Here is a 72089-nt window from a genome sequence, read left to right on the forward strand (position 1 = left end):
TCAACTAGTTTCAGATGCAATATCTAACTATTTTAGAACTTGATGTCAGGGCTCACATAGTCAATATAATAATATAAGTCTCTTTGATCTGTGAGCTTTGGTATTCTTAAATTACACTTTTCATAGATACATCTTAAAGGGATGCACCATTTTTTTTGACTAATCAAACTATAGTCTCAGAAACGGGTATTATTTAGCTGAGCTAATCAGTAATAGTATTCACATCTCACTGTCGCAATTTGAGCCTTTAAAACCATGTGTGTCCAGAATTATCTGTGATTGAATTTTAAAATGATGACTTGTTACTTTAAGATACTCTGTGATATATAGAAAAGACTTATAAAGAAATAGTGAGTAAAATTTCTACTTCAATGTATCTTTAGAGGAATTTTGTGATTTTCGTACATTTCTAATACTTCTGAAGACTATTTACATATATACAAGACTAATATCAACCCCCCAAAATAACACTTCTCCCTAATAAATAAAATAAATACTAACTCTTAGAATGAACATAAAATTTTCATTTCAACCTAGCTATAAAGTGTATTTCAACACTGACACTACAAATAATTATTGCAAATCAGAATTTAAATTGTCTGTTCATTCTAAGAGGTAGTATTCCTTTAAAGGTTTCATACACAAATATCCAAATGCTTAAATTTAAAAGCAAAACAAAGTATACTTATTTCAACTCCATTTTAAAGCAGCTTAATAAAGTTCAGTAGCTTATCTCATCTTTAACAAATATTAACAAGAATTTTCACAAACTTGAACCTTAAAGAGACCTCAAAGAGACCTTTCTCAAGTTATCTTGAACATCTTTCCTACTGGTGTAAAGCAATACTGACAATGAATAAAAAATGACAAATGACAGAGAGCAGAGAGACACAATAAGTGAAGAAGACTATTATTAGAGTGACTGGTAAAGAGAGAAGAATTAATCTGGGTGATAATATGACAATAGAAAACAATATTGTTTAATAACAGTAATTACCGTATAATACCTGATAAACCTTGACAAGTAAATTACTCTTATTACACTAGCCTTGAATTCAATACTATCTTTAAATCACAATAACATGATGCACAACATCACTTAACCATAATAATACTGTCATGTATTTCTTTTACTGTAGCAGAAACAATAATGACTGTAATCATGAAGCTGTTACATTTACACTGACTACTTCTACGATTCTTAAAGACAGCTTCTTTCATTCATAACTTAAATACAGCTTCTTCCATTCATAAAGACAGCTGCTTTCATTCTTAAAGACAGCTTCTTCTATTCATAAAGACAGCTTCTTCCATTCAAAAAGACAGCTTCTTCCATTCATAAAGACAGCTGCTTCCATTCATAAAGACAGCTTCTTCCATTCATAAAGACAGCTGCTTCCATTCATAAAGACAGCTGCTTCCATTCATAAAGACAGCTTCTTCCATTCATAAAGACAGCTGCTTCCATTCATAAAGACAGCTTCTTCCATTCATAAAAACAGCTTCTTCCATTCAAAAAGACAGCTGCTTCCATTCATAAAGACAGCTTCTTCCATTCATAAAGACAGCTTCTAGACAGCTTCTTCCATTCATAAAGACAGCTGCTTCCATTCATAAAGACAGCTTCTTCCATTCATATAGACAGCTTCTTCTATTCATAAAGACAGCTTCTTCTATTCATAAAGACATTCAGAAAGACAGCTTCTTACTTACAGATCAAGACTACTGAAAAATTGTTTGACATCCACCAAGAATGGCTGCTCATTTAAAAAATTTCAAATCAACACCTTATTTGGTACAAGGGATATTTTGGAACTTGAAACAACTGTTATGATATATTTAGACTTCAGCTAAAAAAAAGTGAAAATAGTCCAGAAACTATAATTATATAACTGCAAGATCTTGTTACTTTCACTATTTCCTGCAGGCATTTTAATGAACCTTGCATTATTCCTGTTGAACTGTGTGCACATTGAAGATATCTCATCAGTTGAAAATTAATTAAGACTAAGCTTATGCCACTAAATTCCCCACTATCAAGTACAGGATGGTAAAATCCATATTGTATTCCCTGTTTGTGCACCCAAATTAAATATTTTGCTGTAAGACCACGTAGGGTAACAGTAGACTTGTATTGTGAAGGTTATTTTATTTCTTTATCAGGGAACATTTCAATTATCTCTGTTGGTAGCCATTAGATGTTGAGTATCAAATGCTTAGAAATTCATCAACCTTGTTTTGAAAATAGTTGAACTTGTCTTGTATTATCTCCTTGCTTTATCTTCAATTTACCCCCATTTTCTACACATCATGTTTTATTATCTTCAGCTTGTCACAGCAAATTGGGGGAGCAATGTTTTTGGCACTATGGGGTCCGCAGTAGCCATACTGAAATACCATAAATTCTGAGGAATGGCTAATGTAGGTTTATCATTTTAATTAACCAAGATTTGACAATCTGGAACTGATTTTTATTTTTTCTTAATTCTGAGAAAACCTTTTTTTTGTTTATTGGAATTTTAACAAAATCCAAAGTCATATCATACCACTTACTTGGCCACTAATAACATAAGCCCTCCTTCAGAAACACCTGATATCATCACACTCCCTGTAACTGGGATTATCAACTAGGCAACCCTTCCTTTGAGTCCACACATGTTTGATACTTTTACATATGCATTGAAATTGAGTTGTATTCTTGAAACAATTAACTTTCAGTATATTTGTTTCTGAGCTTCGACCATATCATAATGTTATATCCAAATATTTGTATCTGTTTCTATATGAAGATAAATAATCACATCTGCATGGCAAGTTCAACTTTATTTATCATCTTTTAAAATCATGCCATCCATGTTTTAAGAGCATTAAAAATCAAAAATCTGATAAAATATGGTTGTTTTTGGCTCAGAATATGGTACATGTAGGTGTCAAAATTCAACATTATTTTATTTTTTTCATTAAATCTATATTTATATCTATGTATTTATCATATTACACATTAAATGGGTCTCCATTTTTTTATTCAGACCTATATATTATCTTAATTTTGTTGTTCTATTTTGGAGAATCTTCGAAAAAAACAAATTTGTACTTTAAGTGAAGGACAGTACTAATAAAAGGAAACATACCTGATTCTTGATATTTGTTACTATTATTAGTAGAAGGATTTGTGGATTCAGCTGGCGCCTGGAATAGATAAAAAAAATATTATATGATCATATGAAAGGGAATATGATTTTTCAAATGTACAAAAGCATTATTGTTACTGTTATAAAATGATTATGGAACTCAACCATAATGAGTAATTGAGGTAAAGCATCAGGTAGTATCAGCATGCTTTTTGGTTCATTTTTAGGATATGAGTTTAATACAAGAAAAGGGTCATTGCTAAATCCTGAAAAAGTATATCTGCAACTTGAACCATTGCAAGTCTCCCATACAATTTCTTCAAATTTTTTATAATCCCTTTTAAAATTGCCAAGAATGTCTATTTGACAACTATACTTGATTCAAGAACCTTGAATTAAATACCACCACATTCAGTAATTTAAAGATCATGAGCCACCATTATTCAGATTAGCAGTGTACCAAATTTTGTAACAGATACAAATTGATTTATTCTTTAGAATACAGAAAAATTCTAAATTCATTCCCTACACATTGAATTACAACAAGAAAATGTACTTCCAAGACAAGAGATAAAGAGAAATTGTGATCAGGAAATAGGTCCGTGGGCTGCTTTTCAATGTCTGTCTGCAACAATGGACAATTCGTGAATCTTTCTCTGATATTCCATTAGTCTGTCCACCAACCATTCTCTCATCAATTCACACAAATGCAACAGTTGAAATATTGAATAGAGAAATAATTGGTGAAAGACAGACTATACATGGAACTTGTAGATAATGACTTTTTAACGCAATCCAGCCAATTTCATTCCAACCATCAAATCCTGTCTTTACATGTACTTGTTGCAATTGTCATGGCTTAAAACACATTTCTAGTTCTATCTAAATGCTTGCCACATAAACTTCGTGTTATTTTCGTTTGAAAAAAAAAAACTCACTTATTCTATTTTGCAAATAAAAAGTCGTGAAAAGTTTTATTGCTTTCAGTCGGCTGGAAAATTTATAACAATAAATAATTGCCGATTTATTCTGTTTCTAAAATACAGATCTCTTTTTTGTGATGGCTCTTTTCTTCACACACATTATCTCATGAAAGCAGGAATAACAATTTAAAAGCATTAAATTTAAAGATAACTTTTTTAGCCAAAATGAAATGACAACTGGAATAAGAAAGACACCATTTTAAACTTCTCAGTTTCAAAGGAAAAAGAAACAATTCCAACTTTCTAGAATGTGATTTTTGATAAGGGAATAAAAATGGAAATGAGAAAACAATGACAACTCGAGACAAGAAAGGGATTGTTTTAAAATATTTTATCAGTTCTGATGCTAATATACAGTCAAATTGTTGGTTATGGTTCATCTCGAAAAAAACCAAGGGCATAGAATTATTATCTTTCATCAGATAAAATTACATGTCATTTTTATTTCACAAGAACGACAAGACAGTATTATTGTTTTCTTCAGCACATTATTTAAAGGAAAACAGACGCCTATCTAGTTTAGGAAAATAAATAATATAATTATGAAATTATCGTAAACCATCTGGAAAATGGTAAAAAAGAAAACACAGGATTTAATGTGAAGACAGACAAGAAAATTGTTGAAAATAGCGTAAATCATAAACACTAAGATTTGTTTTTGGTGAGAATAACTTCTACAGAAATAATAAATGTTTCTGTCTTCATGCAATTAAAAATTATTTATCTTTCTGCTGTTTGACTTTATGCAAATATGTTGCCTTTGATAATTATCAATTTGATAACTTGTAAAAATAGAAATAAAATCATATTTAGTTACAAAATATACGCCTTAGTTTCAGAAAATTCAGTTACTACATTCCCTTTGAATTTATTCTATTTATATATGTCAATACACCAATAAGTGGGAATATGTGCCAGTTTTCATGGTATATTTTACTATAATATGGTCAAAAAGCAAAGTTAAAACTGTATGTTACACGGCAAAGAAAATAAATTTTTTAGAAAAAAGGTATAACCAAATGAAGATCAGAAATCCTTTTTTGACATTAATGTAAATTCTCTTCAAAATATCAATGCAAACTACCAGAAGCAGGCACAAAGTTTCCCTTTAATTTTCAGCTTTTTCCTTGAAATAATGCTATACTGAAAAGCTTAATGCAAAAGTCAAGCCAATAGCAAACATTGTACAAATGTCAGAAATCCAGAAAATAAGATTAAGTTATAATCACTGAATCAAAGATGAACTTTTTCTTAATGTCTAAACTTAATCCTGCTTAGTGTCAAAGAGATGTGAAAATATAATATATTTTTTTCATGTGAACCAATGTTGGCATGTATAAAATAGAACAGGTTTCTTCTATCATGAAAACAATAACATACATGAACTTGTCAATTAAAATGCATTTATATCAGAAATGTTATGATTTTCTTCTAAAATCTCATTTTTCATCACCAAACTTTTAAACATGAAACTAGCTGATATTCCATTGTCAATCCGCAGTGAAAAACATATCTGATAAGTTAAAACATGTCACCCATGGTTTAAACAAATGATAAGCTAATATAAGACATCTTCCATTCTCTTAATAGCTAGGCCCCATGGCACCTGTCTCCATCATATCCTCTATTTCAACTATTGTTTTCATAAATACTGATAAATCCTAAGAAAATAAACTAAGTGAAATGAAAAAAGTTTTGTTTATGTACAGGTCAAATTCTTTGTTATGGCCTCCATTACATAATGTATAGATAGAAGGAAAGATAGGCGCCTAAAATGGGATATTATTCACTGATCTCTTTCTCCTCTTTCACAAATCACCAACTATAAAAGCATTTATCAGTAAATACACATGAAACTAATCTACATGTCTTGAAATGAATTATCTGCATGTTTTTTTTGAGGCTGTCTGCTTTCTGCAGTCCATTCTTAATGCGTATTCTCTTTATTTAATCTTTTTAGGGCAGGAATGGCAGGCGTAATGCTTGTCTACAATGATAGGATAATATAATATTTATGAAATATATAAAGTTTAATAGAAAAACTGAGAAGTGATTCATCATTTGAATGGCTCGTTTCTGCTCATCATCATGTACGCCATTTCTGTAAACAATGGCATGGTGTTATAGAAACAGACAGATGATTTTACTAATTGTTCTCTATTTATATTACATAACTGGAGTATTTTTTGCAGGAGGCTAGCCTCTACTTTATGAATGAGACTTGTTGAAAGATGGGAAAGCTACTTAAATCTGGTGCTATCAAATTTGAGATGGCCTCTACCAGCACATGGCTCCAAACACTTCTGTCTTACATTGGTTAAGATAACACAGTAGAGAGGTCAGCCATTACCTGAATTTACTAGATAACAAATTTAAATAATGGAGGAATAAAGTCAAAGGTTTATTTAAGCTATTTCAGAATTTCTACTGTTTATTTTAAAATTAGCTTTCACCAGATTTCATTTTATTGCAGTATCTTTGATGTAATTATGAGTAAGAGGTCAAATGAACCAAAAACAGAATACAGTGTTTGTGAATATCTTCTTTCTGAGCAAGTTCTTGAAATTTCTAGGAGTTCCATGCAAATCATAAGATCATGGCCAACAGACAAATCTTGAGATAGTGGCCAGCAGACAAATCATGATATAGTGGCCAACAGACAAATCTTGAGATAGTGGCCAGCAGACAAATCATGATATAGTGGCAAACAGACAAACCATGATATAGTGGCAAACAGACAAACCATGATATAGTGGCAAACAGAGAAATCTCAAAATAATGGCCAACAGACAAATCATGATATAGTGGCAAACAGACAAACCATGATATAGTGGCAAACAGAGAAATCTCAAAATAATGGCCAACAGACAAATCTTTAGATAGTGGCCAACAGACAAATCATGAGATAGTGGCAAACAGACAAATGAGATAGTGGCCAACAATCAAAAGATAGTGGTAAACAATCAAACCATGAGATACCAGTAAATTATAAGATAGTGGCAAACCAGGCCAAAAAAAAAAAAAACATGAGATTATGTGCAAAATCACTTCAACTTGCCTATAGCAAGTTTGCAATATTCTGTTCTGAGGCAATATTAACTTCCTAATTATTTAAAATTATTTCTTATACAGAAAAGGTTCAATATCAATTGCTTACTGGTAGTTATCATGTAAATGGCCCAAATCTTGGCAACTGATCTGACAATCTTTGAGTGCCATCTGATTTAAGACCTGGACCATTCCAGCCAACACCTATCTGAAGATAGCAGTATATTTTGGTTGACTTTCACACTGTGTGGTACTAGTAGCTATCTAGATTGTAAACTGTACAATGAGTAAAGGTGTAGGAATTAATGAAAGAACATTTCACCCTGAAAATTACTTCACAGTCAGATGTTCTTAATTATTCTAATTATACTCTCTGAATTCAAACTTTCTGGTGGGAATCATTCAGTGAAAATGTGATAACTCTATAGCCTTTAACCAATACAATGTAACCTGCCAAATCACCTTTAGATTTATTTTTAAATTTTTTTATCACATTCAAAACTGTCTTTTGCCATGAGATTTAATATTTGACTGTTACATGGACATGTATGCATGACCATGCAAGTTCAAAAATTTATAAAAGCTAATTCTTGATCAACACCAGCATTTTAGTAGATTTATAAACAAAGGTCTTGTTGAGCAACTAGAACTACTAGAAAGCTTTTGGAGTCGGTAAGCAATGCGCCAGTTCAGCTACCTCGAACCAAACTCATGGCAGCTACCTTGTATGTTCCCTGTTCCCAATTAAGCAATGAGCTGCCTCAGTTACCAAAAAACTCCTCACTTTAAGGTGCGGGCACACGTGCGGTCTTGGTTAGAGATTTTTGTTTCTGATTAGACTCTTGTCTTGAGTTTCAACGACTGGCACAGGCACATGAGGAGACAAATATCTCCAGTCTATCTCTAGTATCCTTGTTGATAATCTTGTTGTGGAAGCACGGGCACACTCGAGATTTTACTCAAATTCGAGTCGAAGACAAAAATCTTTGACCATGACCGCTCGTGTGCCCACACCTTTAGAAAGCATGGAGTCTTCACAGGTTTTGTTTTCATCCAGTTGATAATGAGAAAAAGATCACCAGAGCCACCTTGGTAAACTCCCTAGTTGTTGAGCAGAGCCAAGTTCAATTCCTTACGTTTACCGAGACACTGTTTCAATTTTAAGGCCATTGCTCCATGATAGAAAGGTACTGTAGTAAGAAAGCACACATTTATAATTCAACCTTGAAAACTTAAAGTGTAAACTTAATGAATGTAATGAGTAGTATTTGAATAAAGAAATAATAAGTATGAAGTATAATTAATACTAATATAGATTTCCGTAGAATAAAGTAATACAGGAAACACGTTGATTGCCTCTCATTCAGATGTCTATAGTAAATACAACTCTTACTATAATACACTTTATATTTTTTAACCACTACTACCAGTGTGTAACAGTCTTGAGTTTGCTTCTCAATGACCATAAAAATCTTAAGGCTTCAAATTAACAATTTATCAAATTTTATAAGTTTTCGCTATGTTCGAAAATTTGATATATTTTCACAAAAATCCATAAAAATTGACAAAAACAGTCAAATTGAATTTACATCCAACTTTTCTGCTTCAGAAGATCAACAATGTCATGCAGTGTACAATGAGGGAAGGTTATACTCTTTAACAATTTCCAACTGTCAAGAGATCTTTACCTTGCCCAGTTTGTGGCAGACAAGACCTCAGTTGATTGAATTATCTTGACCGAATTAAGAAATTGCTAACTTGTGTCTGACAAGAGTTTTGAAAATCATTACTGATCATAATCATGACGCATTCAACAACAACAATTTATGTTCACAGTTAAGGATCCTTTCAACAAACTGGTCTTTGGCCAAACCTCTTGGCATTGATCTGTTCGAGATTATCAGTACCCATTTACAGCTGAGTTGACTGGAATTATGAATGAAGATGACTTAATCAAGGTCATCTGACTTTGATGAGTCTTAAGTAAAATCTGTACTAACCTTTTGTTTTTGAAGATTTTCTTTAATATTTTGTAATTGTGAGATCATTTCACTGAGTCTTTGTTCTTTATCTTTGACACCAGCACCTTGCTGAAGTAAGTGTTGTACATGATCTATCACAGTGTTCTCTCCCTTGGGAGATGATGTCACATTGTCTGAGCCTTCCATATCGAGAGATCGTGGATGCAGCTTGCGTAAAACACTTTCCATGGATTTTCTATGTGGTCCAATTGTGGACTTTGTCGTGATATTGTTATTGTTTAATGATTTGTGATTATATTTGTTATCACTGTCTGAATCCGAACATGAATCGTTCTGAACACTCTGTAGAAGCCTTTGCTTCTTATTGGCTGGTTTCTCTGAACCACTGTGGCTATCAGAATCGTATTGATCAAGGTGATTATAGGGAGATGGATAGAGCTGATTGACGTCTACTGATCTCTCTGAAATATCTACTGGTTCAAGGTCACCGAAACTACTTCCTGTGTCAAGATCAACATTATCTTTGGCAAGCTTTGTAGGGGTGTTCTTTCTCTTAGAAGACATAGTCCTGAAAGACAGAAAAACATGAAATTAATATTTAATACAAATACTAGACCGGTGATATGAGCTGTAAAAGATATTTAAACATTGAAATTGAATTTTATTTTTCCCACAAAAACACTGAACTTAAATAACAAATATATAATATTCATGATTTATCTTACAGCACCTATTTCTATTGGATAACAATTGCAAAATCCTTGAAATATGTTCAAATTGACTGACAGCCTAAATGCAATAAATTTAACTAATTTTCTGAATGGCTGTTTCTGCAGTTTAAATTTTGAAAGCAAATTGCAATTATTTCCACCCATTTTGACAGGCTACATTTCCTCCTTCTGTCAAAATTACAACAATCCAGAAGTGATGTGCCGAAAACATAATAGAATTGGCCACAAATTAAGCAAGTAATATTTTTAGAGTTGAGTAAATAAATTGGAATAATTCCACCAGCTATTATTGAAAAGACTTGAACAATAACTAAATAAAGATTATTCCGAGTTAAGAAATGTCGATATTGACAAGTGATGTTTGTTGTTGTCAGAAGGTTTCGTCCAATGTAATTAAGTCTCTATTGTAGTTTCGTGAGTGTTGGTAAAAATCAAGCAAAAGATATCTTTTTGTTTTCACTCCAATCAAAGAATATCAAGTAAACCAGTGAACTTCTGACAAGTTTCTGCATTTGGTTAAGAAAGCTTTAGAAATTGGGAAGAACTCAACAATGGCATGAAGAGTAACTTTAATTACTGTTTGGCCTACAATGGCTCCAAATCAACAACTTCGCGCTATAGAACCAGATATCAATAGTCCTGGACAACAAAAGCTCATTTCAGCAATATCCCTAGCAAAATATTCAAACATTATCACAAGACGTACCATGCGAAATCATGAATTTGTGACAATCATAGAAGAGAAAGGATGAAATAAAAATCACAAAGAAAATGGAAATCTCATGTAGGAGAGAACCATTAAGGGTAATATGCATTAGTGAGAGGTCCAAATTAGTTTGGCACTAACCTCTGAAAAACCAAAATCAATTCAATTTTACAATTCACTGGAATTGCAGAACACGCAGTTATTGCTGATTTTGTCTATCAACGTGCAATTTAAATGGAATTGATGCACAAAAACTACAATGTGTGCACCGATATCTGAGAATTTAATCCAAATCCATAGATTATATCTCACTAAATATCAATAACAGAAGTACTAAAAACTTCACTTATTCAATATTATTAATCAAATCATTCTTTTTTCTTGTCCAAATTTTTTTGTTCATTTCTTCAATTATTCTAAAAACTTGTTTCTGTTTTCGAAAGTCGAGATACATTACCGAAAACAAAAGAAGGTTGAAACGTTTGAAATACTTGTCTGTTAAAACTGGGTGAGCTCAAAAGAGTGTGCTTTCTTTGATATTATCAAGATCATATGAAATAAGAATTGTTTATAACTCAACAGAATGAATAAATAAAGACCAGAGAAAAACAAGCAGAAAAGAAAGAGCCTAACAGGACCAACAGACAAAAGAATAAAAGAATAAACCAATTCCAGGTTTTTTGAAGTCTGTAACAGAGACTTATATATTTGCCAAATTGAGCGCCAAATAAACCTTAGAGGAACTATCAATTACATAATCTTACCAACTGTTTTCAAACTACAGAAAACATCAAAAACCTTAGCAGACAACATCAAAAAGTGCAGAAGACAATAAATATAACAATGCCTTTGTTCTTTTAATATACATCACATCTTTTATAAGTTTATTGTTCTGTGTTTTTGATGTTTAAGATCTTGAATATGAAGTATTGTTTTATTTTGGCATTGTTCAACTCTATATCTCTCTCTAAACATACACATTAAATACCATAAAGCAAATCATAGCTATCTATCAACTGCTAAAACAATTGTCATAAAAAATATCAGAAGAGTTAAAAGAATCTTAAGTTTTAAGTCATAAAGTCTATTTCAAAATAGAATGAGGTATTGTTGAAAACTGCAATGCACTTGGCAAAATATGCATATTACAATATAACAGTAATTCCACACAAACTGGCTGACTCTGGCTGAAGTGTCAATAATGCCAAACTTATCTTTAAGGAGAAGAGTGTTGGGACAAAGAAAGATATTTATCTTGTAAAATATGTTTAATATTCCACACTGCCTCAAATCTATAGGGCCATTATTTTTCAAATATTTTTGACAAAAGTCGCAAACATATCAAAATGAACACTGCTGTAAAACATTTCATCATAAAGAAAATAATCGTATCCATTTTTTATACAGAAACAAAAGTAGATCTCATCAGATAAGCGTCGCCTGCATTTTTAACATTTCATGCTAATTTTCACAAATAATAAAACTTCTGCAGGATGACATGTTTCTGCTGTCTATGATACAAGTTTGGTTGATTAATAGCCAACAGTTGTAATACTACCATATACTAGGTCTACCTTATATTATAATAATGCCAAAAACTTATATTATAATAATGCCAAAACCTTATATCATACTAATAATTCCAAGACCTTAAAATATAATAAAGCCAACACCTTATATTTTAATAATGCCAAGACCTTATATTATAATATAATGCCAAAACCTTATATTATAATAATGCAAAGACCTTATATTATAATTCCAAAACCTTATATTTTAATAATGCCAAAACCTTATATTATAATAATGCCAAGACCTTATGCCAAGACCTTATATTATAATAATGCCAAAACCTTATATCATAATAATGCCAAACCCTTATGTTATAATAATGCCAAACCCTTATGTTATAATAATGCCAAAAATCATATCTTTTTGTCTCTTTTGTAAGTTATCTTGCTGTATAATTCACATAGGGTCTATTAATCTTTCAAATGGATTGAATTAGGAAAATAAGACAATATATACTCAACTTCAACAAAAATTTAGAAAAAGGTTGCTATAAAATACTATCATATTAAATCACTGGATTGTTTTTAGCTTGTCTTTTCTTATCTTTATTAGATATTCTTCAAAGAAATTTACTATTTGTTCTTGTAATCACCAACATCATTTAAATTCAAATTTCAATTTATCTCTAATTACTGATTTTAACATGTAAAGAAAAGTAGATGAGAAAAGTACTCAGTTGTTATTTCAAGATAATTTTTTATTAATTACAAAGTATATCTAAATAATTATTTTCAACACATTAATTTCACATGATAAAGAAGAAGAAGAAATGTTTATTAACGTGTCACACGATGAAATATATGATAAAGCAATACCTATACTATAAGCATGTGCATGCTGGCTCAAACGCCATGGGAGCAGTTATGTGTCTGCCGGCTCAAACACCAAACACCACTGGAGCATTTATGTGTCTGCCGGCTCAAACACCACTGGAGCAGTTATGTGTCTGCCGGCTCAAACACCAAACACCACTGAGCAGTTATGTGTCTGCCGGCTCAAACACCAAACACCACTGGAGCAGTTACATGTCTGCTGGCTCAAACACCAAACGCCACTGGAGCAGATCTATACAAGTAGTGTTCTCTCACTAAAATCGCTTTTTGAGAACAAACCACTGAACTGAATATCGAACACACCTGACCATGTGAAATCTGAAAGTCAAGGCTATAAAAAGGGTCATATGAAAAAATTTCCAATTTGCCAAGATTCAACTTCAAGCATTGTTGGTACTCAAAAATATTCTATTTCTATCCTTGTAATTTCATAATTGTATTTCTAATAGTTTAATTGATTGTAACTATGCCAACTAAACATAGTAGATAACAATTTTCTACTTATTATTATCAACTTTGGAAATTGGGTGGAAGCATATTTCTTTTTTTAAAAAAAAAAACATTGAAAAAAAGAATCCTTTAAAAAAGTATTTTTCAATATAAAGCAGCATGAAAGGTTTGAAAAAAAAACTCAGCCAAAATTAAAACAGTAAAATGTGGTATGTATACAGGAAAACCATCATTTCTCTGGGGATCTCAATCTATAATGCTTACCAAATAGCTTACCAAATAGCGCAAGTGTGAAGCATATGGACTATATTTGGCCAACTTGAGAGGGTTATGTGACACGCGAGTTAACAGTTTGATAAGAACGTTCTTGATCTTTGACCTTGAACAGGAAAATATGGCAAGCAGATATCACATTCAGATTGTCTTTGACTAATATTACACGATTTTAATAACGCTTGTATTACTTCAGAAAATATTTCATGACTGAAACTGAGATTAGAAAGTACTTTGACTGGTATTTGAATCTCTTAATGGTAGGCCTACTGTGTCTGGTATCGGTATTTGAATCTATTTAATAATGGTACTTTGGTATTTGAATCTATTTAATAATGGTACTTTGGTATTTGAATCTATTTAATAATGGTACTTTGGTATTTGAATCTATTTAATAATGGTACTTTGCCTGGTATTTGAATCTATTTCATAATGGTACTTTGTCTGGTATTTGAATCTATTTAATAATGGTACTTTGCCTGGTATTTGAATCTATTTAATAATGGTACTTTGCCTGGTATTTGAATCTATTTAATAATGGTACTTTGCCTGGTATTTTAAAATATGGGCACTAACCTTACACAGTAATGAAATAACAAAAAATCACAAACCTTGATGTTAAATTGTAATCGCTTTATATAAAATAAGTTTCCATCACAAAATAAATCCAAAATGTTAACAAAATTAAAAAAGTAAAAAATAGACCTACCAGAACATGACCAATGAAGAAAAGATGATTGTTGTTCGGAGGACAAAGTTGAAAATGACAAGAATTAAGAATAGAAAGTATATTAAAGATCAGGGGTATTAATTAATTAATAATTACAAGTCATTAATATTAATAATTGAATAATAAAGTATAGTATCTGCCTAGAACAACCAGGTATAGTGAGGTAAGGAGAGAGAGGTTAGGGGACAGATATATTGATGGATGGCCATGACAAACGTCTTTCATTATTATGATAGATGACAAACAACTTCTCAACACTGATTTCTAACCAATAATAGTAATTATAAACTAAGCTAGGATAAAAAAAAAGGCTATATTCTTTAATTACACCATTTTCTTAATTAATATCACCTTTTTAATTGCATTATTTCATTAATTATTTCCTGGATTAAAGAGATTGTTAAGAGGTTTTTACATTTTAATGTGCATCATTTTTAATTTATATCAGATGTCTGGTTCCTGTAATTATAGAAATGCTTAATTGACATCACTTATTGTTTTGTTTTTGAGAAATTGCAAGACCCACAGACATCTGACTGAAAAATTGCAATAGAGCAAATTGATGCTATCAGTGTTCCTGATACACATAAAAGGTTAAGAAATTCCTTTAATAAATCTTTTATAATTTTTTTTTTAGCAAAAACGCTATAATTCTCCTATCTACATGCAATTTCAAAGACAAAACACAATCATCATTGTTTACATAAGGGTACATAAAAAAAATGTAAAATGTTCATGAATCACCCTTTAATTTCCTAACCACAATCAGTTAATAAGAACAATATCACAAGTTTTATTTTATGTTTTTCCACATGATGTATTTTATAATCTTTTTTCCACATGATTAACTTTATGAAGATTCATGTGGTTGATTTCAGATAGAGATCTTTCAAATTAGTCGAATTAACTGCTGCAGTTTTCGTATTTTACTTTTATTTTGTTAATCTGTAAAAACTTAGTCATAATTTACAACAATGAGATAAATCTCATTTGTATTATTTTTTAATTCACAAGATTTTCTCATAAGTTTAACAACTTTACTTAACCCTTTGAAGCCTGAGTGTAAATGAAATATAACATCATATACCCTGAACTCCAAGTAATAAAAGTAAGAGCGTATGACGTTAACACTGTATGACGTCACTTAGTAACGGCTGGTATACTGGCTGCTCGGGTATATATTGGGTTGAAAAGGTTAAAGATGTGTAACTATCTAAAAATGAACATAAAAAATTAAAAATGGCAGGTGTTGTTATCTGGCCAGGACAAGCTCACCTTTCCAAAACACCTTATTGGTTTGGAATACCTTAGAACATTCCGGTGCCTATTACTAATCTGAAAAGTTCTTGTGTATTGATTGTCTCATTGAAATAATTAATTTTCATAGGCACCAAATTTCATAGGTATCCCCTTAATTTTTAGATTTCAAGCTAAACCTGTTTAACTTAACACTTGATTAAAAAGTTTAACTTTAATGCTGCTTAAAACTCCTCTAAAGGGAAGATATGAGAAATGCTTTAAATAGAAAAAACCCAAACTTCAAAAAATCGAGATCCAGTTTTATGGTAATGAATCTTTAAATTTCATTTGTAATTTTCGTAAGGGTATGCATCTTTAATATTTATCAAGTACTTGAAATACATATGGATATATTTTCTCATGACAAGACATATTGTTTTTAATATAAACTATAAGTATATATATGAGTAATTAAATATTAATTACTTAATGAGAACTATAATGATTGATAGAGTTCATGATTAATAGATATAACTTCCTCTACAAATAAACAAATCATTAGTATTATTATTAACTTTATGAGAAATCAACAAGTTATTTTCTTTGTCACATCTCCCACGTCATATTCACTTTTCTTTTTATTAACTTCATTGCTTTACATTCTTCGCTTCTGAAACACTTTCTGATTGTGTCACTGAGCTGGTGCTTTTTAATTAATTTTTAAAATACATTTTAAAGCATGAGCATTGTGTAGTACTATATTAAGCATCATAGGGGAACTTATTCTTGGTATTTTGATCATTATGGGGAAAACTTTGAACATTGTGGGGGAAAATTCTGAACATTGTGGGGAAAAATTCTGAGCAGTGTAGAAGAACTTTGAGCATTGTGGGGAAAATATTCTGAGCTATTCTGGGAATTATGGGGAAATATTGGAAGTATTAAGGGTTAAAACTTTGAGAATTGTGGGGAAAATTTTGAGCATAGTGGGGAAAATATTCCAAGCAATTTCTGTAATTTTAGGGTATTATTCTTTCAAAGTCCCATGGAGCAAACTTTGAGCATTGTGAAATACCAAATATCCTATTCTGAAGATTCATGAAAAATTAAAAATTTACAAATTTTGGTTATCATAACAAATTTCCTAATGTCACTGTACCACTTTACTGCACCTGAAAAATCTATTTTTAGCCAACCAACTGCAGCAAACAAAAACACTGCAGTATGCAGAAAACAAAGATTACTCCCACTAAAATCCTGCCAAAAATCTATTTCAAGATACAGTTGATGATGTCATACTACCACATTGACTTGAGATATAATTAGTTTGATTATATAAAGAATAGTAAGTTGATATTGTTTTACATCTGAATAATACACCATCTTGAAAATAATCTCCCAGAAAAATGGCAGACTCACAAACTAAGTTGTGAAAAGTGTCATTCTGTTTTATCAGGTGTTCTGTATATTTATATTCAATTCTTAATTTTCAAAACTTGTCCATCACAAAACATTCTTCTCATTGCTCTGCCGCACATGTGCACATTACGGCTTTTTGTGTTTTCAGTATTGAAGAGTATAATGAATGAGGTGTAGAATGATTTACCAGATGTATTTATAAATAGGAAATATTTGGATTATTAAATAACTTTACTTGATTAATGATAAGATTTTACATCTTTACAAAATATCTGTCATTTTTTATCCCGTAAAGAATGATTTCGTTTTGATCCTGATGAATGAATGTTGTATTGAGAAATAATGATGCAAAAGTACTGAAATGGCATTTGGTTGAATTTTCACAATTTTTTTTATGCATTTAGCACATGAAAATATCATTTTCATGAAGTAAAGTAAGTTACATTTAAGAAACATTTTAACAGAATCGAGAACATTTTTCACTCATCGTAATCTAAATGCCCATTGTTTTTCTATTTGTACTGTCGCTGTGCGTGTTCTCCATAGCTGCTTACAACTGTACAGAGATAAAACACAATAGGCACGGTAGTTTTTTGGGTTTACGTGAAGCCATTTTGATTGTCAAGAATGATATAAAATGACTGTTAACGTTAGGTAGAAATGGCCATATGTTTTTTAATGCCCATATTTGTCCCGTCACAGTGCAAATAGCCACGGCCTTCTCATATATACATCTGAAGTGAAAACATCTTGTTTGAAATTAGCTCAGCATGATTTACAGAGGCAGTCAGTTTAAGTGGAATATAAAAAAAGAGAAGCTAACAAAGATAATTGTAACCAGAAACAGTGGCATTTTAAGACATACAATAATGTTGTCAGATTTATGAAGTTGTGAGAAAAAGCTCAATTAAATATGTCATTTTCTACTCATTAAAATAGTTGGGGAGGAGGAAAAATGTTGAGAAGTTTTTAAAAACTCAAACATTCCATTAAAAGAACAATCAAGTTAAGTTATGGTGTAAAAGGGACAAGAAATATTTCCCATGCCATCATTATACAAGAGTTTAACGTTAAGTAGTAAGATATGTTCTCAATTTAAAGAATTACATGAAACACAGTGTTTAGTTGAAAGAATTAAAGACTGCTGCCATGTTTTGTGGGAACTTCTAACATTAATGTGATTACATCTGTGGGATGTTCCAAATTGGTTGGACTGATATTAATGGTTTGATTTTCCATGATTCTGAAAATTATTGTATCAAAATCACTTCTGCAATTGTTGTGTACAAAGTGTATTAAATTTTAAGTGTTTTTGATAGCTGAAGAATGCATCCCTCCATTATGTGAACCTTACAATTGTTAACCTGAAACATAAATACTGTTTAAAAATTTGCCAAAAAGGAAAAAAAAAATTAACCAAGTCTAGTAAGACTGCTTTTGAATTGTCCAAAATAGTCAAACTTTTAATGGCAGATTATCTGATATCTCAGACATCACTAAGATATAGCCCCTCCTTCACAAGCTGTTAATAGGTTATGAATTTCCAGGCATGCTATCAGCATGATGGTGCCTTGAATCCTGCAAATAATGTATCTAGTAGTATTTATCTCTGGTTATTTGTGAGGAGGAACATTAACCTTGACTAGACAACATATTATGACTAGTATATTGTCAAACTTTAAAGTGATATGAGCTGTGATTTTTCTTTATGTTCATAATGCATTAAACAGATTACTTGCTATTGATCACTACAATTACACTCTCTGTTCATTTTCAAATGTTAATGTTCTTAACTTGTTTTATTAATGCTCATGGTTTTGACAGATGCTTTCAGGGTTCATGACTGGGGTGAAGACCTTTTGTCACATTATCTACTGGACATTTCCAGAATAGTATTAAGATAATTGTACAATTAGATGGAGAGGCATTTGCAAGTATTCTATTTGTATGTATTTTCATGCACATAATATTGTATATAATTATATATTGCAAGTATTCTATTTGTATGTATTTTTATATACATAACATTACAGTATACAATTATATATTGCAAGTATTCTATTTGTATGTATTTTTATATACATAACATTACAGTATACAATTATATATTGCAAGTATTCTATTTGTATGTATTTTTATATACATAACATTACAGTATACAATTATATATTGCAAGTATTCTATTTGTATGTATTTTCATACACATAATATTGTATATAATTATATATTGCAAGTATTCTATTTGTATGTATTTTTATATACATAACATTACAGTATACAATTATGTATTGCAAGTATTCTATTTGTATGTATTTTTATATACATAACATTTCAGTATACAATTTGTATGTATTTTTATATACGTAATATCAAATGTAATTATGTATTGCAAGTATTCTATTTGTATGTATTTTTATAAACATAACATTACAGTATACAATTATGTATTGCAAGTATTCTATTTGTATGTATTTTTATATACGTAATATCAAATGTAATTATGTATTGCAAGTATTCCATTTGTATGTATTTTTATAAACATAACATTACAGTATACAATTATGTATTGCAAGTATTCTATTTGTATGTATTTTTATATACATATTATTGTATGCAATTATGTATTGCAAGAATTCTATTTCTGTTTTTGTATGTGTACATTTTGTACATGTATATTGTATTTTTCTATTGGAAATGAACATCATTCTTACAATTAATGACTTGAAATTTAAGGCATCCTGGTAAGGACTAATTCAATAAGAAAACTATTCTCACTGAAAAATTGCCTTACCATAATTTATCAATATTATTAATTTTTTAATAAATTCTAAAGTTTTGATATTTTGTCCTATTTCTTGAATACAGTATTAATAAATATCCATAACTATTTTTCAAGAAATAAAATTGCTACAATAAAATGATAAAATAAATGGAGTAAAATGCTATGAGGATTTTTTGCTTCTATTGAAAGAACATCTGCAACACAAACATTAATTTTGTTAAAAATTTTGATTTGTAATTTGTATATATTGTAACACAGTTTTAACCCAGTCTTTTACGATGTTTAACTGCCGAGATTTTGAGATAATTTTATAGTTCCGTTGTCATTATTTAAAAAACAATGTATCTATGATTTTATGACTCTTTCCATCATGGGCATACATTGGATACAATCAAATTATTAATCGTGTAAATACAAAATGGTTTCTATGAAACCAATTTTACGATCGGCTCTTAATTCTGGTTTAAAATTATCACAAAACCTCTTATTAGACACAACAAACTATTGAAAAGAGTTTTATTCTGTTCCCATTTGTTAAGACTAGTTTGACATCTTTTGTCAAAGAAATATTTCATTTGTACATTTCTATATGTAAAATATATTTTATTGAAGAAAGTATTCTATGAAAACATAGAGAATTTTAATGTCTTTATATACACCTCTCTACACCTGCAGATTTGTGAAAGAAAAACAGTTTTCTAAAGAAATTATTCGTTTTATTTAGAAAACACCTCTCTCTTTTTGTTCAAATCTTTTCGAAAAAAATTAATCTTTCAAGTAAATGTGAGCCATAAAACAAAGATATTACATTATTTCTGCATGAGCTTGCAATAATATTATTTATTGATCATTTGCCATCCACAAAATGCATTTAGAGAAAATTTTCTCCATTTAGTAAGAGTAAAAAAATAAGAAATCGGTAAAAGATGAATTTGGACTTTTCGGTGTTTTTGTACAAAGCTATTTAAAGTAGATGGACTCGGAAAGAAAATGAGAATTTACAATAGTAGCTGTAAACTGATGATGTAAATTGTAAGATTTGATGAAGGGTAAAAAATGAATGATTTTTCCAGGCGAATGAAGAAATTACATGAAATGTTGGTAAAAACATTGATATGATCAGATTCATTAATCAAAAGAATCTACACAAGAATGGCAATGCCCTACGCTTTACTGCATTTATTTATTACTCAAAGCCGAGATGTAGAATAGAAAGTTATTGATAATGAAATTCTTCTATGTTGCTCGCTCTTGTTCTGATTCTATAGGAATTTGGCAAAGTTCTGATGGAACTGATAAAACAGACTAAACCAGCATTGATTTTTCCCATCACGATGCAGCAAATTATCCAGATATTGTTCTTCTATATTTAATAATCGACACAAAAGCAAAGAGATTAAGAATATTAGAGTGGAGTTATGATGGACCAGTGATTGTCAGTGGAGACTCGTTACAGTCCAAAACTCATTGCTCAAATTCCCTGACAATATCATTATACATTTACCACTTCATTCATAATTACCACCTTCAATTCTCATGTTTTATTCCAATGGGACACCTGATGCCATTCTGACATTCATCTTTGTATTTTAATATCTTTTCAGACTAGCACAAAAAAATACTATTTTATTCAGAAAAAATCTTGGATTTTTGAAAGTAGAAAGAGGCATCAGATTTTGTCTTCTTCAGATAAACTAAGATAAATGTAAATGGTACTGAATGGGACCAAGACAGTTGCTCTCTTTTCAGACTAGTACAATAAAAAATCTTTAAGAATAATATCTTGTATCATGTGGATTTTTGATAGAAGAAAGATGCTTCAACAATTTTTTTTATACCGTATTTATTCAAATAAACTAAAATAACTATGAATAGTACATTGGACCAAAAAAAAAATTGTTCTCTTTTCAGATTAGTACCACCTTATTCAAACAATATCATATGGATTTTTGACAGAAGAAAGATACTTCTACAAGGTTTTTATACCGTATTTATTCAAATAAACTAAAATAACTGTAATGGTGCATCGGGCCTTTAACCCATTAAAAATATTTACTTCTTATCATCCAAGACGTTCTCGGAAAGCGAACACATTTTTTCTTGAAATTATCGGTCTTTTTCTTGTTATTTTCTCATTTCCTTCAATTCTAGGAGTAAAGGAGAGGCATTGATTGTTCTGTTGTTCATCCAACAAGAAAATGAAGTAATGTTCAACAAAGAAAATATGACAATTTTGATTTATAGATTGAGTCTAGCTCATTCCCCGAATATTTCAATCAATATACAACTTCAATAATTTACCGCATTAAGTAGAAATATCTAAATGTGCCAATCATTTCGGAACGAGTACAAAAGGGCTCTGTATTTGTGCCGTCAAAATTGACGAAGAAATGAACACATATTATTGGTCAATATGAAGAGATCAAACGTCATTCTGGATACCAAACAATATGCTGTAAGATACGGACGTTTCTAATTCCAAGCTCAATAGACCTTAATTACCACTGATAGTTTTTTTTACTTTAAGTCACAATATTTCAGATTTTAAGCATACAGGACTTTGATTTTAGCCTTTATATTAACAAGTTATTAACAAATATCAACAAATACCATTTATAGCATGTTAATCATTCTTCATTGTTTTTGTTAAGATTGGTCAACATTAAAGGACATAAGACTATTTTATCTTTCTTGAAGCTGGTAAGCCTCCAAAAGGCCTGTATATGTGACTAAAGGTGTGTGCCCACGAGCGATCTCAGTCAGAGAGTTTGATACTTATCCCAATAGTCATCATCCAATCAGATTCATTTTCTTTTCAATTGCATGCCGCATGTGTTTATTGACATGATGAAAAACAACTGACTGGAGATTTTTGTCTCCTTGTGTGCCCATGCCAGTCGCTGAAAAATCCTGACAAGACTCTAGTCAGCGACAAAAATCTCTGACCAAGACCGCTCATGTGCCTGCACCTTTAATGAACTGGGGTTTAACTTCTTGAAGCATACTAATATGAGCACTAATGGTACAAACTCCTGTGTTCACTCAAAAGAGACTATTGGTATTCAAAGATGTAATGTGAGTGATGGTAAATTTTTCTCACGAATTTATTTCAATGAATTTTTGTAAACCAACTGTCATCAAATCAACGCCTTTTATATCCCAACATATTGTTTCTTTTATAATCATATACAGTTTTATCATTTTAATACAGATACTTGAAGCTTTGGGTAGAGAAAAGATTGCTGATTTCACGTAATTCCTTTCTTTTTTATATTAAATTGTGGTTTTGTTGAATTGATTCAGAGATTATACATCTAAATATTTATGAGTGGGAGATAGGAATATGAAATCTAAGATAAACAAAATACAGGTCTTAATTTTAGGCAAACTATCATCTTGTACTTTCTGTGGTTAAAATCGTAAGGCACTAACTTTTTCTTGATTATCTAAACATAGTTACAATTATGGATCAATTATGATATGAAAGAAGGTAAGAAACAAAAACAAGTAAGCTTATATCTTATAAGGATTCTGTTCACAATTAAGGATCCATTATACAAGCTTGTCCTCTGCCAAAACCAATGCAATAAATCTGGTCAAATTCGACTGGAGTGTACCACAAATACATTATTGCTAATAACCCTCCAAACACATTATTACTAACAAACCTCCAAACACATTATTACTAACAATCCTTCATACACATTATTGCTAACAAACCTCCAAATACATTATTGCCAACAAACCTCCAAACACATTATTACTAACAATCCTTCATACACATTATTACTAACAAACCTCCAAACACATTATTACTAACAATCCTTCATACACATTATTGCTAACAAACCTCCAAACACATTATTGCCAACAAACCTCCAAACACATTATTACTAACAAACCTCCAAACACATTATTACTAACAAACCTCTAAACAAATTGCCTGCTATTTTAATAGAGTAACTAATACCATAGTACACATTTCACCTTTAAATCAGTTTAATGTTAAAACTGATAGTAAATGATATATTGCATCTAATGACTTCTACTGACCCTAGTGTTAAAATTTATGGGTAAATGTGTGTGTATTAAGAAGTGTTGAGTGGCCATGTGGGATGATAGGAAGGGTAGGTGAGAGGTAAAACATTATCAGATAAATTCCAGTCCTTGTCTTTAACAATTCACCAATGATAATGACAACTTTAGTTACAGTTCAAGATAAATTTACAGTGACACGTACAGCTTCTGTATATTGGAATTAAGGCCCTGTTTACACTACTTTAAAATTACCCTTTCTTCATAAACTTAAATTCCATTCACTCATAATGGAAAAATATTTATAAAAATTTTCAGAAAGCTCTACAATCATTAACGTAAAAAGGATTTCTAATTTTGTAAATCCTTAGAATTCTAAATAGATAACCTCAATTTTGTTCATTTTCTACGTCCTGTGCATGTGCTTTCGTAATATTGTTTTCAATGGAATGTTACAACCTTCATTCCCTAATTTTCATATTGTTTGTTTTCTGTTGGCGTATTCATATCATTAGAACTACTTAGTTCTAGAAAGCCCAGTAATTTAGGCTGTGTATAGTGTAGTCATCATATGAGATGTTGTATATATTGTAGTTGGAAAGTTTATATATTTTACAGCATGTGACTGGTTGTTACACATCAAATGTCCTTAAAGAAAAGTGCAGATTTCCCCACCTTGGGGACATATCCCTGTGGTTAAAACCTTCAATTTAGCTCATTGGAATTTGTTCTAAGAATTTATTTTTCCAAGGCCATCGTGTCGAAAATTGGTGGTGAAAAAAAGCTGTGTTTTCTTTAATATAAGAAGAATTCCATATTGGAATAAATAAGAGTACAAGTTTATTTACATTCAAAGCCACAAATCTAAAAGTGTGAACCTAGCCTTAGAGAAACTATATCTTATACCAGTGATAAGAATGACATTACAGTAGTGTTGTAACAGACTATCACTGTCATTTTGAACTAATTAAAGCCAGGGTTAAATTGTAATTAATTTTTAATTATCATATAACTCACTTCTACCCTTCAACAAGCTCGTTTTTTAAAACCATAAGAAAAGAAGAAAACTTGCCAGTGATAAGATTAAAGGCAATTTCAATGATTTATTCTATTTCTTTCTTACACAAACTTATAATGTTGACCTCATAATAATGATATAACTTAGAGGAAAACAACCAAAAAACATCAAATAAATAACTGACATTTTGAGGAATTTTAAATGATACTACGTCTTAGAATGAACATAAAATTTAAGTTCTCGAAGTGGTCAATATGAGTATCAGTGAACTTACCTAGTGTCATAAAGTTACAACAGAATCCCTGTAAGATTTGACAATTCATAAAACTAAGTAATTATTGAAAAACTCTTAATCTTGATATTAAGCGTTTTTCAATAGTTAATTGCATATTTATGGATAATTATTAAGTTATTTGGATTTATCGGATTATATAATCTTGTTATGTTATTTATGACACCAGGTATATCAAGTGGCTCTTATTCGCCAAGGTTAAAATTCGTAAATTTTATGATAATTCTAAGACATAGTATCACTTTAAAGAAAATGTTTCACATAAAATTATAATATACACGTAGACAAAAATACTTGCATTAAATTTAAGGAAAAGGAAAATTTGACTTCTCCAACTGTACAGGCCAAGGATGGTTCAGATATCAGAAATTGCAAGAGGGAGTAAAATACCATCCTTGATTTTGATTTGGAAAATATTGGTAGTATAGTGGTTTAACTTAATGTGTTGTTTGGACACATGTGTCTATTCAATCTAAAGTATTAAAACAGTATGTTTAATCCTGTTATCGTTTTTCTTGTCGCTTTCTTTTTTTAAGTTTTCTGTTTGTATCAATCTATCATTAATTCTATCTATGCCTTCATAACTACTCCACAAAATTTAACTTAACTTTACTTCTATATGATTTAAGTTAAAAATCAAAGAATATAAATTAAGTTTCTAATAACCAAAATTAGAGTTTCCATTATTCTGGCAATCACTTTTATAAAATCAAATATCTAAGAATTTTAATGTCTTATGTGGAAGAACCTATATATAATGTTGAATCATGTTATATTACTAATTTTAGTATTTTGTTATTGTCAGTTTATCATCTAGTCGTCCTGTGTGATTGCATATCTGTATTGTCAATTTGTACTTGATGATATTAATCTGTATCATGTGATTATACTTGTTACTTAATGTATTGCCTTTGACCAGAAATGGTGTAAAATGTTGAAAACAAAGATACAATACCATATAATCAAGAAAGAAATGATATGTCTTGGAAATGATTCTATAAATTTTGCTTGGTCCATATGTCCAAATTTAATAATCAAATTTCATTTTAAGAATTCCACAATTCCTTTTGTCAAAAATTCAAAAAATTCTATGAAAATTATAAACTAACTTTGATTTTTAGAAGTTCAAAAGATACCTTCACATTTCTTGAAGTAATTTTAAAACACAATATTTGATCCATTTGAAAACAAAACTGTCATTAGATGATTAGTACAAGGTAAATAGGAAAAGAACATGTAATTCAGGTAAAAAAATAAAAAAAAAGGAAAGGTATTCTACTGTCAAACAAACTTTGAGAAATGACACAGTTTTCATCAACTAAGTGAGAAATTCTGACTCAAAATAAATTAAATCCTCAAGTCCTTATATAGTTAGGCTTAAAGGGTATACATTTGTTTTTTAAATATAGAGGAAAAACCTTAAGTTGCTAATTGTATCAAAATTTGCAAAAATAACGTCATATTTAAGAGTGTAATATAAGAGTAAGATATCACAATCAACATCAAGTTTATTTTAATTTATTCTTACCAGGCAAATACAGCCTACAGTTATAACATTCCATATCTCTATATTGGTATGGACCATAGGCATATATTTTTTGTTAGTACTTGGCTTATTTATTTATTTATTTATTTATTTATTGAAGTGGATTGCTTTTTTAAAAAATTTAAACAATAAATGTAACACAAACTAGTAAGTTTTGAAAATAAAAAAAATATTCACTATTCAAAAAAAAATTCAGTTTTTTCACCTCCAATTGACAGAAATGATATTGATAAAAACAATCCATTCTGATACTTGACTTGTAATATACTTTTATCAAAATGATCTTATTTCAGCTGATAAAAAATTGAATTAAAAATGGATGAAAAAATCATTTCCTCAACATTTTGATAGTATAATATTTTCAAATAACTTTTCATCAGATAATATATTTTTGATAACTTTTCAACTAATAATATATTTTAAGAATGAGCTCATTCAAATATTGCACAAAAAATCAAAATGTTCAAATATCACTGCATAGCTATGAGCAAATGAATTTACCAAATTTGTACTAATAGGCAATATAAGTAGAAATATTCTTAGAATTCAAAAATTGTACATCAACAAACAGAGAAATCAAATTTAATTTTGAATAAATATGAATACCAATTATAAACAGTATATCATATATAAATGATCTTTCATCAGCAAACAGAGAAATGAAGTTTTGATTTTGAATGAATTTTAATATGAATTATAAAAAGTATATTTTATATAAATGATCTTTCATCAGCAAACAGAGAAATGAAGTTTTGATTTTGAATAACTATGAATACCAATTATAAACAGTATAATATATATGAATGATCTTTCATCAGCAAAGAGAGAAATGAAGTTTTGATTTAAATAACTATATATTACTATTCTTATAACATATTTCAAAATATCTGTATTAATAATTATATTAATATGACTAGTATCACCAATCAAAGAAATTCAAAAACTTCTTTAAGAATATGAAAAAAATTTCTGTTCAAACTTATATACTGAGAATTTTGATAATGGATAAATCCCCTCCTGCTGAGCGCCAAAATAAAATGTAAACAAACATCGCAGAAGTAGAAACTGATTATCAAAGTTATGTAAGTCAACATTGAGTAAACAAAATCTACTTTAAATTAATTACCAAATACCAAGAAAACAAGAAATGATATAACTTAATCAAGATCACAAAATTCTGATAAATTGAAAGTAACATTACCTAACTGTCAAAAGACAGGCTTCGTGCATTCTTGTCTGCTGTTGATGAAATTTAGAATCAGTGTCTTGAAGATGAGACCAGTGGGTAGGTATGACAGGAGACACAAAATCCATTTTCATATTCTAAGTCAATTAATTATGTACAATAAGACTGAGAGCCAATCACAAGGAAGCAAGGCAAGTTCTGTGAGAGAATGAATTCACTGAATGAACCGGCATACACAACACGCTTCTTCAGTGCCTTCTGTCTCACTCTACTCTCAATAAACAGTCAGTAATCAGTCTTTAGTAGTAGCAGGAAAACTTGGCACTGTATTGGAATGATGGGGGTGGAATCATAACTCACTACCCTATCAAATGTAAGTATGGTACCAATTGGTTACAGAGCTGCAAGCTGAAAACCAGAAGTAACTGTGGCTTGGCACTATACACAATTGCTCCAAAGCTGTCAATTATTCCATTTTTTCTTAATTAAAACAAAGATAATTCTTCAAGTTTAAATCTCCTGACGTCCAATAAGCTATGCTCTAGAATTCACAGTATTCACTTTCAAGTATCCCAGTTATATCAAATATAAATTCGATCACAGACTTGAAAAAGATGTGTTAAAACAAACGTATTGAACAATAAAGTGTGCTGCGTACATGTAATTTCGCAGAACAATTTCAATTTTTTTAGGCAATTAATGTTTCACAAGTACTTGAACTGAACACAAAAACTGTTTGATCATTTGTAGATTTAAAAAAAAAGAATTTCAACTTGTTGAACAAGTCGGTCTTCTAAACTTTTACGCCAACACTTGTAGAAACCACTTACTAGTCAGTTAACTGTTCAACTAAAATACATACACACTTTCTCCTAACTTCAACTCGGCAAACAGTTTATAAAGAAAACTCAGGATATTTGTTGGTATAAATAAGGGGCGGTGAATTTAAGGTATCTATTGGTAGATTGAAAGGTAACACAGTCAATAAAAGGTGTATATGAAAGGCAAGGTGTTAATATTTGGTTCACTTGGTCAGTTGTATCAATTAAAACTATTCAATTAAAAATTTCATTCATAAAAATGGTTATTTTTATAACACAAATCCACATCCTTTCAGAAGATACTTTGACTGATACAAGGTTCATCGAAAGCCATTGGTCCATTTGAATTAGATTGTAATAAGTTTGATAAAGAAGAATCAATGACTAAGTGGTCCATATCACACCAGATATTATGATATTACCTATCCTAGTATTGTTTATAAGACGTAGTTCCCAGCATGATGTCCAACTTCTGATACATCTACATCATGATTATTATATTTTTAACATTTTTTTAGGATGGTAACAAATTTTACTACTTTTTGTTGTGGCCAAATTAGTTAGTTATACCGTATTGTAAGTGGTGCCAAGGAATAATTTTCTTGGACTCCAATTGCATTTATTTCTTTATTTCAATTACTAAACTAAGAATTATGCAACAATTCCCTCAAACTTTTCTCCATAACATTTTATTGTATTTTTGTCTTTTATTAGTACATCATTACTTCGAAAAATGTGCTAGATCATTATTTGCAAATGTAAAAAATATACATATCAATCTAAATAATTCACAAAAATTGCATTTATTTCTCTATTTCAATTACTAAACTACGAATTATGTAACAAAAACTTTTCTTCTTAACTTTTTATATTTTGTTTTTTTGTAAGTACATCATTACTTCAAAAAATGTGTTAGATCATTACTTGCAAGTATAAAAAAATATATGTATTTATTAATCTAAATAAATCACAAAAATTGCATTTATTTCTTTTAAAATTTATTTCAATTACTAAACTAAGAATTATGTAACAATTCCCTATAACTTTTCTCCTCTTGATTTATTTTCTTTTATAGATTAGGAACATCATTACCTCAAAAAATGTGCTAGATCATTACTTGCAAAAATAAAAAAATATATATAATTCACAAAAATTTGTAAGTGTAATATTATCCATAATATATCAATATAATTTAATTTTAACTTGGGCTAATGATATAATTATTTATAAGCCAAAATTTAAGGAGAATTAAAATTGTGCACCCAATAACACCTAGTGTTTACTATTATAATCATAATGTAGCATTAATAATAAAACCAATAGGCATTATTACACTCATAACAAATGTTGTGCTTCCAGTGTGACCAACTGAAGATTTCTGGTCTCAAAGGATCTCTAATTGGCTGCTAATCATTCAAACAGATGAATTTTAATGTTTTTAACAGGCATCCAGCGAGGGAAATAAAAACTTGCTCCTTTTGACATGTGAACTTTATCCACCTTTTGTGATTGTGTGATGGGATTTAAACAAGTGAAAAACATTGCCGTTTGTTTAGAACTCTGTCCTAATTACCCTTGCTTCTTAACAGTTGTTTTACACATAAAAAAAATTACTCATTCACTAACATTATGACTTATCATCATTTAACAGTACCTATATACCATACTTTAATATATATTTTCTTTAATCTAACAGAATAGAAAGAATTAAATAGTGATTTTTAGAAATCAGTTTGTCAAATGGTTTAAGTAAACAATATAATTTACATATTATATGGCTTATTCTAGGGCTCTGGTTCTGAAAAATGGAGGGAGCTGTGAGGGCTCAGTGAGTTAGACGCTTGCTTGCTAACCTGAAGGTCCAGGGTTCAATTCTGGCATAGATAATATTGGTTTTTTTTAACCCAGTTTCCCCCTGTAGGTAAGAGGGGCTGACATGGAAAAAGTGTCTAGTCGTTCGGATGGGACAATAAACCAAGGCCCCGTGTGCTACAGGCTGTGCACATTAAAGATCCCTCAACAGTTGGAAATCAAAGAAGAGCGGGCTAATGCCGCTGTCCTGGCAATATTTCCCTCATAGCACCCTGCATGACAATGCTCGTCTTCATTAGCCCACATGCTGCAGAAAAGTAGGACGGGACACCCCATTCATTTCATTTCATTTTTTCTGAAAAATGAAATTTTGTTTACAGGCTATTATTATTATTAAAATGACTGTTAAAAAGTTAACAGTAAATTTGTTTTGATTAGTTACAATTAATTAATTCTAATTAGCTAGGTGAACTCTCTATAAAAGTATATTTAAATTGCAAATAATGACCTTTGACAAAATAAACCTTAATAATACAAGGATCATTAAATCATAAAGAATTGCTATTATGCATGTCTTAAATCAACTGAAAAAGTTAAACTGTGCATGACAAACTATTGTCATTTTCAAAATTTTATTTTTCTGTAGGCTTTTTATCAATAAAAAAGGTGACTTTTTTGTCATTCACAATCTTTACAGATCTGATTTAAAAGCAAAAAAATATCATCCTGCTCCATAAAAATTCTCATGAACTTTGCAGGCCGATAACCCTAACTATCAACCGTCCATAGCAAACCTGCACAAAAATCTGAAGCAAAGGAGAGTACCTCAACCATGAAACAATTAACACATCACCAAACATTTTTTGATCAGAATTATGATCAGTAAATAATAGTCTTCAAATACAATACCATATCCTTCATTAAACTTGGTTTTTAACAAAGATACCTACAGGTGTTTAACAATACCAGTAATATATCACATAAAATTATCATTATTTCTCTCTATCACAGAAGGTGACAATGGAGAATAAACATAAATGAATTTCTATTTGTTAAATATATGAAATTTATTGCGATTTTATTTCTGATTTCTGTTCTTGTGTTTAGAGAAGAAAGTTAAATTAATGATTATGCACACCCTAATTTTCTGCACCTGTTTAAGATAATATAACAGGCAATGTAACACTGTGTGCAATGGGCGATATTTGTCAGGACAGAAGCCCATGTACATGTATCTGGGGAATTGCACAGCCTGTAGCTCATGAGGGTCTTTGTTTATTGATCAATCCAAATGACTCGGCATTTTTCTATCAAAACTACTATGGAAAAATCCAAAGGTATGCTCACAATCAATCCATGAATTGAACCGTGCAATCTAAGGTAAGTGAGAAAGAACCTATCTCCCTCTCAAACCAAATCCCAACAGAAAGGAAGTGAAGCAATCAAAAGCATGTAATGACAGATCAAATAGATTTTTATGTAGTGATTGACAAGCCTTTTAACAGGTGCACTCATTCATAATTGTCAAAATATTCTTTATTTTTTAATAACTGTCATCTTAGCTTACAAGCTGGCAGACACTTTCTGCCATAAATATGTGAAGAGGAAAACAATATTATGTATTATTAAAGTCCCTGATTGAAAACGGCCAAGGGCTTCAAGATAAGTAGAGAAAATGGGAGAAAGACTCCACATATTACAGGAAAAACTTTATTTAATTACAAGAATACTTACAATGCACGTTAGTAAGGATATACAGAGTAAGTAACTTTCACAAAAAGCAACCAACTTACAAATAAACCAATTTTTAGTAAAGGGCACCATCTTAAAGGGATACTACGTCTTAAAATGAACATAAAATTTAAGAATTTTAAACTTGGCCAATAAGAGCATATATTCATCAGTTGATATACCTGGTGTCATAAATAACATAACAGGATCCTTATATAATCTAATAAATCCAAAAAACTTATGCAACTAACCATTGAAAAACGCTTAATATTAACATTGAGTGTTTTTCAATAATTACTTTGTTATATGAATTTTCAAATTTTCCTGAATTTACAGGGATTCTGTTGTAACTTTATGACGCCAGGCCATATACTGATGAATATATACTCATATTGACCATTCTTGAGAACTTAAATTTCATGTTCATTCTAAGACGTAGTATCACTTTAACTGACATTGTACTTGTTTGAAAGTCTTACATGGTATATATTTTTATCTATCACATATTGTGGTCATTTTACAGAAAATTTGATATACATGAGTGGCATACTTGATGTTAGGAAATGACTTGCAAAATATTTTGGAATTCCCACTCCTGTTGTAAACTGAGTACAAGGGGAGGTGACCCATGGTTCCTTGATAAAGAAGCTTTCATATCAGACTTGTATTCCATGATTTTCAAAGAGACTATAAGTTATAATATTTGATGAAATAAGAAGGTGTTTAAGGTTAATTATTTGGTACGCGATAAACTTGAAGTCAATCCTCAAGAGGAAGTCTTGTACTCAACTATATTGTTTCTTATTAAACTATATTATCATTACTTACCCAGTTAGAACTAATATATATACCAGCTTCATATCCAACCATATCATAAAGAGATATTCTCCCAAATTTTACACATCAGTATAAAAAAAATACAAAGGAAGTATTCTTACTATTACAGTGGCGTATTTAGGGAGCATTGGCCCTTCCTCAAGGACTGTGAAAGGTCTTACTTTGAAGTGAAAATTAAGCTCAAAAATTCATATCAGGCAATCTGAAATCCTATTGCTTCTGAGAGCCTCTGTCAGCCCTCTGCCCCCCTAACCCTTCGAACCTCACCTCAGAGAGACAGCTCTCATTTTTGGCCTCCCTATATTTTCTAGATACTGGTTGGTTAACGTTTGCTTCCAGCGAAAGATACTCACTGGAGCTCTCTATATATAGCCACCTGTATACACATGGAGGCATTCTTATCAATATACACATGTACAAAGGCATTCTTATCAATATATAATATCTAGGCATAATTATCTATATACACAATATTGAGGCATGTATATCAAAATACACATGGAGGCATTCTTATCAATATACACATAGAGGCATCCTTATCAATAGGCCTACACACATAGAAGCATTCTTATCAACATACACATAAAGGCATTTTTATCAATATACACATGCAGGCATACTTATCAAAATACACATGGAGGTTTTCTTATCTTATAAATCTACAAATTGAGGCATTCTTATCAATATATTTGGAGGCATTTTTATCAATATACCCATGGAGGCATTATTATCAATATACCCTTGGAGGCATTCTTATCAATATACACCTAGAGGCATTTTTATCAATTTACACGATTCAATATAACCCTGGAAAAAAACATAGTGCTCAAGATTTGTAGAAGTTTCAGAGTTACTAACCTTAAATAACACAACACAATTTTATGGTATATTACTCCTTAGTTTTCTTGTACCCACAACGTTTCAACAATTTACATTGTCATCATCAAGTGAAGTTACTAATCATTTAAAGTCGTAGGCAGAGATCAGACATGACATGCAAGTAATGCCATGTGACTGAAATTGTTTCAGAAAGTCAATTCTTGTAGGCACTGGTGGTAAATTCAAGCTAACTTTAACTTAATATACTTATATGATACATATATACTTTTAATGACTAATATAAAATCTAGACAATTGTTTCACCAGATTCTAACTTTGATAATGGGGAAACAATAATACTTCATGCCAACAAATTCAATGACTTTTCCAAGACAAAATAGTATCTTATTTTATAATGTTTCAGGTTTCACTTCTCTTGCTCTATAAACCAAAGTTCCAGCAATTTAGATGATATAACAAATTTTGAACTTGTGGAGATGAAAACCCTTTGAAAACTATCTTGTAAAATTGATATTATCATTATTATTAATATATTATAATTATTCTAAATAATGGCAACAATCTTCAATACATGTATATATATATGTCTATTGCATACAATCAGAGAGAGTTTCAGAGTCCTAATTTATTGTGGAAATATGCATCATTTTATTGTAAAAATGTATCAATAATGAAAAAATACTCTTTCAAATTTCATAAAATGTCAGATTTAAGCCCTTATCTTTTTTCCATGGGCATCATCAAAAAATGGATCCAAACAATTTCAACACCAAAATCCAAAATTCTGCAGCTGTCATTGCAAAAAATATACCTTGTATGTGTATAGTAAAAACAACTAAGTTGTCTCTGAAGTGTAAAACTTCTTAGCAAAAATGTAATTAAGACCATGTAACCATCATCACCTAAAAGGATATCTCTTCACAGCCAGAATCCACTGATTTTGGAGGGGGCAAATCCTTGTTCTCATGCACTTTCAAGCAGCCAGCATTTTGTTTAATAGAATGCTACATGTAACAGATTTCTGTTGAAAACTTTAAAATTTACTTTTCTTTGAATTTCATCTTGGGCACCAAGCATAGATCACTGTTTATCCAGATTCTAATTGTATTAAAGAGTCATGAAGTACATTTATCTGAAATCCGTTTTAACCAGAAAAAAACAAGGTCTGGTTCTCACAATGAAGAATATATTAATGGAGACCAAACCTACACCATGTCAATAGTTTTTGTTGTTTGAAAGATCTGTTGAAATCATCAGTGGTTGAAAGAACAATAAGTGTTTAGAAGAATAAGGAATTTTTTACACAAGATATCTATATCTAATATCTATGATGGCTGACACCTTGGAGACGATCAGAAAGATTTCTCATGACTTTTCACAAGATCATTGTTTGCTTTTCAAACAATTTTCGATGTTTGGTTTTTGGTTTCATCCACCCAAATTTTAGAAATGATAAAGTATTCCATATACAAAAAAAAATATTTTAAGATATATGTATGTGGACTCTCTGAAAGCCATACAGCGTAGAAAACATTTGGGAAAGGCTAGGGCTAAATCCGTAATGTATATTCAAATTAAATTGTCGTTATAAAATATCTCTTCTTGACCCCCATTTCTCAAAAATGTTTACTATAAAATTTTGTTAAAGGGACAGACGTGCCATTTTGGGGGGTTGATTTTAATCTTAAAAATATGTAAATAGTCTTCAGAAGTAGTAGAAACGTACATAAATTGCATTATTCCTTAAAAAATACTTCAAACTAGGAATTTTACTCACTATTTCTATATATGTCTTTTCTATATATCACAGAGTACGATATATAGACAAAACTTTATGGAACAACAATCACAGAGTATCTTAAATTGACGAGTCGTCATTTTAACATTCAAAAGTGTTTAATTTCAGACACACATGGATTTGAAGAATAAAATTTCAACTGAGCTGTATCTTGATCGGCATAGCTTAAATATTGCCGTTTCTGAAACTGAAGTATGATTGGTCATAAAGAATGGCGCATCTGTCCCTTTAAATGTGAGTAAAATGTCAAACATAAGACAAATTTTGAAGTTTAATTCATGTAAGATTTTGAAAAATTGGGATCAGAAACTGTTAATTACAAAAATTACAATACAATTGTGATAACAGTACATAATATTTCTCTCAAAATTGCTTTAATTTCAGTGCAATAAGATGATATTCAACATAGTTAAATGGAAGTCGAATTCTTTGAAACTGAAAAGAAGTTTCTCCCACTGGAAGCAAACAATACCAATTGTGTGAGATAGTGGATGGCAGTAAATGAATATTTGTTTTATTATGTTTTCACGCAGAACTATCTTTAGTTTCAGCAGAAGGTCAAAACAAACAATAAAACATGGCCCAATGATTTAAACATCATCAAGCGAAAAGAGAATATTTCATCTTATTTGTTTGGCAGTTGAGATAAAAACAATGGATGAAGTCTAGGAGATTGGTTTCTCTATGAATTATCCATTTAACAAGGTTTACATGTGTTTACCTCTAGTTTACAATCATGTAGAAGTGATTAGTCAGGACATTCTACCAACTTGTTCAAAGTATCAATATCGACACAATGAGATCAACAGAACCCTTTTCACTAGAAAATTTTCTCAAGCAGACGTACTTAAAGGTGCAGCTGTAATAAGAAATCTGGTGGAATCATCAAGAACTGTTTGAAAATTACCAGTCAAAGCCTTGGCATTTCTCAAAACACAGTGGTCATTAAACAATTGACCATCTCTTTAAATACAATAACTATCATCAAAGTGACCATTACTAAATACAAATGACTAATTATTATTTGATTGGAGCACAAATTGCCTGAAATGATTAGATTGTAAATTATGTCAGACATTTTATACTAAAAGAAATGCTTGACACAGGCTTAGTCTCGTACTTAACTGTTACAATGTTACTGAAAGTCGAATTTCATTTCATTGACTAGTATCAAACAGCAAATCAAAACTTCTTTTAATCAGAAGGGAAGTTTTTTTCTCTTTTTATACCAAAAGTGAGAGGAAATACAATCTGTGCCCAATCTCACCACGTAAGACTGCCATTGCCTCGAGCACGGAGATCTCTGAAGCTATGATTGTAAGAATTATAAGAGTGACTAAGATCAAACACTATTAGAAAATAGATTAAAAATCATAGTAATCAAGTCAAAATTCCTTGCCCAGTCATTAGTTGTAGCTAACATGTTTCGCATCTGCCAGCTCAAGTCCACACCACAAGAGTCACCAAGTCCTTGACGTGGTATTACAATTTCCTTTCTCCACTAAACATGACTATCAAATCTAAACAAAACTGTTTTGTTATATAATATTCTAACAAAACGGTTGTGAATTTCCATTCCACTATAAGTTGATGACAGAAAAACAGATGGTTGTTAAACAGGGATGAGATCTACAGTCAATGTTTTTAATGTGAATTGGTAGAATTTCCACACCAAGTAATTATATTGTTTTAACAAGCAAATAATTTCAAACTTCAACAAACCAATGTAACATCATATTCATTAGACTGTTAAATATGTATCCAAATTTTCTACAATAATTCAAAAACGTACAAAAAACACAGATGGTTTGTGAGAGAGAAATAAACAGAGCAGTTTGAAACAATTTTCATGACATCAGTTCAATATTGAGTATTTGTTTATTTTTTTAACAATTTTCATTGAGCAGACGTAATAAAGACAGCCGTCAAAAAGACCAGAAGTAATGCTTCATTTCAGAAATAAAGCAGATGCAGGATATCGGATAGCATGCCACTATCAAAATATTTCTCAGAGTAAAGAATAATACTGCCCTAACTAAACACATAAAAGATAAATGGAATTTTATAATTTTTGTCTAAGATGTAAGACATGAAAATCTGCCTACACATCATGGAAATCCAATATGGCCATTCCACACCAAAGATGAGCACCGACAAAAAAAAATCCACAGCGAAAATAAAAGAAACTTTATTTTGATAATGAAACAGAAGAGAAAATAAAAATAATTTTATTAAGTACAGGTGCTTTGAAGATGATAGAGAATTAAGACAAGTTCAATGAAAACTATATAATAAAGAAAAATAAACTCTGACTGGAATTAAATAAGATCAAAAAATCAAATTCTCAGTCCAACTTCCTTCATATACAGGGGCTTGACGAATGATAATTTCATAATGTCCATACAATAATTCACAACCACTTGCAGAAGTTTTAGTTTGTAAATTGTTAAGCATATGGTTAGGCCCACAATTAATTTTACCTGAACACAGAACAATTTGGGTAAAAACATCAAATAAGACCAAGCGCTGAATATATCATGGTTTAGGTGGGGATGTATAGCTCTATTTTACTTGGCTCATGCTTAAACCTTCAGGTAAATTGTATATTTGGTGTGTTATTTCTGTATATCTGAATATCATCAATATAAATATAACTTTGCTTGGTGATACACTTTACCTTTTGTCATAAAGACATTGAGAAATTTATAATATGACTTTACTGTACAATTTATTTATGACATTCCCTACTCTTAACACAAAAACTATAATCACTCAGATTATGCAATAGACCCACATTGCAGAGTTTTCAGTAAGAATAATATAAATTTTTCAAGACTGGTACTACATCAGTAATGTACAAGTAATCTGTCAAAAAGCAGCATAGCCTTCCTTAAGAACAATGCTCTTTAATCTGTCAAAAAGCAGCATAGCCTACCTTAAGAACAATGCTCTTTAATCTGTCAAAAAGCAGCATAGCCTACCTTAAGAACAATGCTCTTTAATCTGTCAAAAAGCAGCATAGCCTTCCTTCAGAACAATGCTCTTTAATCTGTCAAAAAGCAGCATAGCCTACCTTAAGAACAATGCTCTTTAATCTGTCAAAAAGCAGCATAGCCTTCCTTAAAAACAATGCTCTTTAATCTGTCAAAAAACAGCATAGCCTACCTTAAGAACAATGCTCTTTAATCTGTCAAAAAGCAGCATAGCCTACCTTAAGAACAATGCTCTTTACTCTGTCAAAGAGCAGCATAGCCTTCCTTATCAACATTACTTTTTAATCCTTCGATGTTGGCTCTTCCTATCATTGTGAAGCACCAAGCGTTGGATTGTTCACCCACCAACAGGGAATGTGAGCTGGGTTTAGACTGTCGTGAGATAGTAGGGAACTCTGAATGAACTGATGGTCAAACTGTGAGTGTGGGTCAACTATGGACAGTCGAACAGATCAGTGGAAGGTTGGACCAGAATGTACATCCAAGCCTTGTGTGGGTGTATGGCTGTACAGCTGAATCTGTGATATTATCAAAATTATGTCTACTGTTAATGATTTACAATGATTAACATAATAAATAACTAGCATCATTGTATACATAATTTGTGTAGAAAACAGAAGTTATTATATGACTTATCACTATTCATTCTTAAATACATACATCCTGTTTACAGTTATAATATGTTTTGAAATAAAAGTAAAATATTTGGACAAATATCCATCTATCTATACCAATCAAATATATACTTTAGATTTTATTTTCTACGATATTTTCTGGCAAATTTCTTTGTCAAATCTGACATTTTAAAAACACACTTCTGATTTCATTGCAATGATTTCTGACAATCTGATGACAATAGAAAATTTTCAATCTGACATCTGACAAGACTATTGCACTAATTTCTGACAGATAGGAATTTTAAGTAGATCCCTGCTATCTGACAGATGGGATAATAAAGTAGATTACATGACTGATATCTGAGAGATGGGATTTTAAGCAGATCACATCATTGATATCTGAGAGATGGGATTTTAAGCAGTTCACATCACTGATATCTGAGAGATAGGATAATAATGTAGATCACATCATTGATATCTGATAGATTAGAATTCAAATTAGATCACATCACTGATATCTGAGAGATGGGATTTTAAGCAGATCACATCATTGATATCTGATAGATAGGAATTCAAATTAGTTCATATCACTGATATCTAGAGAGATGTGATTTTAAGCAGATCCCATTGCTGATATCTTACAGATAAGAATTCAAATTAGATCACATTACTGATATCTGAGAGGTGGGATTTACAATTCAGACATATCATTGATATCTGACTGTTTTTTGCCTGCTCAATGCTCATCTGAATAAAAACCTAATCTGCTTGTTAAAATTTCCTCAGACACAATTCATACATATTCACAATTATTACCAGTCCATTGTGTTAATATGTTTTGCACTTAAATTTTGGTCAGAATCATTGTAAAGCTTGTGTTGTTTCAACAATCAGTTTATAAGTATCAATAACAAATACACCTGTCACAGAGCATGGCATCAGCTGTAATTTTACATCAACCCTTTCCTGGCAACGCATTTCTTTTTATACAAGCTCTTTTATTATATCATGTGTTTTCACAATAGCGGAAACAGAATGGCTGCTTCCCAGGGTTAATCTCATTCTTTTCATAATAATACAGTTGTTTATGTACCCAATAACATGGTATATGAAACTGGAATATGTTACAATATAAGTACATAACCCCATCGGCTAGTCTTTAAACTTATCAAGTTCAGCTAAACGATTCCTGCATTGCAAACAATGAAACATCATCAATTTTCGTTTGAATTTGAATATCGACATCATCAGCAGAATACCGGTAGTCAAAGCCAAAATTAGCTTATACTAGAATGCATATTGGAAAAATAACCAAATGAGATAGTTAAACAAAATCAAAGTGGCATTATCTTCAGGAAATATGTTAAAATATTTCTACCCTAGTTAACATGAAGAGTTTGGAAATGATGTTAATGGTGAAAGGTCTTAAAAAACATACAAGCTTATGAAGTTCAGAAAACAAGTGTTAATAGCTCTTTTGACTGAAAACTTACTGCATTGAGCAATGTAAGAAAGGGTTTCAATTCCTGATACACAATTCGCTTTTCATGGATACCACTGCTGAGAGCAAAAGAGACCTTTGAAAGGCAAGAGCTGTTCAAGAAATACATGATTATACACAAATTGAAACAATTAGATTTGTTCTTATAGGTCAACAAATTAAGGTAAAAATGTTTTTCAGTTTATATCAGTTTTTTCCCAGGTTAGAACTGTAGAATGAAGTGTATTATTAAATAGCAAAGGAAACTCAGCTGGTTGCTTCCAACTCCATTCATCTCTTTGATCCTAGCAATGAGTTCATTAAGGAAGATGATTATCTTTACACAACAGAGGTTTTAATGTGCTTTATTATCTTTCACTTAAACACCCACTGGGCTACACTAACTTCTTCAAGGCAAAAATACCCAGTCTGTTTTTTATAAAGACAAAGGTGGCAGTAATTAGAAATAATGTCAATCCCTTTAATTCAACTATCTTATCATATACTTGACATCTGTGATGAATTTTACTTATTAAAAGTGTTATTTTACTATTCATTATTGGCCTGGGAAAATATTGTTTTGTTTTAACTACATTCAGTGGTTGTACATTGATTGATGGATTGTAAAGAGGTTTTCTATCTTTTTGGGGACACTGCTAGCATCAATTTACACCATTCCAATTTTCAATCAGACATCAAGTGATACACGCATATATTGCGACTACTTTTGATGGAATTGCAGGGAACACAGTTGTCTGTCTGAAAATTTGAATGGTGAAAATTGATGCTATCAGTGAAAACCAGGTTGAAAAATCCGAAGGTATTTTCTCGACCTATGCCAGGATTGAACAAAATTTGTACAAACATATAACTTTTAAAGATGATTTTTATTTATAGATTTCATGTACCGTAAAGGAAAAAGATCATTTTAGCCAAGGGTCAAATTGTCATTAGGTTAATATCGTGACATCCTTAAACACACATATCAGAAATATTTAAGGGTTTGATAATATCCTGTTGCAGGATAACACATATAATCAACAGGATCTATACCAATTGGTTACATCAAAGCTGATTAACAATTGTTCATGTGTGTGAACAATAATGCATTGTAATCGAGTTTCTCTGACATCATCAATTTAAGTGCACATTAATAAAAAAATTATTCTGTGTAGGAAGTAAATTCATTACTTATAATATAGATGATATTAAGATTTGAACAAGATGCAACTGTTGATAAAAATTAACAAAAACACCATAAAGATGATAAAGTGAGGAAACTATGAATTATCCCGCTTTGATCTGCACCAATTTTAATGAGGCGTCAATTAACAAGCACTACAATATAATGATACATCAGACAAAATCACCTCTTGGAAATTTGATTGAATTTCTTTTGACAAGATTTGAAAACTGTGAAAGACTCAATCGAAAAGGTTTTTAGTCTAAAGAATTCAAAAGTTGAAATGTTGCTTTATCTTGGTAGGGGTTTGGTACAGTTATCATTATTATCATGTTTTCGAATCAGAATTGATAATAAAAAAACTTGGTTCAGGGTTTGAGAATCAGAACTGGTTCCGACATCTTGATTGTATTTAAGACATAATGATGACATGAAAGTTAAAACTTTAACAACATCAAATGTTGATTAAAATTTCAAAGGATGAATTATTGCCTACCACTTGAAAATTACTTCTATCAAAACTGAGATCTTTTTACACAATATCAAAACTGTTTTCAGAATTAAAATGAAATGCACTGAATATCATGAGTGTCTGCTTTTATAAACCACAATTAATCAAACTTCTATAACACATATTTCAAGTGATTTCAAGTCTTTTTTATCACACCTATGAAGAATTCCAATTCAAAAGAAAATTGTATTTCTTGTTTGGGTGTGTATCTTGAGAGTTTGAGTGTGTAATTTTATTTGTAAAAGAATTAACCACTTGATTGAAATAACCATATAACAGGAAACACCAGATTACCATACCACCAATGAATACTGAATCACCAAGATACTGAACCACCAAGATACTGAAACACCAGATAACCATACCACCAATTGGAAAACTGAATCACCAAGATACTGAACCACCAAGATACTGAATCACCAATATACTGAAACACCAGATAACCATACCACCAAGATACTGAATCACCAAGATACTGAAACACCAGATAACCATACCACCAAGATACTGAATCACCAAGATACTGAATGTACATTGATTCCTGTCCCAAATGAATCTTTTTTTGAAGGTTTTTTTCTAAATGGTATAAATGAATTGTTATTAGTACAACCCATCTGAGAAAGTATCAACTTATGGGTATGCTTACTCTTCTAGACACCTGATACCACTTTTCATAATGAAATATTTACTCACTTATGATTGATATACTTTCTCATGTGAAAAGTTCATTAGCTGCTACCAATATTTTGTCAATATGCTGTTACAGATTTTGGGTTTTGTTTTGCGGATCGGAAAATACTTGGTTTTTTTATAAGCCACTTTGACTGGATTTTGAAGTCCATATGGCTTTAACAATTTAGATATCTTGGTACAATTCTGTCTAATAAGTTCTATAATATCTGAGTAATTTTTAAATATAATTGAAATGAAACTGTTAAGTCTGAATAAGCTATTTGGCCCTCTCTTTTCGATGTAGAGAAGGCGCCATCCAAAAAATTAGAATCAGTTTCGGCATTAGTTGTTTTTATGCAGGACTAAGTACTGGTTCCAAAACTCTGAAGAAAATCTTAACCTGATGTTCAATTCTAAATCCTTGATCTAAGGAACTTGGATCTTCAGTGAGCAATCATTCAATTTGCAAAAACGGATAAAGACTCAATGATCAAGATGTTGAAAATATTTTCCAGTAAATGAGTGATACAATATTTGATAATGACATCTATTTCTTTTTTAATTAATGACTGTGATTAGAGCTCTATCAAATTCTAGGCTTTAGTTAGTAACCGCTTTCTCTTTCTATATTATTTCTCATTGATCATAATACTGACACTATCTTATATATAAGATTGTCTTCAATTTTACTTTATAATAGATATACAAAATCCTTCTTTCGAACTTTACAAATCCATTGGTGTAATTTTGTAAATTCTTTCCAATTTGTTTGTTCATTCTTTGAATTCATGCCAAAATTTTTGCATTGATATATGTGCAGTGGCGGGGAGAACCCTTGCAGCACCAAAAGCAAGTTTTTCAGGTAAAAATCTCATAACTAGGGCAATCTCAGATATTTCGCCCCCTTTCGGACATAAACCAGACTCAGCCACTGTATATATGTATATGTCTACATTTGCAACTTAATAAGTCAATCTATTATAATTATATCATATATCGCTCTACAATTGATGTATAGAGCACTTTTTAATTAAAAGTATTTTGTTATTGTAAGCTTATATATTTTATTATAAAAAGCCCCTTTTTTTTAAGAGAATTCTACAAAATTTTAATACAAATATTTCGAACTTAAAACAAATCTCATTTTAAATTCTTACATGCTTGACTGAAAATTTCAAAGGAGCAGTGTGTAATCTACTCTGAAAGTAAGGAAAGTGTGGAAAATGTATGTGTGTCCAATTTAAAGAAAATGTTCAAAGTACACAAGGAAGTGTGGCATATTATATAATAAGGACTTGTAATTGTTCATGGTATTTATCCAGAACATGTGTTCAACAGTTGTAAGCCTTTAACTCCAATAAACAAACCAATAGAACAATCAAATTCTAATGAAATTCTTCCCACTCTTAATAACATTGTCTAAATATCTCTCAATAAAAACTTTAAAATGTTACAAGGGGTTTTCTTACTGGATTAAAGACTAGAGAAATTGTTGTCATTGAATTCATGTCAAAAATAACCAAAATATTTGTCATTTTTAGGGATTTTTACAATGTATTTCAGGAGTAATAAAATTACAGATGAAAACATTTACACAATGCAATGAATGTGACATAACTAAGTTTCAAAGATTTACACTAATGTGTGAAATTAGCAGGTAAATGTAAAAGCAAGGTTGTTGGTCAGCAAGTCAATGGGTCACATAGCATGCATTCTGAAATTTAGTAGCAGATTTGACATTAACCCTGTTTACATTACAAAAATTATCCGTTCTGATAACAGTTCCAACAGTAAAGAAAAATTACTGGTGTAAACAGTCAAGCGTTCTCAGAACAGTTCCAATTTGAGACTACCCAGGGGAGGTGGTCTCGGAACAGTTCTAAGAACGGAATAGTTAACATTTGGTAGTGTAAACTGTCAAATGTTCCGAGAAAAGTTGTTTTGACCGGTTATACAGTTTATTAGAAAATTAACTCTTTCATGAAGAGTTCAATTAAAATGCGCCTGAGAACAATAAATTATTTACACTATTGTTATAGAACTGTTCTCGGAACGTTCGAAATTGTTGTAGTGTAAATGAAAAATTTTTTTTCAATTTTTTCCACATGCAGGTCTAGATCTAATGTAAACGGGTCTTACGGTCATCAGAATGAATATTTTTCTTAAAATATTGTCATATATATGAATTTGAATAATTATATCTATTGATAATCAATATTTCATTCAAAATAACAATAATAGTCACTGTTAAGCAGTGGAGTGGAATTGAGTAGATTATCTGCACTTTTCATATCTCTACAGAAGGCTGTCTTGCTTAAAGGGAAAGTGCGCCATTTAAGGGGGTTGATTTGACTCTTGAATATATGTTAATAGTCTTCAGAAATTCTAGAAGAGTATCATTAAAGGGACAGGTGTGCCATTTTGAGGGTTGATTTGAGTCTTGAAGGTATGTAAATAGTCTTCAGAAATACTAGAAATGTATGTAATGTCTCAACAAAAGAGAACTTGTCTTTTCAACTTTCAAATGCGGACTTGAAATGGATGAAATGGATTTGAAGGTTCAAATTTTGACGGTGAGCTGTGAACACTACTACTGATTGGCTAAGTTAAAAAATACCGTTCCTTGGATTAACGTACGATTGGTTAAAACATATATCAAATCTTTTTAAGAATGTAAAAAAAAATTTAATGAATAATTTATTGGTTGATTTTGTAACTTTTTGTTTATCATATATAAAGATCAACTTATTAAAAATAATATTGGTACTAGTTTAGTACAAAAAGAGGAACTAAAAATTTTCAGAACATATATTTATCTTTCTACTTAACTCACTAAAAGACAGATTATAAACAACAGAGTTTGTTAACAACCACTATTATCAACCTATCTTAATTAAAGACATAACCTGATATCAAAGAATATTGACAATGACATAATAAACTTAACGATGACATCAGACATGTTGAAAATTTAAACAAAAATCTGAACACTTACAGTTTCTTAATCTTTGACAACTTTTGGCATCAAGTTTCTATCTGTCGGCACTTCCTGGCAGGCTTTGTAAAACTTCTCAATGAAAATGGTATCACGTTACATGAATGGAAGTCGAAACTTGGCTTAACTTTTATGAAATAGTAAAAAGAGTTGGAGTAGACTTATAGTAATCAGCACTGTTAAATTCTTCCCATCTCTTCTAGTACTTAGCGATTTCAACCATCTTTAAAAAATATATTCCCTAATATATGAAAAGAATAGGCGGATGTTGAATTTAAAATGTTGAAGTCACCGCGTTCTTCTTTTCTGTTATCATCTATTATCTACGGCGCTACTGTTAGTGTATAGTATAATGGTCCAAGCTGGCACCACAGGTGTTCCCTAAAAGATGCTAATTTCTCTGACTGGCACCAAGAAACAAAAGGTCTGACAGGCAGAAATGAACTAGTTGATATGAAAATGAGCCTGTAAATTAAATTGGGATAAACATTGAAACTGTTTATACTATATTAATTACAGTCATTTCAGTCTAGTTAGAAACACATTTTACACTTTATTTTTTAAACTCAAAATATATACATGGGGGTGGATACTTAATAGCTTAGTTGGCAATCATTTAGTGATTATTTTTGTTAACACATAAAATTACAAAGGGACTGGGGAAAGAGGCTTTTACCCAATATAATACCTCTTGTATGTATTTGTAGTGCAAAAACTTAAAATATCTCATCAATTTACAATAATATATTATATTGAAATTTTCTCCCCATTTTTTTTAAAACAAAAGCAACAACCAAAATACATCAAATTATCAAAAGTCTGAAATTTTGAATGAATTTTAATATAGTTTAAAAATGTTTATCACAACCACAGGCTCATAGGACCAATAATTGAAAAATTCAGATAATTGTTAATGCTTTATTCCATAACCATCATAATATATTACCCCAAACTGAACAGAAAGACATTTTTATCATTATTTGGTGAAGAACAATAATAAATTCTCAGCTATAATCTTTTTATCAGTTATTTGGAGAAACAATTAAAGCAAGAGTAGATTCCGTGCAAGAATGTCACTGTTAATAATTCCTGCTAATAGAATGTCAATTGTCTTGGGCTGAACAGTGCCACTGGAATGTGCCAGACATTGGAGAAGGTAACAAGAGAAAGTTAAATTGTGTTGAAACAATCAAAGCATGACACGCAAAAAAACTTCCAGATTCTTTTCTCAAACAATTAATTTGCCAAACTTTTCACTGTGTACATTTGACTAGATGACATATGATAGACAGGTAGTGGAGAATGTTAAGACAATAGCCTTCAATCTTTCACTATCTTTCATTCATTATATTCCCAAACTTTAAACATTCAAGATGCCTGTTGTCAGAAAAGTTTATTTCTTGCTAAATCTTTTATTTAGAAAACAATAGGATCTTACTACAACTTTTAAAATTTGAAACTTTAATGCAAGTTCACCTGACATATTTTAAATTAAATGGACATAGGACTTAAACAAGTATGGTTTCCTGCCAATGATCTAACATAAAAAATGGTTCTAGTTGTTGAAATGGGAAAAGGAACTGAGTCCCTATGTTACAGATCGTGCATGTTTGAGGTAAGCTTACCTTAACAGCAGTAGCCAGGATTTCAATAAAAGGGGGTAGGGGGGTGTCTGCAGTCTGCCCTGGTGTCTGCAGATTTTAAAGGGGACTAGAATAATGACTGGTCAGGGGTGCCTCCCCCTGGAGAATTTTTAAATGTGGACAGCTGGAAAACATATATTTGATTGCGGAAGAGTAAATATTTCATTTTTTATGGTCCCTAGTGGGTGGAAAAGGGGCATGGCCTTAAAATTACCGCCTAAAAAAGCAACCACCCAACAGTTGTAAATAAAACAAGAGTAGTAACATTAATGTACAAAAAAAGTAAGATGTAAGAGATGGAAAAAGCTTGTTGGATTTAGAAAGTTTCTGTAGAATTAAATACAATATATATCTATTTTGTATTGTTTCAACTACCAGTTTTCCTACGACAAATTAGAGGCATTGCTTGTCTTTCCAAATTGAATGGTCCGTGGAAGACAAGTTTCAATGAAAATACATTAGAGTGTAAAATTAAAACATCTCTGGTTTAAATTGTTATAAGAAATGACAAGAGATAGAATTGCTATAGACTAGAGTAGAATACACTGTGTTTTTTATACTGGTAACAAACTATCAGTAATTAACCATTCCCAGCATTTTTCAAGGCCTTTTGTAAATCTATCAACAATGTTTTGTTGTAGAATAACATGCCAGCTGGTAAAAAGTATAGAGTTACCTTTCCTTGATTAGCCTTTGTGTTGCTAAGCATACTTCCTGCAAACCAATTCTGTGAGAATTAATTGAGCTTGTCTCCACTTGTAGTGCTGATTGTTTTTCTACATATTCTACCATAACAAAATATCAAAGATAATGATATATGTATGTGCAGTGATATGGTAGTGAACAGACTTCAGTCAAATTGAGAAAAGTTTTAGGTAATTTTTACTTCTTGAACTGCATCTCCTATTTGCAATCCACATTTTTGATGAATTTTCCATGTTTCTTTACAATGAACCGGTGATTATAATATACTACAATAATGTAGAAAAATATGGTTAAAAAATCACTATGTAAATTTTTTTTTGCTGTATGACATTTTACAGCTTAAATCATACATAACTGGTAGCCCTTCTGAATTCCCCAGCATAAACTTAACATCAAAATGTCTAACCGATAACAATATATACGCTTAATAAATCATTACAATTTTCTTCAGGAGCGGTTTCCCCTACCTGACATTTTACAGCTTAAATCATACATAACTGGTAGCCCTTCTGAATTCACCAGCATAAACTTAATATTAAATGTCCAACCAAAAACAAAATATAAGCTTAATAAATCATTACAATTTTCTTCACGAGCGTTTTCCCTGCCTGACATTTTACAGCTCAAATCATACATAACTGGTAGCCCTTCTGAATTCCCCAGCATAAACTTAACATCAAAATGTCTAACCGATAACAAAATATACGCTTAATAAATCATTACAATTTTCTTCAGGAGCGCTTTCCCTGTCTGACATTTTACAGCTTAAATCATACATAACTGGTAGCCCTTTGGAATTCCCAAGCATAAACTTGCCAAAAAAGTCAACAACAAAAAAAAAGACAAGATAATTTAGCAATATAATTGAGGCTTCATTTTTTTTGTTAAGTATTGCAAATAATTTTGAAAGTATGTAAAATAAATATCTTTTAAATCTAATCCAAATCTACGACTTTCCCACAACATCATATTGTCAATCAAACAGTTCAATTGTTATAACTGTTTAAATCATTATATGTTTTTAGGTGCTTTTCTTCCTCCCACTTCTAATAGTGTTGTTTGCCACTGTATAATTACCATCTAGAGACCTTAAAAGTAACCAATTGAATTCCTGTGGGTACATTATCAAAACCATCTAGTTTGCACTCTTTCAACTTTTAAAAGATAACTCTGCAATATCTTTAGATACTCTGACTATGGACTTAGTAATATAGTTCCACAATGAAGATTTGAAAATGTGAGCTGAATTTAATTTAATAACTTTATGACATTCATTTGTACATTTCAAACAATTAATTTGACTTTATCAGTGTACTATAGGCACACAGCCCTGTCGTTAGGGTGGGGGCTCAGCAAGTGAGAATTAAGCCCCAGCAAAATCTTCTTCAGTTAAACAGAGAGATTTTTTCATTTACGATGTCTTTGTACAAGATCAAAAAGATATAGATTTTGATGCATTTTCAGCACCTCAAAATTGTCAGAAATTAGTTCTCTGGGCCTTAAATTCTTGCAATGTTCTGAGTGCAAAATCTTAGCCCAGCACCAATTCATTCCGACGGGGCTGTTGGCACATGATAATGGAGTTTTCCAAAAGAGCTTATCCCAATCAAATTATCATCAAATTTTTTATCATAGTAAATTTAAATCAACTAATCAAGAAAATTGCGATAAAAATTAATATTCAAATTAAATTATCATCAAATTTTAATTACTTTGGTAATATATTATAAACAAAACATTATTAAATCTGACACAAAATAGTGGAGTAAGCTTAAATACCAACGAAATTATCATTACATACCAAACAAGCAATTCTTTATTGATAGATATGTAATAGATATAGCCTAGTTTGCAATAAAATGATCAAAATGAATGTCGTGGGATTTTGATTGTATTTAATTCCTAGATTATCATCAACTTTTTTAGTCTTTAAATTTGGAATAAATCATAAAGGGATGGTAAAAAGGTTTTCTAAATATTTTATGTGACATCACTAATCGTGAAAAGCTTTAGGTGACACCATCAGACATTTTTTTGCAGAATTGGAGGAACCACAGACATCTGACTGAAAATTGGAATGGTGCAAATTGATGCTATCGGTGTTTAAAAAAGGTTGATGATTATCTATGATTGAAATACAATCAAAATCCCACAACATTTTTCTTAATATCTTGACTATCAACAAGCTTTGTTGCAATCAACATTTGGCAGCACTTATATAATTATTATTCATTATAAGTAGTCAGGTGTAAACACACCTTATCCATTGAAGATTCTCATGGCATCATTCCTGATAACTCTTAGATTATTTCCTTTCATTTCAATTGATCTACCAAATACATTTTCTAACGAAATGTAGAAGCATTTCTTTCCCAAGAATTAAATTTTAAAAGAACCTCATCAAAACATGTGAACTTTAATGAAGGATAGATTCTTTCATGTTATATCAAATTCATCAATAAAATTTGCCTTCTGCTATTCATGTTTACTGCAAACAGTGTGGGAAAAAACCCCAGTTCAATTCTGTAATTTTTGGAAAATGATTGGATTGAGAATGGTTTTTAAATATTTTTGTATTATGAAAGCAGTCTATTCTCTATGTTGAACAACAGACGTATTTCCTTTCCACCTTCATTCAAAATAAACATCCTGACTTCAACAAGTAAAAATACAGTTTAATTTCATCTCATTATTATAATGACGCTCCCAAATTGTTCTTAAAGACCTCTCCTGTAATAATTATTACTATAGTTTTACAACACATGTCATGATTAGTCTTCCGGAACACCTAATGCCTCTGCAATTATGCATGTCATCTTAGTTTGTTTTCAATAACCATAAGAGTTCATTGTATTATGAGATATGTACAGAAATTTTTTAATCTCACTAAACTAATCTTTTTTTCAGAAGAACTTCAAAATCGTCATCTTCAAATAATGAAGAACGAAATGAAATAAAATGAATGGATGTTTACGGCTACTTAACTATACCTGATTGGGCTAATGAATACAAGCAACACAATGTGCACAGTGTGCAATGAGGGAAATTCTATTTTTCATATCCGATCTTAATAGTTTAAAATCATCAAACATAAACTACATTGTAATGGAAATTCTTTTAACTTCTGTTTTTAGAGGTGTTGTTCCCATACTTGTAAAAATTTATAGGATAAACCTAAAAAAAAATGCAGAAAATCCCTAAATCAATTTCCCTTTATCATCTGCATCATTATCTATTAATAAAACGCATGACGAACTTTCTTCTTTTCTTTAACATATCTTCTTATCATAATAGATTTCTATATTATTATATTCATGCAATGAGATATTGCATCTTTCACAATAACAATGCACGATTTTTTTTGACACTTATTACAGTGCAAATATTTTTAAGGGCTTTATCTTCAATATTTTGGGTATGTTAATAAGTTGATGTATTGTTATGATTATACAATAGAGTTATAGAATTATTCTCAAATTGGGATGTCACAACAGCTACCTTATTCATCAATCTTATGAAATTCTGGTCCACAATTGAATTGTTGTCAAGGAGAAGAATAGAAGGTGTCAGAGCGTAAAATTGAGATTGTGAATAAATTCTAAGAAGAAAACTAGAGGGATGTCTATTCAATATTTGGGTGTGGTAAGGCGTTTCTTTAACAACAACCTAAACAAAAGGCAAGTTTCCTGTAATGTAGGCTATATCAAAAATATAGTTATCCCTATTTTAAAACATATTTCTACTATCAATTCAAATATTTCACTAGAGTGCATACAGTATGTATGGTTAGATTATGTTAAGGTGTTACGAGAATAGAATTCCCCCAAAAAAGCACGGGCCAAGGTCATGAAGTTAGAACTATTATTTCTAAGTGCTGTTGATGAATTATCACCTATATTTTCAGTTGGTCTTAACATTGGGACTAGTTCACTTCCTAACAGAGGCTTAGATGGGTAGGCTAAGATCTTCAACTAAAAAATTTGTCTGATATTTTGAAATTTTGTGAATCATACTGATGAACTCAAACATTGTAGTCACAAATTTAACAGAAAAATCAGATTTCAATATTCAGTCAGTTTACAAATAAGCCAGACGGACCGGCAAAAACAGCTCAAGTTTTTGAATGAATAATAATGTTTTGTTAAAACATTATGACATATAATTTACATTAAACATTATTTAGCTTAAAAATAAAATTTATGTCCCAAAATATGAAATAAATCTCCTTTTTTCTTATTGCAATTAATTTGTTTGTAAAAATCCTCTAAATTTATTATTTCTAGTTAGGAATTGATATATGTTTATAAAAAAAATCAAAAAAGTCAAAAAAAGTAAAGAAAGCATTTAATTCTGATTTATGCAATGGTTTGACAATATTTAAATGAAAACTCATCAATTAAAGGTTGTTTTCAACTGGTCTGATGCACAACAAATTTCTTCTCAATTAGACGTCTGCTGATATTTTTTTTCTTTTCTTAAATACAGAAAATGTTAATTGCTGAAAAGGTCATATTTACTTCATTCAAAGACAAATTGTCCAAAACCCCCAAATTCTTTTGGTCTTTAGGTGCAAATTGATGGAATTTAGAACTGGAGAAAGAAACAATGTCCAATTTAAGCTTCAAAGGCAATTGTCAGTCTTTTCTCTGTGCTAACAATAGGCTTAAGGTCTTAAGGTGTGATAGAATACTACTGTTGGCAGTTGGAAATCAAGTGTGAAGCTTCCTCTAGTCAAATAGTGAACACTGATCAACCAATTGCCGTTGTTTACTCTCATTTTAGCTGTTTGACTAAGACGGGTGCCGGCATTACGCCACCTGCTCAGCCTACAGTTCTATTATGTACATGAGGACTTGGAAAAATTTTAAGGTTTACTCACGACAATTGTTAGGGATTAAGAAAAGAATTTCAGAGCTTGATTTGCAATTCTGACTAGAACATTTTGATACATTCATCCCGCATGGTGGCTTAGCATTAAAATGCGACTTTACTGACACGAGGTCTACGAAAAAGGTAAAATAATGCAACTTTTACTTATATGGAAGGATTGTTTTCATTAAGAAGGAAAGATCAACGTAGCTGGTATATGACAAGTCGGGTACGGAAACTTGAATTGTTTACATCAGGTGGTAGGAGAACTATAGTCTCGCTCAAGACACCATTATCTATATTGAGTGTGAAACTCTTGTTGAAATAGTATGACAGGGGTGGAGGGGGTATTACTAGCAGACGACATTTTTTATTTTATTGACAGTTGCATCAATACCTGACACACTGACATTATCATTTTAAAAACTTTTTAGTCAAGTTGTATTCCCCTTTTCATGTCAACATTTTACCTAAACATAAGATTTTCATTTTGAAAGATATATTTTTTTGCAGACGACAATTTTTGAACATTTTGAGAAACTTTAAGATTTCCTTGTGATGTTGAACATGTATATATAAGTCTTGCAATTGGTATAGATGCCAAGTTGTTAATCAAAGCCTTTGTACCATTGTTTCCAAAAAACTTGTAAGTATTATCAGTTTCATGTAATAAGCCAATGAACTTAAAGGGATTGTAAAGAGGTTTTCTAAATTTATAATGTGTATCACGGACACTGATAGCTTCAATTCGCACCATTTCAATTTTCATTCCAACGTCTGTGGTTCTTGGAATTGAAATAAGCAATCATTTAGAATTGGTTATATACTTCTGACTTTATCATCTTGCCTATTGGTTGGGTCTTGTTCTCTTACAGTTCACTGAGAATTTCACTAAGTTAAAGTTAAGTACACTTCATAAAAATATGACAAAATACTTGTTTACCTTGTCTTTTATGTCAAATATGGGTAAATGTTGACTTAGGACTTTTAAGTGGACTATACATGTTAGAAATGGAGGTTGAATTTATCACTTAGAGCTGTTTTACTTATAAGAAGTAAGCTTCATTCATGTTCATATGTGTCAACATTTTGGATTCTCAATTTCAATTAAATGAACAGATGCGCCATTCTTTTTGACCAATCATACTTTAGTCTCAGAAATGTGAATCAGGAATAGTGTTCACAGCTCACCTTCGAAATTTGAAACTTCAAATCTATGCTTGTCCAGAATTATGATAAATATTAAGATACTCTGTGATATATAGAAAAGACATATATAGAAACATTGGGTAAAATGCCTAGTTTGAAGTATTTTTGAAGGAATTATGCGATTTTCATATATTTCTAGTACTTCTGAAGACTATTTTCATATATTCAAGACTAAAATCAACCCCCCCAATATGGCCCTGTCCCTTTAAAATGTTTATATTGTATGTTGTGACCACTTTAAAAGATGGAATATTTCTAACCTACATCGAATAACAGACACATTCTAGAACAACATAATGAATTCTTCACACGAAATAAAATTTTTCAGGAAAAAGAGATCTAATTTGCACACACAAAAAAATTAGAAATAGCCCATAGTTGTGCACAACCATACATGTTTTGGTATTTAGTGATTTTCTTATTTAGAGTTCTGTTTTAAAAGTTTCTCAGTCCTGACTGGTCAATCAAAACTCACACTAAACACTTGCCAGAAAGAAAGCACTATAAAATATGGTTATTATTCTAGCCTGTAAGATTTATGATTGTTTTGTCTATGATGACAATTGGTAATTGTTATCAGGAAATCATAGATATTGTTCTCACAATACTTATCATAAATAAAAAATTCTCACTTAAAGATGGCATCCCACTTTCCATGCTTGCTGATACTGAAAAAGTATGCTTCTATTTTCACTTCTACCATTGAGAGACCACTGTCATCAGATTGACTATTCTGTCAATATGAGAATCATCCCCTAATAAGTTATGAGTCCATGTACATGAATGATTGTACATAATGAGAATGACTGGCAGCATGATAACGCAAATGGTTATACAGAATGAGAATGATTGTGTATAGAAATGTAGTTTATGTGACCGACTACAGTATTGTTTATTATAAAACTGATTATAGTACATGAGACTACTATGAGAGTATTGTTTAGGTTGCAAATGATTAATCGGTAGGCAAATGATTGTGCAACATGAGAATGATTGTACAGTAAATTACTGAACAATTTTACAGTATGAAAATTACTGTACAGGATGATAATGTAAGAGAATAAATGTATGAGAATAATTGTACAACATGAGAATTAACTAATTGTACAATATGAGAATGATTGTAGTATATGAGAGTTTTTGTACAGTATGAAAATTACTGTACAGTGCGAGACTGATTGTATAGTATGATAATGTAAGAGAATAAATGTATGAGAATAATTGTACAAAATGAGAATTAACTATTGTACAGTATGAAAATTACTGTAGTGTAAGACTGATTGTATAGTATGATAATGTAAGAGAATAAATGTATGAGAATAATTGTACGACATGAGAATTAACTATTGTACAATATGGGAATAATTGTGTGAGACTGATTGAACAGTATGATAATGTACAATTTGGGAACTAAGAAAAACAAACTTCATATTAAATATTGTTAAATTACATTCATATTAGTACATTTTAAAAATAAAAGTGGGACTGTATATTTAAAGGGAAATAGTCAATATCTAGGGTTTGTACAATAACTACATTCTCAAGACTCGTAGACCGGAAAAATACAATCAAATACTCAAGTACTTTACAGTGAGAAAATAATTCATATTATAAAGACAAAAAAGACTAATTTCCTCTTAGACATTTTGATAATGAATTGTTTCAATGACATGTTAATTGCTTTACTTTTAAAAAGTCAACAACATCATTCAAAGGTTGGCCATAATTATTCATGCACAAGTTCAACCATTTCAGTTATTTTTTTTTGACTGAATCTATTGAAAATAAGTCTGCTATTTGACTTCTGCACCAAAACTAGTTCAATTTGAAACAGTAGTATACAAGAATGGAGGCATATATTTGCTTTACTTTTAACCAGATGACCAACCTTTAAAAGTGCCTAATTTTCCATAATTCATTTTAATAATTTGGATTGTGTTGATCCTTGAAATTGTATTTTGAGCCATCATATCAGAGAAATTAGGAACTCAGGCCCGTAGCCAGACTTGATTCTTCAGAGGGGAGGAGCAGGTAATATATCTGGAGGGGCAATGGTCTATGTTGTTTAGTTGCAGTAGTGGAATTGGTCTGTTGTTCGAATTGCCACAGACCCCCTGTAACTGGGGGCCTGTAAGCACTATTTTTCAAGTTTCAAGCAACCATTGTTTCCTACTTCATTTGGCAAGTCCACATCCAAAAATTACTATTATCACAGACCAGACATGAAACATGATTGTTTTAAACTCAGATGAAGAAAGGAATTATCATGTATGAACTATGTTAGAACTTGTACAGACAGAAGTCATGGTGAAATTAATGATTAGATACTGTCCAAGTAAAACAAAGTGATACCTGTCTTTCTGGGAGCTATATAGAGTCGTAAAGGAAGGAATAGATAGTTAGACTGTTAACAATATTAAATGACTCTACTAAAATAAGTTTAAAGATTGAGTTTATAGTGGTTTAATAGTAGTATAATACTGGAGATTATTTCAACAGATTCTTTATATAGTATTTAAATACACTTGAAAAATGCCATTAAATGCTAACAAATGCTCCTTTAATATTAGAGAGCACTTCCTCTCTAAATCATCAAGCTACTAATTTCAGGTGATTTTCAGATGAGACCCTGATTGTTCATAATATTTTTGGTCAACTTTTGTGTGGTAAATGCATAGAACACTAAAATACAGCACGTACAATTTTTATATTGAGAATTTTTCAGAAACGGGAGCTTGAAATTGCCAGACAAAGCAATTTTCTTGTGAAACATAATAATCAATATGATTGAATTTTTTGAAAATAGGCCTAAAGCATAATCTAATATCATTATTTTGAAATAAAAAGACGATTAGACAAAAATGTTGTAAAGCCTTTAATTTTCAACAAGTGTTTTGTAACTTAGTTTTAAAAGAACAGTCATCAATTGAAAATATCCTTATCACAAGTTCTCTTCATAATGTTTCATATCAAAGAAATATTTATGGCGTGTGTTTCTTTTCAACAATTTCCACCCAAAAATCTTTTCTCCTTTCAATTGAGGAATAAAACAGTTCTCCTTTAGTTGGAGTATAAAAGAGTGTCCTGTAATCACCAAAACTATAAAAACTCTCCAGTTTAAAAACATCAAAAAGTCTACAATTAAAGTCGCGTCTGTGAATATCATATGTGACTAATTTCTATAGTTCTGCTTGAACATTAAGTACTAGCTTCCTGCCCGGCACTTCCTAAATAGTCATAAATGGAGGGTAAAAGAGGGTCTTAATGATTTGAACATTAGAAGACAATCAGTCTTTCTTCTCCAACACTAAAGCTTAGTGTGAATTGCTTACAATCCAATTGACCTTAGGTTCCTGGCTAACTTGTCATTTTTCAAAATTACCGCCAGCACAGAATAATCTATAATCATAATTCCCATTTCTTCCTCTTCTCTCTTTCTAATTTTAATTGAAGACCATCAAGCGAGGAAAATGAGCCACTTTTTCACAATCATGTAAGGAAAATTTATAACAAATGGTGGCATTTGCCTTGCCACATATTATATTAAATATAGTGGAACAAATGAGAGAATTTTTGGAAAATGAGGCGATGAAGGATTTTGTCTTTGATTATAATGAGAAGAAAGTATAATCAGAGAGAAGAAAAGTGAGAAAATTACTAGTTTTATTCTCCAGAACTTGTCAAGTCAATTAATGAAGTAAACTCAAATAATAATCCTATATTTCACCATTTCTAGTTCTTAAGTAACCACCATCTTTTCTTTCCTAGCTTTTTTTCCTCAGAATGTTGTGTGTTGTCTTCTAATTTGGAGAATTATCTGCATCCATGCAATAAATACTCATTACACTGATTATAATATAGAAAAATGTAGAGAAAATCATGCAGAAAACTGTGCCATTTTAACAAAAAAAAAATTCAAACCAAATGATAACATTGGTTAAATAAGGAAGAACATTATATATTATTAATGTTCTAGAACTATCAAAGTTCAGAAATCACAGAAAACAAGATGGCCACCGAAATCATTTTATCCTTCTTTTATTTATACAATGTAGGAAAAGCCAAAAGGCTACAAAAATTACTTCCCATAACATGAGAAGACATTCTTTATCTGGGAAACAATATGTTTAAATTATAATAGCTTTGTCTACGGCACATGGTCCAGCTTGTCTGTCAAACTTTCAGCCATTTTGGTAGACAAGATTAATCTACTATAAACACTTGAAATCTAAACAATGCCAGCCTTTTGTGTTTCAATCATAAACAATGTTTTATCAGAAGTAATCAGAAGGAATAAACCAATTCCACCGGGTGATAAAAGACTGGCTTTGTCTGAACAATTCCTACTGTTAAAGTTTACAATAGTCTACCTTCTGGCTAACATTCTTCTACTGATGTTCAGATAGCTTCCTTTCAAACATTTCTCATGTTCTTACCAAGGTTACCAAAGTTAGAGTTTAAATCAAATTCAAGTTTAAATCCAAAGCTGTGCTTACAAAAGCCAAGTTAAAGTTCAGATCAAATTGAAAGCTTAAATCCAAAGCTGTGCTTACCAAGGCCAAGTTAAAGCTCAGATCAAATTTAGCTTATATCAAAAGCTGTGCTTACAAAAGCCAAGTTAAAGTTCAGATCAAACTGAAAGCTTAAATCCAAAGCTGTGCTTACCAAGGCCAAGTTAAAGTTCAGATCAAATTCAGCTTAAATCCAAAGCTGTTCCTGTCAAGGTTAAGTTATAGTTTAGATGAAATGAGACTTAAAACCAAAGGCATATCCCTTTAAGTCTTAAATAAGAGTAATAAGTAATATAAATTTCAGATGGATCTTCAATGGAAGATCATTCTAGCCACCTGTAGAAATGAAAGTTTCTAACTGGACCACAGGCCATGTATAAATTCTTGAAACAATCTTAGCGCTAGGATGTCCTTGGTTCTTATCTTCTAACATTGTTTCTAGGACACCCTAGCGCTAAGATCGTTTCGAGAATACTGGGCCAGAAGATCAACAGAAGAACAGAGAGAAGGAAAATTTGTTTATAATGAACTGGGCAGGAGTTTATCAGAAAGCCATTATGACATGACTAGTAGAGAATATGATAGCACTTAGTCTGGTATTAACATTATCACTACAGCACTAGGGAGTCAGCTTTTAGACCCCCTGACAATATGATTTCAAAGTTTTTAACCACCTCTTTTCTATTACCAAAATTATAATGGTATCAGATTAAAACAATATTTTAACATTTTTATCCATTAATATCATTTCAACCTTGACAACAAATATGATTTGTAGTCTTTTAAAATGAAATTTCTAAATACAGAATAAGAAAAATTTCATTTAACTGATAGTGAAAAGTAAGTATTGTTGAAGATTTTTTAGAAAGAAACAATTCCTAATTTTGTTTCTTCAATCCCAGTTGTATATAAGACAGAGTTATAGCAAGGCTTCATATGCAAAGAATAATGGCAAACAAACCTATATTTTCAAGTATGCAGGTGGATGAGCATTATTTAGCATGCAATAATAAACTTCATTACCAGTAATTGCATATGTAATAGATTTCATAATCATCCCTTCCTATAATCTTGTGTATCATTTGTTGCAAAAGAAAAAAATTACACATAATTAACCCTTCTGAGAAACTTATATGCAATATTTTTAGTAAATTTAAAAAAACTGTTCATACACATAATGAACCATTTTCAGAAACTTTTATGCAATATTTTTAGTAAAAGCAAATTTCTCTCATATGCCGATAACAAATCTAAATTCAAAGTAATTATAATTTATCACAAAAAATTCAAAAAAAAAAAAAAAAATGTAAAATATGTATTTAGATTAATAATAGATCTAATAACTTAAAGACAATTCCAGAAATGACCACACCAATTGAACTGTTTATAGAATAATCAAAGAACGGATATATTGTATTTAAATCTCATTAGAAAGATAATTTAGTCCACAAGTTAAAGTAAACAAAGTGTATTATATTAAAGGACCCCTGACTGTTCACCAGCTTTTCTATATTATAATACCAGTACAATAACACTTTTCTTATTAATACCATATGGACCTTAATTTTACTTATTTACTCTTCTCTTTTCTTATACCTATTAACTTTTCTTCTTTTAACCTATTAGCTGCTGATTCCTGTTTTTGCTACTTTTACTTTCTATTTCAGTAATGGTTACATCATCAGGTATATAATTAAATAAAAACATTAAAATAACAACCACTCAGAGGTAAGTCCATTTTCGAACTATCTTTGAATAGATAATATCAGCGCCTACTGACTAGAATACAAGTCGACTTTTTTGCAGTAGTTATGATGAGACAATTTATTAGATTAAGTAAGGCAATTTGCACAAGAAATATCAGCCATTGCAAGAAAAGACCATTTTTAACGATGGGGATTGCTTTTAAGTCAGGTACCATATATAGATATAAGCACCTGTACAAAAAAAATTTATCATCAAAAGGTTTAATAGAGCCAAAGTGGTATGGATATTAGTGCCTACAAGCCCCTCACCGGCCAAAAATTTCCATATAATTACTTTAAGTCAAATATGAAAATTAAGCAAAGACACAACTTAAGGCATTATATAAATCTGTGCATAAAGTCAGTGGGTAGTATGCAGTTTGTCTGCAATCAAATTAATATACCCTATTATTCTGAAACAATAACTCAAAGAAACAAGAACCAGGAGAAGCACAAAAGGGTGGCAAAATTGTCTAAATTACAGTTGAAAAAAAAAAAACTTTGCCCTTTGGTGTATTTGAGAGAGTATAGATAAAGTTTCTCTACACCTCAAACTAATTATCACCACTAGTAAATAACAATATAAATGACTAAACACTCAGATGTTAAGACAAGAAAAAAAACCTGTCTCCCCTCCCCAATGTGTGGCTCATGGTGAAATATGAGGTCAAACAACAAGGACCATACCCATTATGTAAACACCTCAAATCACCTTCATGTTAAAGGGACTATTTTCAAATAATGTTATTTTTGTACCCTGCTGAAAACCTTATCTTTATAACTTTTTAACTTTTTCAACGGTAGTCTGCTTATTAAGCCAAAGAAATACTAGAGGCTTATTCAAATCAAAGACCAAAAGCACTTAAACACTTAATAGGCATAAACAGTTCATTTCAAACCCTTAACAAGAAAGGTGACTGAAATTTGAAATTCTAAACAAAGGGAAAAGAACTTGAAGCTGATGACAATACTGAAGATCTGTGTCACCTGCAAGTTTCATGTTAATACAGACACCATATCAGAGACTCTGTGATCTACAGAGGATCTTTCAATAACTAAATGAAATTCATTGAAACTAACGTTCTATCAGAGGCCCCCAAATTTTTTAAGACTTAACTAAGCTTAAATCTATGATAGATTTTAGTGATTGAGCAAATAGAATGACTGGAACACAAAATTCATCTTAAATTTTCAAGAATAAGCCTCTTGCAATGATCTTATTCATATACTCCATCTGCAGAGTTTTTGCAACCCTCTGATGCCAAATGACATCCTGATGCCAAATGACAACACATCCTGATGCAAAATAACATCACATCCTGATGCCAAATAACATCACATTCTGATGCCAAATGACAACACATCCTGATGCCAAATAACATCACATTCTGATACCAAATGACACCACATTCTGATGCCAAATGACATCACATACTGATGCCAAATGACAACACATCCTGATGCCAAATGACATCACATCCTGATGCCAAATGACATCACATCCTGATGACAAATGACATCACATCCTCTCTTTAAATGAACTAAACAAAAGATAAGTACAAGTGGAAGGTTATCAGTGTTGATGACTATAGAGGCTAACTTGCTAGCAACTTCAGTCATCCTATTACCGAATATCTTGTCTATATGGGCTACACCAGAGAAAACATATTTGTACTGCAACTATTATCACAATACATCTAACACAAGGTACTTGTCAACAAAGCCACGAGACAAATTAAAATATCTTTTTCACTCCAGTGTCACATTTAGACGCTCATCAGATAACTTACCTTTAAAGGTGATCTCTACTTTATTTATAGTTTGTCACCAAATTGATAGAAAAAAAAACTTACAACCACTTTCCACCAATTAGAATTAATTCTTCAAAATTTGACAAGAGGAGTTGTCAAATGTCGTAGCAGTCAAAAGCAATTAGTGAATATTTGAAAAGTTTCAAATACAATATACAGAAATGTTTCCAAGCCCACATTTTTAGAAAGATGTTAAGGTAGAAGTTAAGGAAACTTACCAAAAGACTGCTCTTCATAATTTGGTTTTCTCTCTTTCCCTGAATCTTTATCACCTGAAAAACAGAAAGTCACTTTTTTTTAGTATTTGTGTCCATATGAACTATAATAGATCTTTTGCTCATTCATAGCAAAAGCAATACTTACTAAAATTGCATGGGAATTCATTTTGCCAGATTTTAACTGTGACCTTTTGTCTTGGAAACCTGACATCATTTGAGTTATGACATAACAATACTGATGACATCATAACAATACTGATGACATCATAACAATACTGATGACATCACATCAATGAAAACTATATTTTTTATTAGTGAAACTATATTTAATGGTTTTGAAAAGAGTACATAATTTTAACTTAGTAAAATAAGTAGTAAAAAAATCAGAGAAAAATTTGCTTGTCAACTACAATACATAAAAGATCCACAAGAAAGAACAATATTCCAAAATATGATCTTTCTGTGGTTTCTTCAACAGTCAAAGACACCTATTCTTAATGTTATTCCACTATTTTCACATTAAGTTTAGCAAAAAACAAACCAAATACCAAAGAGACAAAGAGATAGTTCAGCTTGAAGCTCTTATATCCAATTCCAATCAATTGTGCTGTGGTAACCAGGTAGACAACTGTGACAGGTGTTGTTAGCAAGGCCTGTTCATTTTTTCAGAACACCTAATGCCACTCTGTAACTGTGCTTTTTTTCACTTAATTGCTCTTGTAGATGGCTGTAAAAAAATGTGTGCTTGTTTCACTACAGATATATATGGCCTCCACGTATTTCATCAGTAACTCTAACATGACAAAGGAACCTTTTAGTCAACTAATTTGAATTATTCAGTTGTATGTCTGCTCTAAACCCTTTAACCCTGTTCTATGAAAATATCTTCAATATACAATGCAAAACTAATACAATATATTAGACAATTTAGATATTCATGAAACTGATATCAAACCATAAGAAAAGTATAACCATATACATGTAATGAAAGAGAAAAAAAAAATACGAGTTTTAAGTAGGTCTAACTTGTTATACTGTACTTTATTTAAGAATTAAGTGTAGGTGTAAGAATACTGATTAATGAAATCATTTAGTACTCTATCTAACCACCAAACAAGTCCAGATTAATCGACTAATTAATTAGATGACGGGGTTAATCAAGTTCGCCTCTTTGACGATTTTCACTCTCTAAAAAAAGAGGAGAAGAAAGATAAAGAGTGAAGAAGAGCATCGAGTTAATAAAGAAATGAATATATCATACTTGTCAAACATCAAAAACTTTCAAATATTATTAGCAAAAGAAATGGTAAAAATATATCAAACAATAACCAAGCAAGTAGTTCTTCTTGTCTGAAACCAAACTTTAGAGAGAAACTGGTTTACCAAGCCACAGAACAACCTATCAAACAAAAAACACACCTTCATTTTTATAATAAAACATGCAAGTGGAGACAGACAGACATTTGTCAATCTTGAACCCTTCAAAATATCACCCTCTTTACCTAGTTTAAATATTGCCTATACTTTCTTCCCTTTTTTTCTTACAGGTATAGAAAGTAGTGCTCTGTTAAATGTAACGAAACTGGGCAAGGGGCAAGAAAAAAAGAACACTGTTCACATAAAAGATCTTTTTTCTATATCCTTTTTTTTTTTTTTTTAAAGACCGACTGTGTTGAGACCATCGCGGAAAGGTACGAATTTATTTAAGGTCCCAAACTGACTCTGACCATATCCTTATTTCTTTCTCGATTCAACATTTTTTGTCCTTCTGCACATAACAATTGATGTTTCAAAAATTTCTCCTTGGCCTGTGCTTTCATAATTCAATTACACATGTTATTACAACCACTCTCAACTTAATATTTGATTGACATCCCTCATAATTAATCAGGCTAATTTTGCCACATGCGTATATGAATATTAAGCTATATGGTGATTTGAATGGAATGTGCCATCCATGTCTGATTTGAGGTCCAAACTGCATGTGGCAGGTGGGTCTAAATTCTGGAAAACTTATTCAATAAGGTAGTTCAAATGAGTTATCACATATTCATAACCAAAATTACGTAAAAAAAAAAATTTAATTAACAGTTTTATTTAATTGCTGAAGAACTGAACCTCAGATCTTAATACTGAAAAGAAACATGGATAGCTTATACTACGTTTTATCAGTTGGTTATGCAAAAATAAGATGTTAAACAGAAGAAATCAGTTTTCAAAGATCAGATGAAAACTTTAAACTGGAACATAATATATCCTGGTACAGCACCTTTAAGAAGAAAAAACTAAAAAAAAAAAAAACTCAATCTCTTCTTTGTGGCAACTTCTTTTCAAAATTACCGATATCTTCTCAACTTTTGTAACAAAATTTAGAAAATCAATTGGGGAATTGAATCTGGCTAATTTTCAATGGTGTATTTTGAATGTGTGAATGTTTATCTATAGATATAATTTACTAAATAAATTCTAAGTTTCTGTGATGAGTATATCACAGTATTCATGTTATATACTTAATATAGTAATCAAATACCTCTCTCACATACTTCCTATCTTTATATCTTTCTAACTTCAATACCAGCAACTTTGAACCCTGGTGAAAACAGCACAGAAATATAATAAGTGAACAAATGGCATTATTCATCACTAGACAAGGGATTCACAGGAAACTTTCTTATCAACAACTTCCCAAATAGAACTTCATTCAAACATACTACTGGGTGTATCAATTTATGAATACCCTTGATCAAAAGCATTTCACTTTTCAAAACAAACACCAATTTTAAAAAAAATATAGACATGACGAGGAAAAAACGTTAAGCATCACGATATTTATTGTATTCTTATAACAATACTTTTAATTTCATGATCTATTCTACTATTCATATTAAAGGGATTGTAAAAAGGTTTTCTAACTTTTCTGTATATCAGGGACACCGATAGCACCAATTTGCATCATTCCAATTTTCAATCAGATGTCTGTTGTTCCTGCAATTCCACTAAAACTAAGTGTTTGATGATGTCACTAATCACGAAAGACCTTATGTGATAAAGCATATTTTGTGATTAGTGACATCAAACACTTCTGTGTAGTTGAATTGCCGGTAACATAGACGTCTGATTGAAAATTGGAATGGTGCAAATTGATGCTATCGGTGTCCCCGATACACATACAAAAAATTAGAAAACCTTTTTACAATCCCTTTAAATCTATGAATAACAAGGAAAATATTATGTGACTCATTAGCACACATCATTCATATTTTATAATCAATAAACCCCAAAAACCAAATAGCTAAGTACAGTAGTCCAAACTTGTAGTTGTAGTTGAAGCAAAGTGAACAGAGCTCTCAAACCTCTTGCCAGGAGTCGAAATCAAGTCAAAAGGAAATTAAGTTATAGTTTAAATTAACACACTTGAGTCAATTATGATAAAATCTTGCATATTGTTTATCATTCAAACACTTTCGGTTGGTCAGTGTGTCTTCTGTCATTGTCCACCATGACTACACTCCTTTTTCATCCTCAAAATGTTTCATAGAATAAAAATTTAATGAATATATTATATGACAGTAGAGTTGAATAATGTATAATATATAATACTTTCTTTATGTATTGTAAGCTAGATCAAAGTAATTTCAGTAAATAATATAAATCAATAATAAACAATAACATTATTTTAAACTATAATAAAAGAGATTATCTATGTAGACAGTTTCAGTATTCAACACCAACAATCAAATAGCTATCATCTTATTTAAGCCAAACTATACACAATTTCTCAGACCTCTCTAAAGTTACTTTAAATGGATTGTAAAGAGGTTTACACTGATAGCTTCAATTTGCACCATTCCAATTTTCATTTTGACGTCTTTGGTTTTGGAATTCTACTAAAACTTATGTGTTGTATGTCATCACTAGAGGGTGCTACCAGAAACTACTATTGATATCTATGCAGTTCCCCTCCAATGACTAAAATGCGTTAGTTTTAGTGGAATTGCACGAACCACAGACATCAGAATGAAAATTGGAATGGTGCAAATTGTTGTTATTAGTTCCCCCGATACACATAAAAAGTTTAGAAAACCTCTTTACAATCCCTTTAAGGTGCCCTCATACAATGGTAATTACCAGTTGTGAATAATGAAAGTGGCCATAAGTTCCTAATGGTTTTTTTTTATTCCTTTTTTAACCAGACTTCTTTAATTCAATAAAAACATAACATTTTTAAGTCCCTAATATATTGCTACTTGCTACATTTCAGCAATTACATACTGAATTAGTCAAAGAGAAGACGAATAATAAAAAAAAAGAACAAGTATAAACAGTTTAAACCGCAAAACAAAACTCGAAATCGAAAATAAAAGTCTGGTAATACATTGGTAGCAGCAAAGTACCTTAACCATCTAACTATGAGAGACAGTGACTTTAAATATAATAGTGCAGGATATTATACAGTGAAGGAATTGAAGTGTCTAGAAAACAACAATTGTTGTAACATTTCTACCAGTTAGAAAGTTGAGATGAGAGAAGGAAGACGATCTATAAGAAACTGATGTATTGATGGTAAAGAAATCACTGCATCACCAAACACAATAGGATTTAATTGACTCATCAGCGGTGCTATTATCTGAAATTAAGATCAATACTCAACTGCCATTTGGATATCCTCAGAATAGATGGACTATTGTTTGCTAGCCAATTAGTGACAGTGATTTATAGCAAAAGGTGACGATGGAGAAAAATGCAATTATGAAAGTTGGTGAAAGATGGTCAAGACAAACCCCTTGTTGTAATGAATCAAACATTGAATTGACAGATTCTGTCTCACTCTTCAATACAGTTGCCAAACACTTTCAACCCATTTCTAACTCATTTTTCTAAAGGGACGCTTTTACTTTCTACATCACAAAAAAACTCTAAGACATTTGCGTTTTGTGTAAACATGAATAGTGTAGCTTCCTATTCTCCAGTGTGTTTAAACTAAAGAATTTTAACGGGTGATTCTCCTCGCTTCATTAGGTCATTGATTAGTGAATTAGTAGACAAATTAAATCTGTTCTAATCTCAACTATTATTACACCAACTTGAGGCATACATCACTTTTAACATTGCAGATAACACACAATTTATATTGCTCATAATAAATCATTCAATTAAAGAGACACATTCACTTTTCAAATCATTCAGAAACTTCAAATAAAATATTCTTTTCTTCATGAATATAAATGTCAAATTTTACATAATGCTTGTTTTTGGGACAAAATTAAAATGAAATAAATGGAGTTTTACGTCCTACTTTTCTGCACCATGTTGGCTAATGAAGAAGGTCAATTTCATGCTGGGTGCAATGAGGGAAATTTTGCCAGGACAGCGACATAAGTCTATTCTCTCTCTCAATTGTCAAAGGATCTTTAATGTACACAGCTTGTAACACATAGGGACTCGGTTTTTTAAAGATAAATGATAATATGAAAACATTTCTGGAGTAAAAAATCTTGTATATTATAAATAATTCTGAATTCAATCATTGACAGCTTTATTGATTAATAGAATTTTTCAAGGGCAAGAAAAGTAAGATTATTCTTTGGTATTTAAGCACACAAAATCTTATTAACTTATGCACTAGTGACAATTTGAGACAATTTGACCGGTCTACTGTGTCCCTTTTGCAAAATTTTTTTTACACCAAATAGAATAGTGATGTGATATTCAGAGAAAGTTTCTGTAGAATTACAGGAATCACAGACATTGTACAAACAATTACAATGGTGGGGCGAAATATCTGAGATTGCCCGAATTTCTAATATAGTTGTGAGATTTTTGCCTGAAAAACTTGCTTTCGGGGCTGCGAGGGGGGGGGGGGGCTGCCCCCTCTGCCCCCCCTTTTGGCTCCGCCACTGGACCTTGACATTTCTTAACAACATTCAACAAATATATACTGTATATAATATATATATAATAATTGAATATAATTGAATCAGACCATTATTAAAGCCATACTTTATTTTATAAACTGATTGCATTATTCAATTAAGACAACAACAGTCAATGTCAGAACTTTTGAATAAAACGTAAACATCCTTCAAAACAATACAATGTTAAAGCCACTTGTAACAATATTCTTCTACCCTGTTGATTGGAACTTGTCCAAGAACAGCTAATCCTAAAAAATATTGTGAAACTTTAGATTTTCTTCAACATTTCCCATACAAATTAGCTTTCTAATTGCCACAGGGGTGTGTCAGCCACCATAAACAATATAAATTTCTGACAATAGTAAAAGAAATTTGAAGGCAGGCGGACCAATAAACAAGAAAGCAGCAGACAACAACAAGAGTATTAAATTACCCAAAAGACAAGGCTTAGTGGTTCCCACCATTTCCTAAATCAAAACATTCCTTCCTATCTACTGACCAGTAGCTTGCACGGCATGGTGTCATTTAGATAAAGCTTATCAAAATGCATAAACAAAGAGTGGCTAATTATTTGAGTGGTGGTGCCAAGCAGTAGAAAAGAATAACATGAAGTTTTATATTACAGTAAGTGATTACAAGGCTAAACCTTAGTGGAGTATATCAAAAGTAAATTATGAATTTGTTTGATATCTAAAACCAATTGTTATCAGTCTGTTAACTTCACAAATTACTGGCATCTACCATTAAATTATATATTTACAGTTCTAGTACCAGACATGTACTCTATCTTGACTGACTGTGTTGTATGTATTGGGCATGGACATAAAAGAGCAAGCAAAATATTTGTTAGAGAAACCTTGAAACCTCATAATATGTTGCATATCAAAAATTTTGATTCATTTATTTCAAGTACAACTTAAGATTCAAAGGGACAGTATTAAACGTCAGCATTTTTTGCATTAAGAAATTTAGTTTTTTATAACATATAGTTTTTTTTTAATATCAAGAACCATAGACTAGGATTAAAGATACAGAAGAAAATAAAAGAAACTATATCAACACACTGATTTTTTCAAAACTCATACAATACCAAAACTCATATAATAACTCATACAATAAGATAACTCATACAATAACATCACTCATACAATAACATAACTCATACAATAACATAACTCATACAATATAGGCTAATGCAACTCATACAATATCATAACTCATGCAATAACATAACTCATACAATAACGTAACTCATATAATAATATAACTGATACAATAGCGTAACTCATACAATAACGTAACTCATACAATAACATAACTCATACAATAACGTAACTCGTACAATAAGATAACTCATATAATAACATTACTCAAACAATAACAAAACTCATACAGTAACATTAAAACATAACTCATACAATAACATCATACACTAACAAAACTCATACAATAACATAACTCATACAATAACATCATATACTAACAAAACTCGTGCAATAACATCATAAAATAACATTAAACATAATTCATACTAATACAATGACATCATAAAATAACATCATACAATAACATTACTCATACAATAACAAAACTCATACAATAACATTAAACATAACTCATACAATAACATTAAACATAACTCATACAATAACATATATCTCAGACAATAACATATCTCAGACAATAACATCATAAAATATCAAAACTGACGTTCTTTTATTGTTTTAATATCTTTTCAATGAATTAATCTGGAAAGATAATTATAAAATAGCTATACTTCAATGCCCCTAATTTGATTCTCTTTAAATTTGCCATGAAATATAAAAATGTTCAGCATGGATGACTTATGAAAGGAATTTGAATTGCTCATTAATATTGAAGAGACCTTTAAAATGAGAACTTGTATTTTGCAGAACCTTGATTGATTTTACACTTTTTGTACCTATACAAATTTCAACTTAGACAAAATCAAAATTAGCTTTGTTTTAAACTTAGACCAGTTGTTCAAATGTGACTATAAACTGAAGCCCTATGTACTACAGGCATTCACGTTAAAGATCCCTAGACAGTTGGAAATCGAAAAAGGGTTGGCTAATGAGGCTGTCTTGGCAAAATTACCCTCATAGCACACTTCATTAGCTCAATTAGGTGCAGAAGAGTAGGACGAAATTTTATTATAGAATAGGATTGATAAAAATATTCAGACTTTTCCTTGATTTCTTATCAATATCTTATATATATATTCCTATAAAGAAGCAGACCATGCTTACTCGTTTCGAAACACCTGATAGTACTTCTCTTTGGAGGAATCCACTACTAAACAACTTTTACTCTCGATATTGCCATACTTTGGACGAGATTTTTCAGAATTTTCTTTGGCCTGATTTTTATTTTTAATAATTAATTAAAATAAATTAAAAATAATTAAACACAAACAATAATTTAATACCAACTGAGTGAGAGAAAAATGGCTAGGGGGAAGATTTTGATTAAAATATTTTCTATGTTAAGAAAATATTGATAAAATAAATAATATTCTTGTCATTTGATATGTATATGATTTTTAACCCCCAAATCTTATCCTGTAGTCCAAGGGAATTGAGTACATAATTATTTATAGAGCAATTAACCATGGCTATAATTTGTTAATAAAATACAAGTTTAAGTACAATTTGTAAAGAGGAGATCTGATTAATAGAAATATTATCTTTATAGTTTTTATCATTAAACTTCCTCACTTTCTTTTACAATGTTTTCATTAATCCGAATATACCCCACTTTACTGTAGAGTATTGAAACTATGTTACTTTCCTCATTGAACACTGCATGACAATACCCACCTACATTTATTAGTCAATCTAGAAGTTACATTGCATTTTTGTCTGCTTTGCAACGCATAGAACTTCACAAATAGCAATCAAAAAGCCCAAAAAATTGCATGACAATACCCACCTACCTATATTAGCCAATTTAGGAACATCATATTAAAATCTAGAAGTTACATTGCATTTTTGTCTGCTTTGCAACTCATAGAACTTCACAAATATCAATCAAAAAGCCACAAAAAATTCATCACGGTAGACATGAATTATTAGTCCAATAAATATCTTCAAAGTGAACACCTAAGCACTTTCTGCCATGCTTACTTTTAAAGCCAAATTAGAATCTCTGATCAGAACAGATTTCAGTTTAATCTTTAACATTTCAATCTGGTGAT

The 72089-nt window shown here is 30.7% G+C and overlaps 1 protein-coding gene across 1 annotated transcript; it reads right to left on the reverse strand.

Moving 5' to 3' along the window:
* Positions 1 to 2365: 2365 nt before the first annotated feature.
* On the reverse strand, positions 2366 to 33190 carry LOTGIDRAFT_163114 (hypothetical protein; the record flags this gene model as incomplete). The annotated part of the gene is made up of 5 exons (XM_009059177.1): positions 2366 to 2388; positions 3132 to 3189; positions 9163 to 9712; positions 10723 to 10724; positions 33149 to 33190. The coding sequence occupies 5 exons, from the start codon at positions 33188 to 33190 to the stop codon at positions 2366 to 2368; spliced, it is 675 nt and encodes a 224-aa protein (XP_009057425.1).
* Positions 33191 to 72089: the final 38899 nt, after the last annotated feature.

Source organism: Lottia gigantea, assembly GCF_000327385.1.
Source record: "Lottia gigantea unplaced genomic scaffold LOTGIsca_38, whole genome shotgun sequence".
In the NCBI taxonomy this organism is placed as follows: domain Eukaryota; kingdom Metazoa; phylum Mollusca; class Gastropoda; family Lottiidae; genus Lottia; species Lottia gigantea.